Source organism: Oryza sativa, chromosome 4 (assembly GCF_034140825.1).
Source record: "Oryza sativa Japonica Group chromosome 4, ASM3414082v1".
Lineage (NCBI taxonomy): Eukaryota > Viridiplantae > Streptophyta > Magnoliopsida > Poales > Poaceae > Oryza > Oryza sativa.
Genome location: NC_089038.1, coordinates 30,276,481 through 30,332,182, shown reverse-complemented (window position 1 = coordinate 30,332,182; position 55,702 = coordinate 30,276,481). Strand labels below are relative to the sequence as shown.

General features: G+C 44.9%; 9 protein-coding genes across 11 annotated transcripts; 4 read left to right on the top strand and 5 right to left on the bottom strand.

The window, feature by feature from the left end:
* The first annotated feature begins 7,872 nt into the window (after positions 1-7,872).
* On the top strand, positions 7,873-12,042 carry LOC4336816 (AT-hook motif nuclear-localized protein 10). 2 transcript variants are annotated; one of them, XM_026025052.2, is made up of 6 exons: positions 7,873-7,974; positions 8,187-8,766; positions 9,524-9,576; positions 10,191-10,322; positions 11,104-11,265; positions 11,365-12,042. In XM_026025052.2, the coding sequence occupies exons 2-6, from the start codon at positions 8,277-8,279 to the stop codon at positions 11,665-11,667; spliced, it is 1,140 nt and encodes a 379-aa protein (XP_025880837.1). In that variant the 5' UTR covers positions 7,873-7,974; positions 8,187-8,276; the 3' UTR covers positions 11,668-12,042. The 2 variants fall into 2 exon arrangements, with proteins under 2 accessions (XP_025880837.1, XP_015635735.1); XM_015780249.3 differs by having other exon boundaries at positions 7,949-8,766.
* Positions 12,043-13,423: 1,381 nt separating this feature from the next.
* LOC4336815 (late embryogenesis abundant protein 18) lies at positions 13,424-14,137 on the bottom strand. Its single transcript, XM_015780248.3, has one exon. The coding sequence runs from the start codon at positions 14,017-14,019 to the stop codon at positions 13,651-13,653; it is 369 nt and encodes a 122-aa protein (XP_015635734.1). The 5' UTR covers positions 14,020-14,137; the 3' UTR covers positions 13,424-13,650.
* Positions 14,138-15,366: 1,229 nt separating this feature from the next.
* On the bottom strand, positions 15,367-16,849 carry LOC4336814 (E3 ubiquitin-protein ligase PUB23). The gene has a single exon (XM_015780247.3). The coding sequence runs from the start codon at positions 16,822-16,824 to the stop codon at positions 15,559-15,561; it is 1,266 nt and encodes a 421-aa protein (XP_015635733.1). The 5' UTR covers positions 16,825-16,849; the 3' UTR covers positions 15,367-15,558.
* A 3,258-nt stretch (positions 16,850-20,107) lies between these two features.
* On the bottom strand, positions 20,108-23,033 carry LOC4336813 (uncharacterized). Its single transcript, XM_015780245.3, has 8 exons — positions 22,851-23,033; positions 22,130-22,246; positions 21,663-21,856; positions 21,477-21,582; positions 21,229-21,376; positions 20,947-21,083; positions 20,682-20,848; positions 20,108-20,603 (listed from the first exon to the last, which is right to left on the bottom strand). The coding sequence occupies exons 1-8, from the start codon at positions 22,942-22,944 to the stop codon at positions 20,310-20,312; spliced, it is 1,257 nt and encodes a 418-aa protein (XP_015635731.1). The 5' UTR covers positions 22,945-23,033; the 3' UTR covers positions 20,108-20,309.
* Positions 23,034-24,411: 1,378 nt separating this feature from the next.
* On the bottom strand, positions 24,412-27,872 carry LOC4336812 (uncharacterized). Of its 2 annotated transcripts, none has more exons than XM_066309919.1 (2): positions 27,723-27,872; positions 24,412-24,875 (listed from the first exon to the last, which is right to left on the bottom strand). In XM_066309919.1, exon 2 carries the CDS (start codon positions 24,859-24,861, stop codon positions 24,610-24,612), a length of 252 nt encoding a protein of 83 aa, XP_066166016.1. In that variant the 5' UTR covers positions 24,862-24,875; positions 27,723-27,872; the 3' UTR covers positions 24,412-24,609. The 2 variants fall into 2 exon arrangements, with proteins under 2 accessions (XP_066166016.1, XP_015635730.1); XM_015780244.3 differs by lacking the exon at positions 27,723-27,872 and adding an exon at positions 26,135-26,318.
* A 755-nt stretch (positions 27,873-28,627) lies between these two features.
* Positions 28,628-35,153, top strand: LOC107280659 (uncharacterized). The gene is made up of 4 exons (XM_026025165.2): positions 28,628-30,580; positions 30,647-30,889; positions 32,111-32,714; positions 32,920-35,153. The coding sequence occupies exons 1-4, from the start codon at positions 29,081-29,083 to the stop codon at positions 35,151-35,153; spliced, it is 4,581 nt and encodes a 1,526-aa protein (XP_025880950.2). The 5' UTR covers positions 28,628-29,080.
* Positions 35,154-36,476: 1,323 nt separating this feature from the next.
* LOC4336811 (uncharacterized) lies at positions 36,477-38,267 on the bottom strand. The gene is made up of 4 exons (XM_015778792.3): positions 38,081-38,267; positions 37,059-37,155; positions 36,914-36,968; positions 36,477-36,816 (listed from the first exon to the last, which is right to left on the bottom strand). Exons 1-4 carry the CDS (start codon positions 38,216-38,218, stop codon positions 36,708-36,710), a joined length of 399 nt encoding a protein of 132 aa, XP_015634278.1. The 5' UTR covers positions 38,219-38,267; the 3' UTR covers positions 36,477-36,707.
* A 6,050-nt stretch (positions 38,268-44,317) lies between these two features.
* LOC107277493 (uncharacterized) lies at positions 44,318-49,968 on the top strand. Its single transcript, XM_026025186.2, has 5 exons — positions 44,318-45,190; positions 45,330-45,396; positions 48,653-49,251; positions 49,342-49,545; positions 49,638-49,968. Exons 1-5 carry the CDS (start codon positions 44,368-44,370, stop codon positions 49,661-49,663), a joined length of 1,719 nt encoding a protein of 572 aa, XP_025880971.2. The 5' UTR covers positions 44,318-44,367; the 3' UTR covers positions 49,664-49,968.
* Positions 49,969-52,065: 2,097 nt separating this feature from the next.
* On the top strand, positions 52,066-55,341 carry LOC107277286 (uncharacterized). Its single transcript, XM_066309635.1, is given in 6 exon segments — positions 52,066-52,244; positions 52,325-53,176; positions 53,274-53,340; positions 53,810-54,558; positions 54,631-54,703; positions 54,837-55,341. Coding segments are annotated over 6 exon segments (1,851 nt in total). The 5' UTR covers positions 52,066-52,186; the 3' UTR covers positions 54,889-55,341.
* Positions 55,342-55,702: the final 361 nt, after the last annotated feature.

Below are 55,702 nucleotides of genomic sequence, written 5' to 3'. Positions count from 1 at the left end.
TAATGTGGGATCTATATATATATATATATTAATTTTGCTGACTCGAATGCCACGTCAGCGAAACTAGGCATCTGTACTGTCATGGGACCTAAATTGGACGGTTTTGTATAGTTTAGGGGTGAAGACTTCTGGTTTTTTTTTTGTTAAGGGACGTTAAAAAATCTTGCTGTTAAGTTGAGGGACCTCTGATGAACTTATTCCGAGATGTAAACGTAGAGCCCAATCAACCGGCCGAACTTTCCCACACGGCCCAGTCAGTCGGTAGATAGCCCCATAACAGATGGGCCTCAGAATCTCCCATGCTTCGGCCTGCACGCACATTGCCCGATCGGAGCCCAAGGTCTTCTGTCGGAAAGTCTCCTGAGAAGCATGGCTCAACACCGAGATGATACGCGCGGCAGGGTCACATGGCGACGCGCCCCGTCCCCGTCCGTCCGTCCGTCCCCACGAAGCAACCGTGCTACTGCTAACCTGACCTGCTGACCAACGCAGCGTGAGCCCGTGAACCAACTCACGGTTTCGCTCCCGCGCGCACCGTGCACCCTCGTACCCCCGTACTACACGCGAGCGCGCGCGGTTGGGTGGTCGTCTCGTCGTCTGTCGCTGTTGCTGGACGGACGCGGACAGGGAGCGGCGGGGTGGGTTGGTTGGTTGGATGACTGGATCGCGGATCCCGGTTGATTTGCCAGCGTAATTGCCCGATTTGCCGAGCCGCGGGCCGCGGGCATGCAAGTTTTGGACAGATAAGTTTGGGGAGGAGGGGCCACATCCCTCCCGCGAACCCGTGGTGTTTATCGTCCTTTGAGCATGCCCCACCAGGTACTCCCAGTACTACTCTCGTGCACGATGTGATGGGCCCCGGGGGCGCTTTTAACGTCCTGTATAAACGCACGGTGGCTCGGCGGTGTCCGGCAGATCCTGATGGGTTACACCTTTTTTTTTTTGAAACTAAATGGGTTACACCTTTTGCACGTACAACTTTATAGCTGACATCTGGAAAGACATATGACACGGACCATACGAACAACATGGTGACAAGGAGCATGTCAATGTCGTCCGATTTGTGTCTAACGGCTCGGATCAAAGAACCTACCGTACAAAATCTCTCGGCTACAAATAAGTAAATCCCTCTTAGTCTGTAAAATCTTGGGTCAGCTCAGTGCAAAATTTGATCTGTTCCCAAGAAAAATCTTGGGTCAAGTCCTTTTTGACATTTTTTTTCTCAGAGACATGTTGTCTCTTTCACGTAGAAGTTATAATATTTGGCAAATTTTTCTACTTGACATTGTTAAGCAATTTTTTTCCCAAAACAAGGTTGATTATATCAATTATGATAACTAACTTATAACCATGTTCTCACAATAATAAGAGAATAAGTGACTGGTTATTTTAATATGGTTGCATGGGGTTTGTGCTAACGGGTAACAACCATCAAACATGACAAGAATAGCCGCATTGTTGGAATAAGTCTCCTGTCGTTTGGCATAAAGTAAGAACCAAAAGATAACTTGAAACTAAAAACTTTTATATCTATGTTCTAAGTCATAAGTCAATGCTGCAAAGTAAATTATGATAAAATATCTCTAAAAGCAACTTTTTTTTAAAAAAATCAAATTATAAAATTCAAATCTTAACAACGGCTTATAAATGGGAGGCTTAGTATGTCACTCAAATATTGGTAAAAAAGGTACTCCCTCCGTTCCAAAATATAAGAAATTTTAGAGGTGGACACGATTATTAAAAAAGTAGGTTGAAGTGAGTGGCGGAGGGTTGTGATTGGATGAGTAATGGAGGTAGGTGGAAAAAGTGAATGGTGAAGGGTTGTGATTGGTTGGGAAGAGAATGTTGGTGGAAAAGTTGTTATATTTTGGGACAAATTCTGAGAGCTAAAAGTTGTTATATTTTGGGGCGGAGGTAATCCTCCATTTTAATCCTAAGGAAGGTACGTGATCAAATTTTACCATCAAAGAAAACTGTCGTTATTTTAAGTCCTAATACTTCTGTGGACGTAAATCGTAGTGGAACATTAGTAGTTGTCACGTCCTTTTTCTTACTTGAATTGGAAGATATCATTCTTGCCGAAGAAAAATGAGAACTGTTTTCCCCACGTAACAGCTATAGATTAGCAAGATTGTTTTATCAGCTACCTAATCTAAACGAAAATAGTTAACTCCATACCCTGAAAACTAGGGTTTCTATCCTCCTGGCGGCGGCGACAAGGAGTCTCTCGGCGATTTACGTTATCGACTCGGTTTCTTCCCAGATCTCGAGTAGAATTCAACGTGCTTGCTTATAGCACTACAGGATAAGGAAGGGGAACACAACAGCCATGGCGAGCGAAGGTTCAACGTCGGAGAAACAGGCTGCGACGGGCAGCAAGGTGCCTGCGGCGGATCGGGGGAAGGAAAAGGAGGAAATCGAAGTTATGCTGGAGGGGCTTGACCTAAGGGCAGATGAGGAGGAGGATGTGGAATTGGAGGAAGATCTAGAGGAGCTTGAAGCAGATGCAAGATGGCTAGCCCTAGCCACAGTTCATACGAAGTGATCGTTTAGTCATGGGGCTTTCTTTGGGAGTATGCGCTCAGCATGGAACTACGCGAAAGAAGTAGATTTCAGAGCAATAAAAGACAATCTGTTCTCGATCCAATTCAATTGTTTGGGGGATTGGGAACGAGTTATGAATGAAGGTCCATGGACCTTTCGAGGATGTCCGGTGCTCCTCGCAGAATATGATGGCTGGTCTAAGATTGAATCTGTTAATCTCTATACCTACCCAGCATGGATCCAAATCCATGATCTGAAGGAGAAGATCAGGACGGGTAGCATTGCAACTCAGCTTGCGCGTAGAGCTAGGAGCATTGTTAAATTAGATGCAGCCTCGGTTCGGGGAAGCAGTGAGGGGGCCCGAGTGCGCGTGATGCTGGATGTTCGTAAGCCGCTCACGAGGGTGGTAAGTACCACTCTAAATAAAAAGAAGTGGATGTTCCGCGTTATGTATGAGAAAATGCCGATTTTTTGCGGTGTTTGTGGTTTTGTTGGGCATGTCACAAAGGAGCATGGTGATGGTGTTCACCCACCCGAAGCTATACAATACCCGGATAATCTGATAGCCCAAGATTTCAGAAGAGGCAGTTGGGGTTTTGGAGGAGGTCGAGGAAGAGGAAGTGGAAGAGGTCGGGAGAGGAATGATTGTAATAATAGGGTTGGTTCTGAGTCAGGCAATCCTGAGGAGATGGAGGATGAGGATATGATTGACACGGCGAGCAGTCCATCCAAAGCGATCGCAAAGTATACTGGTGGCTCTTCTTCTGCTAAAAGGAGGCTTGCAATTGGCGAGCTGCTGGGGCATGAAACAAAGACGGATCAACTGCTGCTGATGGATAAGCCACATGGACGTGCAGAAGGAGACATTATTGGTGAAGAAGTGAGAAATGATGTAGATGAAACACGCAGCCTAGAAGAAGGTAAATCGTCCTCAAGAGACAGCAAACGACAGAAGAAGAAAGGGGAAGACACTCACTTTGATGACTTGGCAACATCGGCGGGCTCCCTCGAGGAGCACCGCCGGGCCTAATGTGTATCCTAGCCTGGAACTGCTAGGGGTTGGGGCACGCCCGGACAGTTCAAGATCTAGTCTGCATGGTACAGACTCATAGCTCAAAAATAGTGTTCCTTTCGGAAACTAGGCAAGACCAGTTTTATGTGAGTAATCTAAAATGGAGGTTGGGTTTAAGGAGATGTTTTGTGGTGAATGGCGTTGGAAAGGGGGGAGGTTTAGCCCTGTTTTGGGACGAGAGTTTGAAGGTGGAACTCAAATCATATAATATGAGACACATTGATGTCATCATCACTGAACCGGAAGGAGCAAGATGGACAGCAACCTTTGTTTATGGAGAACCAAAGGCACAAAACCGACATGAGATGTGGAACCTGCTCAGGCGGATTAGATTGAATGCTTCAGATCCGTGGTTAATGATAGGAGATTTCAATGAGGCTATGTGGCAAATAGAGCATCGATCCCGAGTGAAGCATTCAGAGAGACAGATGAGGGACTTTAGAGAGGTTTTGGTTGAATGTGATCTACAAGACATAGGTTTTCAGGGTGTTCCCTGGACCTATGATAATAACCAGGCAAGCCCAAACAACGTCAAGGTGCGCTTAGATCGGGCAGTAGCTTCGCCGGTATGGAGAGCTATGTTTGACCAAGCAAACATCATGCATCTAACGACTGCTTGCTCTGACCACGTGCCACTCTTGTTGGAGAAGGGTGGAAATATGCAGCAGAGAAGACGAAGCAAGATTAATTGTTTTGAAGCAGTATGGGAAAGAGTGAAATCCTTTAATTCGATAGAACATGAATCATGGGATGATGGGGGTCTGGCGAAAAATTTGGGAGATGTCAGAACAAAGTTAGCATATACTATGGAGAATCTCAAAAGGTGGAGCAGAGATAAAATTGGAAATATAAAGAAGAGCATTGAAAGATGCAGAAGAGAGCTAGAAGAAATGAGAATGAGAGGAAGGGAAGACTCAGAACCGGATGTTCACAGGCTGAAAATTTTTTTGCAGGAACTGCTCCATCGCGAAGAGATTTGGTGGAAGCAGAGATCCCGGATCACCTGGCTGAAAGAAGGCGATCGGAATACTCGCTACTTTCATTTGAAAGCGTCTTGGAGAGCACGGAAAAACCTGATTAAGAAGCTGAGAAGATCAGATGGTATGATGTGCAGTAAAGAAGAGGAGTTAGGAGAGATCGCACGCAGCTTCTTCCGAGATCTGTACACGAAGGATGAAAGCCTTAATCCAGGTGAGCTGTTGAATATGTTTGAACCAAAAATAACAGATGAAATGAATGGCATGTTGACAAAGCCTTTTACGGATGAAGAGATTAGTGACGCCTTATTCCAGATTGGTCCTCTCAAAGCACCGGGTCCCGATGGTTTTCCGGCACGCTTCTTTCAACGCAATTGGGGTGTCCTAAAGAGGGACGTGATTGAAGGTGTCCGAGAGTTTTTTGAAACTGGAGAATGGAAGGAAGGAATGAATGATACTGTTATTGTCATGATTCCAAAAACGAATGCACCGGTGGAGATGAAGGATTTCAGACCAGTCAGCCTTTGTAATGTGATTTACAAAGTGGTGGCTAAATGCTTAGTCAATCGGCTTAGGCCTTTGTTGCAAGAGATTATATCGGAGACCCAGAGTGCCTTTGTGCCCGGGCGTATGATTACAGACAATGCATTAGTAGCCTTTGAGTGCTTTCATTCCATACATAAGTGTACACGAGAAAGCCAAGACTTCTGTGCGTTAAAGCTGGATCTTTCAAAAGCTTACGACAGAGTCGACTGGGGATTCTTGGATGGAGCATTGCAAAAGTTGGGGTTTGGAAATATCTGGAGAAAGTGGATAATGTCATGTGTGACGTCTGTAAGGTATAGTGTTCGACTGAATGGGAATATGCTTGAACCGTTTTACCCAACAAGAGGTTTGCGGGAAGGAGACCCACTCAATCCATACCTATTTCTTTTTATTGCTGACGGCCTATCAAATATTCTGCAAAGAAGGAGGGATGAAAGACAGATTCAGCCTCTAAAGGTCTGTCGCTCTGCTCCTGGTGTGTCGCACCTGTTATTTGCGGATGACAGTTTGTTATTTTTTAAGGCTGAAGTGATCCAAGCGACGAGAATTAAAGAGGCACTGGATTTATATGAGCGGTGTACAGGGCAACTCATTAATCCAAAAGAATGTTCGTTATTGTTTAGTGCTCTCTGCCCGCAGGAGAGACAAGATGGAATCAAAGCTGTATTGCAAGTTGAAAGAACATGCTTTGATGATAAGTGTCTGGGACTCCCAACCCCAGATGGAAGAATGAAGGCTGAGCAATTCCAACCAATTAAAGAGAGGTTTGAGAAGAGGCTTACAGATTGGAGTGAGAGATTCCTTTCTTTAGCTGGGAAGGAAGCTTTGATTAAAAGTGTTGCTCAAGCCTTGCCGACTTATACAATGGGAGTGTTCAAGATGCCAGAGCGGTTTTGCGAAGAATATGAACAACTCGTCCGGAATTTCTGGTGGGGGCATGAAAAAGGGGAGAAGAAGGTTCATTGGATTGCCTGGGAGAAACTTACAAGCCCAAAACTTTTGGGTGGACTGGGCTTTCGGGATATCCGATGTTTTAATCAGGCTCTCCTTGCTCGGCAAGCGTGGAGATTAATCGAATCGCCTGATAGCTTATGCGCACGAGTTCTGAAGGCAAAGTACTATCCAAATGGGACAATAACTGATACAGCGTTCCCGTCAGTTTCATCGCCGACATGGAAAGGAATTGTGCATGGGCTAGAGTTGCTAAAGAAGGGGCTGATATGGAGGATAGGAGATGGAAGTAAGACAAAGATATGGAGGAACCACTGGGTTGCACATGGGGAAAATCTAAAGATTTTGGAGAAGAAAACCTGGAATAGGCTTATATATGTCCGGGAGTTAATCGTCACCGACACTAAAACATGGAATGAGCCCTTAATCAGACACATTATAAGAGAGGAGGATGCGGACGAAATTCTGAAAATTCGAATACCACAACGGGAGGAAGAGGATTTCCCAGCGTGGCATTATGAGAAAACTGGCATATTTTCAGTAAGAAGTGTTTATAGATTGGCTTGGAACCTTGCTAGGAAAACATCAGAGCAAGCTTCTTCAAGCTCGGGGGGAGCAGATGGAAGAAAAATCTGGGATAATGTGTGGAAAGCGAATGTTCAGCCAAAAGTGAGGGTTTTTGCCTGGAAATTAGCTCAGGACAGATTGGCCACTTGGGAGAATAAAAAAAAGAGGAAGATTGAGATGTTTGGAACCTGCCCAATTTGCGGACAGAAGGAGGAGACGGGGTTCCATGCAACAGTGGAGTGTACGCTGGCCAAAGCGTTGCGAGCTTCATTGAGAGAACATTGGACACTGCCAGATGAAAGCTTGTTTTCAATGACAGGACCAGATTGGCTTCTAGTTCTGCTAGACAGACTAAGCAGTGAAAAGAAGGCCCAGGTTTTATACTTGTTGTGGAGAGCCTAGTATATTAGGAATGAGGTGGTTCATGGTAAAGGTAATGTCCCTATTACAGATTCGGTGCGTTTTTTGATTAATTATGATAACCTACAGTTGCCCGCCCGAAAACACATGGAAGACATCAAGGGGAAAGGACCTATGTTTCAGGATCCATGTCAGAAAGAGCAGACATGTCAGTTGAATGCAGAGAAAGAAAAGTGGAGTTGCCCGCCTGATGGAAGTGCAAAGCTCAATGTGGACGCAGCTTATAGAACTGAAACAGGCGAAGCAAGCGCTGGGATTATCATCAGAGATTGCAGGGGCTAGTACTCCTGGCTGCATATAAAACTTTGCATCAGTGTACCTCAGCGGCTGAAGCAGAAGTGCTAGCATGTTTAGAAGGGCTCAAAGAAGCAATGAAGTGGATTCATATGCCGATTATTCTGGAGCTAGACAATGCTGATGTTGTTAAGGCTCTAACACAGCAGGTAGCTTCAAGATCCTCCTGGGCGACGACGGTTGCAGAAATCAAAGGTGTGATACAATGTATCCAACGGGTGCAAGTGCACAAGATTAAGAGAGAAGCTAATAGGGTTGCTCATGTGTTAGCACAAATGGCAATGAGTACTAGGTCGTGTGGGGAGTAGAGGCTGTGCGCCGCCCCCGCATAATCCTAGACTTGTTAAATCAAGAATGTAACCCTCTATTTAGTCATTAATAAAGTTCTCTCTTGACTTAAAAAAAATAATCTAAACGAAAATAGATAGATTTGTAGAAAAAACAACAATTTTCATCACGAAAAAGGTTCAAATACAGTACAGTAGTAAGTTTCCTATTCTCGTCCTGACGCCGCGGCGAGCCAGGAGGCAGCGAGTTATTTTACTCGATATCTCGCGTTTTCTCGTCACTCAGATCTGATCTGATCTGACCCCTCACAGTGAGGTAACCCCTCTCGCCTCGCCACCTCCCCCCCTGTTTTCTCCATTTCTCCTCCCAATTTTTTTCTCCGCATCCGCAGAAATTCTGTCCCCTCCTCCTCCTCCTCCATTTCCGATGTATTTTATTCGATTTCGAGATTTGTTTTCCGGTGCATAGAGCTCACGTACAACCGCCGCGCCGAACGGTGCATGTGAACTGTTCGGCGAAACGCGCAGGTGAGGAGAGGTCGCGAGGAGCGGCTGCTGCGGCGGCGGCGGCGGCTTCGATTCAGGTGGGGGTGGGTGCCCTAGGGTTTCGCTGCCGGGATGGATGGCCGGGAGCAGCAGCAGCAGCCGCGCGTGAGCTCGCCGCCGCCGGCCGGCGGCGGCGTGATGATGCCTCAGCACCCCTACGGCGCCGCGCCGGCGATGCCGCCGGGGTCGGCGAATGTTATGCACGGGGTGCCGCTCTCGTTCAACCCCATGGCGTCGCCGACCGCCTCGTCGCCTATGAAGCCCGCGGATATGTCGGGGACCATGTACCGCACCGATCCCGTCGTGCAGGGCATGCAGCAGCAGCCCGGTTCCGGCGGTGGCGGCACGGCGGTCGGCGGAGGGGAGCTCGTGAAGAAGAAGAGGGGGAGGCCGAGGAAGTATGGTCCTGACGGGAACATCGGGTTGGGACTGAAGCCCGCGGCTGCAGCAGGGACGGAGGCCGGCGGACCTTCAGGTGGTGCAGGATCGAACTCGAACCCTGACGGGAAGCGCAGAGGGCGACCCCCAGGATCCGGGAAAAAAAAACAGCTAGATGCTTTGGGTAAGCCTGCATCATTTCTCTGCTTTGGGTTTATATCTGAACTCTGAAATGATATGGCTTAATATGACTGAAAAGTGCAATGTTGCTTGGCCTGTAGCTTTGGAAAAATATGGTCCAAGCTTGTGGCGGGTATGGAGTGTGATTGTTGGAAATGGAATTAATTCATGTGTTTGCTTGTGTGCATTAAAAAGGGCATGTGTGGAATAATTTTTTTAAGGATCCCTCATCATTCTGAAGGAATAAAAATATGGCAGAATAGTGCAGGCAGAGATTTGAATAATAAAGAAAAGTACAAGCACTCTTTATCCTTTCCTGGTGTTGCACTGGGCACAGTCTAAACAGGAAAAGTAGGAATTATTCAAATATGAGCTTAGTCTTTGAATATTGAACATTCATTGGTGATTGGTTTCTTTTATATATGTTACTTTCTATTAAGAGCCAATCTATGTGCATATACTGACAAATGGACAATATTTTGCTGATGTCCTTTTTGCATGTTTTGAATTACAATAACTTCTACACTTGCCCCTGCAGAACAGGGCAGTGTCAACTCGGTTTACATATTAGTAGTAGTTTGTTCTGTTCCATAGTCCTTACCCATGTGGCACGGTCAGAATGATAATGATAATGCCATTTGTCAGATTTCGTAGTTTTTTTTTGGGTCTCTTTTAACCTCAACTGAACTTGACCACTTTGTGTGGATCAATAATTATATGCCAGATCTGATATATATGTTCTTTTATGTGCTGATTTTCAGGATCTTCCGGGACATCTTTTACTCCCCACATAATAACAGTGAAGCCTAATGAGGTACCTGAAAATGCTCCCCTCTCTGCTATCTAGTACGAGCTGAAATTCATTATTTGTCTGCTTATGTTGTCTTGTTGTGACAAAGTTACTTTTGGAGAACTTAAGTTTTTGATTTCTTGCTTGTGGTTTGTAAATTGTAATAAGTCTTTGTGCCTTACATATTACATCTGTCTGCTGGTGGGATCTCAAGTAATACAACCAAATACATAAGTGAGAGCTAAGAAGAGAGATGTGTAGCATAAGCTTCCTATAATAAATACCAAACTAACATATAATGTATTCTTCAGCATCTTTAAACTTGTTCCCTTTTTGAGTTTATTTGAGTTGTCAATGCCATTTACAGAATACTCCGTATAAACCTTTCATTTGTTTCTGAATTAGTAATTTTACAATTCAGGAGATTGCATATATTTATGTCATTATTTGTTGACTTGATTCTGTCTTGGCCAATGAGTGTCCTTCCTGGCTTTGATCATCATACACTTGCCACTTGGTTGTTTTTTTAGCGCCAATCTACTACGGATTGGACACCTTTTAGCCTATTCTCCTCTTCTATGTTTCTACCTGAAGTCCAAGCTGATGAGCATGCATGCATCACCTCTTCTTTTTGGCAGGATGTTGCTTCAAAAATAATGGCATTTTCACAACAAGGCCCTCGCACTACATGCATAATTTCAGCAAATGGCGCTCTTTGCACAGCAACACTACGTCAACCAGCAACTTCTGGTGGTATAGTAACATATGAGGTATATTCAAGCTAAACTATCTGTGTGCAGTGTGCTTACTGCTCAGAGCAATGCTTGAGCTCCACTGGTGTTCTTTCTGTGAAATAGTAATGAATATGCTTAATTAAAGTTTTCTCGATGTCTTTGTTTCATTACAGTGCAGTACAAAATAGGTGGCTAGATTTTTCTTAGTAGTATATGTGCTACTGTACAGTGGTGGATCCAATGCCTCTTGACACCGATGAGTTGCCCAGGCTTGCCATCGAGCCACAGTAGAGCAGTGCTCTGCAGTCTGCACTTCCTGTGTTCGGCAACACCAGTTGCTACGTTTGCCTGAACTACAAGAAACTCCAGTGTCTGTCTTGCACTAACAAACCAGATATATACATCACAATTGCCAGCAACCCCTTTTTGAACTTTGTATGCTTTGGTAGGATGCACTCAGTTGTCCAGCTTTCTGGCTATGATAACTTATTTTCTGATGTATTCCAATGATAAGAGGAGAAATGACTAGTATAGTAGTATGTTTAGAATGTTATCACAAATTGGGGGTGGGGGATAGAATGAAAATTTTATTCTTCTTTGTTCTCAACAGTCACACCAGGTGCAAGTAACATAATATCTAAATCTGATGATAAAGGCTTCTGGTCATTTTCATTTACAGCATGTGGTTGTTAGTGGCCATTTCTATGTGGACAGACAAATTCGAACAATATTCAGTTGCTTTGTTTATAATATAATTGTATTTTTTTATTGTAGAAATCAATATATGAATATGAATTCTTACTGTGATGTTTCACAGGGCCACTTTGATATTCTCTCTCTGTCGGGCTCATTTCTGCTCGCAGAGGATGGCGACACTCGTAGCAGAACAGGTGGTTTGAGTGTGGCACTTGCTGGAAGCGATGGACGTATAGTTGGAGGTTGTGTTGCTGGAATGCTGATGGCAGCAACGCCCGTGCAGGTTCCCCATTCATCTATTTGCTGCTATCACTTTGTTTTCAGCTGGTTTGTGCCCTAAACTAGCATTTTCTTTGGCCTTCTGTTACATTCTGTTTTCCAGGTTGTAGTGGGGAGTTTCATTGCTGAAGGTAAAAAAGGCAAGGAAGAACATCTGAAACGTGAGCCAACATCTGCCCCGACGCCGAACCACGCAGCTGGCTTTGGCGCAGCCACGGCTGCCAGTCCTCCGTCTGATGGATCATCAAGCGACCACTCCGATGACCCAGGGAGTCCCATGGGACCTAATGGCAGCACATTCAATAATTCAGGTCATCCCATGCATTCTTCGTATGCTCCTGTTAGCTGGTCGCTATCTGGGAATCAAGGCCGTTACGATCCCGACCTGAAGATGATGACCGACTAGATAATCCTGTGTTTTTAAGCTCTGTTAGCTGTTGACCCAGTAGAGTGTAGGGATCAGGGATTCAGTGTTTCCTGCACCGACACCACCGGCAGCGTTGGCCAATAATCCGGTGCGCTAGTAGTAATCAGTATCACAATGCCTGAACAAAAGAGATCAGGAACAAATAAGTAGCCCCAGCGCATGGCTTGGCCTGTCAGGTAGCTAATTTTTATTTTTCTCAATCGGTAGCTTATTTAGCATGCTTTGTCAGTTGTCAGCCTAGTTGTACGGTTTTCTTATGAATGTTTGTACACCTTTTTCTTTTCTCGCTAGTATTCGGCGTGTACGAATCTTAATTAAGATTGGAATGACATGTTATTGGATATTGTCGTTTTTCTTCGCTGTGTTTCACCCTGCAAAACCATTCCACTACTGATGCGTTTTGGTGTAGGGATCACATAGACATGAATTCTGATCGCATTCATACATGGTACCAGTAATGGTGTGTATAAGTCTATGGCAAAGTGCCAAAATCTATCGAGAATCCGCAAGGAAATAACTTGTAAGGACAGTAAGAAAATAATTCTTGTGGGATAGGAACACTAGAGAAGAATTAATAATTGTGTTTAAAGACAAGGTATTTGCCGTCAGCTCGGCCTACAGCTTCCAAAATGGTGGCAGCAGGTGCGTCTCTGTTTTCGGTCAAAGGCACAGAGCCGCCTTCGATTCTCTGTGTATGTTGATCTGCTGGAAGCTTTGGAAAGAAAGAAACGTAAGGATTTCGATTCTATGTTCATGTTGATCTGCTGGAAGCTGTAAGGATTTCGATTCTCTGTTCATGTTGATCTGCTGGAAGCTTTGGAAAGGAAGAAACGTAAAGATTTTTATAACAGAAAGGGTGGTAGAACACTTGGTGGCAGACATCAGGAGGTCCTCTGATCTGAAGAGTGGCCGGAATTTTTTCTTTCGAGGAGTAGCAGCATGTTTTTGGCCTCCTTAAATAGTTTTCCTGTTCTTTTTCGAGGTTTCCCCTCGACTCTGTAATATCATGTATATTGTATTACCCTCTTTTTTTATGTATATTGTATTACCCTCTTTTTATCTTAAAGAAATTTGGTTTACGTTCTTTTTCGAGGTTTCCCCTCGACTCGACAGTGTAATATCATGTATATTATATTACCCTCTTTTTATCTTAAAGAAATTTGGTTGACGTCCTTCCGCCGACCCGGCAAAAAAGTTTTCTTTTTAGGCTATGGAAATGATATATTTGCCGAACAAGTTTTCTTTTTAGGCTATGGAAATGATATATCAGTATTTCGTTCTAAAAAGGTGAAACAATAGGGATACTAAGTTCTAAAAATATTTTACATGAGGCAGAGGCATGTTGGATCAATTTGATTTAAGAGAGGCACGTGGATAACATATTCTCTTACCTTTATTGGATTGGCAAAACTAAGGATGTCAATATCTTGTACTCCCTCGGTTTCATATTTGACTCTTAAAACTCCTTTATGTTTTTTTGTTTGATCAAATTTATAAAAAAAATAGCAACATATATGATACCAAAATAATTTAATTAAATATATCATTAAATATATTTTAATAGAATATTCATTTTGTGTTAAAAATATCATTATATTTATCTCTGAATTCTATCAAACTTCAAAAAAATGGGGAAAAAATCAAAACGACTAGGGAGCACAGCATACACTGACACGGCTACATGATTACATTCATCGATATAAGTAGATCCGTAGATGCGTACTTCAAAAACACATGAAAACGAAAGCCCTTTCATTGAACAGAACTACATCAAGCATGTTAATTTTACATCTGACACTTTTTATTCCAGCACACGCATGTGCACACAGCATACACGCGTGCGTACGAACACAAGCTAACACGATCAGCGGCCGGGCTGGGACCAGATCACTCGCTACACTGAAAAAAAACACACTAGCGATCCAGATCGATCAAGCCCGCCCATGTCCATCTACCCCAAATCTAGATGTACGATTTGTCGGACGCCGCGTACGTGCCGGTGCCGGTGCCGGTGCCGGCGGCCGGGTATGCAGGGTCGACGGCGGGGCCGCCGACCGGAGCGTGGTGGTGGCGGTTGCCGCCGGCCGTAAGCGGCACGCGCGTGCCGTGGCGGCCCGTGGTGGCGTTGGCGCGGTGCTCCGCCCTCTCCTGGTGCTCGTCGGCCTTGGCCTGTGCCTTGCCGGCCTTCTCCTCCTGCTTGGCCATCTCCTTCTCGCCGTGCGTGGCCGCCGTCGCCTGGCCGGCCTTGCCGTGCGCCTTGGCCGTCCCCTCCTTCACCTTCTCCTTGGCACCGCTCACCATGTCCTGCACCTTCACCTTCGCCGTCTGCATCTTTTCTTTTCTTTTGCTCCTACAGTACAGTAGCTACGTGCGTTGCGTATCAGTGTGAGCCTGTGGATTGAGATTCGTTGCTTGCGTTTTGTGCTTCGACTTGCGACGTGTTTTGGACGATTGGGTTGATTGGAGTAGAGTATATATAGGCCATCGACGATGATGGGATGGATCATGGATGAGATCGAGCGGCGGCGTTGGGTGTTCGTGCTAGGTGGCGCGCATGCGGGGGATGCGGGAGGAGGGGATCTGCACGTCACGGCATGAGGTGGCGCGGAGCTTTTGGGCCTCGGTGGGCGCGTGGCTGCGTGGCGCACCGTCGAGCCGCCATGTGCCTAGATGCCGGCCGTACGTCGTCCGTGCTCGTGACCTGACGGGCATCGCATTCCCATGGCCAGGTACGCAACGCATCTACTCCCTCCGTCTAAAAAAAACCTTAACCTAAGCAAATATGTAACATGTCTCCCCGCAAAAAAAAAAATGTAACATGTCGTAGTACAATGAATCTGGATAACTCTTTATTCAGATTCGTTGTACTAGAAAATATCACATTTCCTTTTAAATTTATTTTTTTTTCTGAAACGGAAGGTGTGGAGGGAGTATGTGTTCAGCTTTTATTTTTTCCCTTCCTCTTAATGACACGTTGGAGTCTCCCGGCCTATTATCGCTAGACTCAAATGGCCGGCCCTGCAGCCCATATAAGGATTTTGTAGTGAAAGGAGTACATGCACATGGGCCTGATCTAGAATGTTGACCGGATCGATTAACGATGCGTCCGGCCTGTACTTTGATCATCTCAAGGACAGTACCATCACATTTTCAAGTTCAACTCTCTTTTGTTCTCGAGAGAAGTTCAGTTGTCTCCAATGAAAGTCAACGCTTTGCTCCTCTCTGAAGGTTTCGATACAGAATTTTTTGTTTGAAAAGGAGGATTTTCTGTATTGATTCCAAGTCAATGGTACTAGTTTTGCTCAACTAAACAAAAGTACAAAACACACGTACATGTCGAATTCAAACATGTTGCTAGTGGATGAAAAACGCCCCAGCTTTTACACAGTTCCCGTTCTTTTTTCCAAAACAAAAAGTTAGACGAAGATTAAGATTTTTGTAGCACGCTTTTCAAACTGTTTAAATAAACAGTACGTTTCGTGTAAAAACTTTCTATATGAAAGTTGCTCTAAAATATCATATTAATATACTTTTTTAAGTTTGTAATAATTAAAACTCAATCAATCATACGTTAATACCACATTGTTTTGCGTAAAAAGCTTAATCTTAATCTTAATCTTCATCTTTAGAAAAAAAACACCACCTAGATTTTTTTTCCTATCTCCTAATGCACTTGAATTGTTTAATTTCAAATTTCTATGAAAATCACGCAGAATTCATGCGATTTTAGACAGCCCACACACAAACACAGATGCATATACCATGCTGAATGTCCTGCTTTAATCTCCTGTATTCCTACAAAACAATACACATCCAATTTCTCTTAATTTACAATTTACAAATCACTTTACTGATCACTCTGAAAGATGATCAGTTGAGAGATTTGAGGTAGTCCTTGAGGTCCGTGGGGAAGCAAGGGTACTGCCTCCAGAACGCGCCGTGCGCTCGCAGCATCTTCACCGCCTTGTCCTTGGTCGACGGCGAGCTCTCCACTTGCATCAGCGCCAGCAGCTTCGCCACGGCGCCGCCCACCACCATGTCCTCCAGCACCCTCTCGGCGGGGGCCGGGGCGCACGCCACCAGCCACAGCACGTTGACGGCGAGCCTCGTGGCGAGCCCGGACACCCGGAGCACGGCGCGCGCCACGGCGGCCACCGCCAGCCCGTGCTCGGCGAAGGCCAGCCGCCCCTCGGGGCACTTGCACATGCGCTTCAGGAGGAGGAGCGACCGCTCGGCGACGTGGCGGTCGGCGTCGAGGAGGAGCTCGGCGAGGACGCGCACGGCGCCCAGCTCCACGGCCTTGGCGCGCCGCGCGCCGCGGGAGTACCGCGCCGTGACGTCGAGGAGCACGTCGAGCGCGCGGGAGCTCAGCTTCGCGGAGGCGCCGTCGGAGAGGAGCTCGAGGAGGGCCTTGACCATGTCGTCGACGTCGACCTCCGCGGTCCAGTCGCGGACGCTGGCCCTGGAGATCTTGGAGATCATGGACATTGCGTGCAGCCTCGCCTCGGCGCTGCCGCGCTGGACCAGCACGGACACGGGCCTTATGCACTCCGGCTTGAGCAGGAGCTCCACCGACGCGTCGTCCGAGAGCGGCAGCGTGGCGAGGACGGCGGCGGCCTCCTCGCACGTCCGGAACGCCGAGAAGTCCCCCCCGGCGGAGCTCTCCTCCAGCGCCTGCGTCATGACCCGGCCGAGCACCTGGATGCCGCCGCACGCCACGAAATCCTCCCGCGCCGCCTCGTCGCCGGCCATGCAGGACTTGAGGTTCTTGAGCGCGGTCGCCTTGAACGGCGTCTCCTCAATGCCAGCGAGCACCGACGGCAACCTCTCCCTCTCCATCGCGTTTGACGACGACGACGACGACGTCGTCGCCGGCGAGCCGGCCGTGCTCGGCGACGACGACGAGGAGGCGCGGTCCAGCCACGACGAGATGACGCGCTTGAGGGTGTGGTTGGGAGTGAAGTCGAAGGAAGCAAGCCGCTGCATGGTGGCCGGGCACGTCGTCTTGCCGTACTTGAAGAACCACCGCTCGATGCTCCGGCGGTCGTAGGTGACGCCGGTGGCCACCGTGACGGGGTCCTCCATTAGCTCCATCGAGATGGGGCACAGGAACAGGGGAGGAGGCTCCATTGCCATTGCGATCAAACAAAGCAGCAGCTCGATTTCTTGGCTTGAGTGAGAAGGTTGAGGGAGACCAAGCTGGGATGTTGGTTTTATACCTGTAATGTCATCATATGCAATTAAAAAGTCAAGCTAACCCAAAGTACAGCCGCAAAATGGCTCAAATTCAAATAACTAATGAAATACTCCCTTGTCGAAATATAGGTATATTTTGTTTCGTTAGGATAAAGCTTTGACTAACAATTGTTATACTAATATACTAGCTCTATATTACATTGTAATAGATGACGCCGTTAACTTTTGGGTACACGTTTGACCATTCGTCTAGTTTTTTAAAAAAATTATGTAATTATTATTTATTTTATTGTGAGTTTTCTTATCACTAAAAATATCTCATATATTTACATACAATTTTTGAATAAGACAAACGGTCAAGCATGTATCTACAAACAACAACGCCATCTACACCACCACACCACATTTCATTATATATAAGAAAAAGTTTTTGATATGAATCTAACAATATCAACCAAAAACATATGTTCTAATAGACTAATTGTTGGTGCTAGAAAATCTTTGAGAAAAATGAAGAATCTCAGACAATTTAGTGCTAGAAAATTGTAATACCTGATGCTCGAAAATCTCAGAGCAAAATGAAAAAAAGGTAAATCATGATGCACGAGAAAAATGAAGATGCCATCCGTCTCCTTTTCATCTCAATAGCAGGTTAAATATATGAAAAAAAAATGTTTTCTTAATAACGATACGAAGATATGAGAAACTATCAAACCAAGTCAACAATTCTTCCAAATTAAAATCCCGTAGGGGAAATGCTTAAAAAGTACAGCTTGCAGCATTAGTACATTATCTGTTATGATTTCTAACGATCTGTATTGATGTAAAATACTCTAGTCAAGAGTCAGACGGGCAGAATAGTAAGCGATCGATCGATGGCTACACATTAAAGTGCCACTGTGCAATGCATGCAAAATAAATAATACTAAGTCTATGGATTGGCCGTGATCTGTATTACTCAAGACTTCGTCTCTTACCTAGAGCTTATGTTCTATGGATCAATTTATTCGAGATTTTGACGAAGAACTAGAGACTTTTTTTATTCCTTTTGTTTTGCTGCGTGCAGGGAGCAATTCGATGGGCGTCGACTGGAGCAATCTGATGGGCGATGATGAGGTGACAGTTTCACAAGTATTAACCTAAGACTTGGTGTGATGCTACTTGTCAGAAACGTAATGAAGAGAACACACTTGCTTGCTTATTCCTTTCTGTTTTCTTCTTCTTCTTCTTCTTCTTCTTTTTTTGTGGAGACAGAAGAAGTTTAATTTTTCAAAACGGCAAATGCATCTTTGGAGTTGTTAAATGGAGATTGGGGAGGAGCTGGCAGAGGATGACGGTGGATCTTGAATTGTTAATCTGTCCGGTTCTATTTCTTCTTCTGTTTGTTCACTTGCATGTTCTTTTTCCTCTGTCTGTATTAATTAGTTGCGAGCGGTTGAGCGTTTCATTTGACCGTGATTGGGTCATCCATCCATCCAGCCGCATTCTCATATTTTCTTTGGATGAAATTATATTATAGAGATAAGAAATTTGCCTGTAATGTCATTTAGTTAGAAGTTTCACACCTCTCAACATCATATTACTGACGGCGGATGATTAATTAATGGTAAAAAAAACAAGGTGGATTGCCTCTTGTAATCTTGTATCTATACACCATCTTCTGTACCCAATTATATTTTACCTATACAAGGGCTTTTAGCTTGTTAATGCTGACTTCCCTCCCATGTATAATGTATTTTTCAGAAATGAAAGATCATGTGTGCCAGATTACTTGGGAGTCAAAATTATGGTTTCTCTTAATGTGGTTTAGGTGATAGTTTGGCATCATTACGACATCTTTCTTTGTCATGCACCGTCTGCCAACTCCTGAAACTAAAATGGAACAGAAAACGAGTACAAGTGCAGTTCCAACTAAATCACTGTCTGACAAACGAGTACTGTCTTCAGTTCATCATATCTGAGCTATGAAGATCTATTTCATCACAGAGAATCTGTTTCTGCTCCAATTAATTAGCAAGTAGTTTTAACAAAAATAATTAATAAGTATCTTGTGGTTGTCATGCCTTAATCTGCCAGCAAAACATTTTCTATATGATTAAAATGGCTATATCAACCGTACTGTAGTGGGAACATGGATGATGGATCACTTTGTTGCTTTATTTTTTATATATAGTATTTTGCTAACGCAAGCCAAAAAAAAAAAAAAATGGTTGGCCTTAAGCTGTCCATTAGTGCACCGCCAGTTAGCGGAAGATGCAATTTTCAAAACAAAAATAAAAAACTTGCACGAAATTATGTTTACGAATACTTGCATATATATATATAAGCACCCACTAGTTAATACCCACTTGCTAGTTGCTACACTGACGTTCCACACGTCCTAAGATCCTATCGTTTGCTCTTGCCATCGCCATACGACTTTAAGAGTTTTTATTTTTAAGTCTTGTACTTTGACAAAATTAGGCATATCGTCGAACAAACGCTCCCTGTTCGATTTGACTGTGGCGAAATATTCTTTTGAACAGACGTTGCAATCGGCGCAGCTGCTGATGATCATCCATAAATTGATAAATTCGTTGACTAATCGATCTGAAAACAAAGGAGCGTCCTGACAAGAACTGTCACCGGCTGGTGGGGTTACAATATTTTTCAGAATTTGGAACTGCTCAGAGTTGAATTACTAGTGGTAATACCGACACGTTACTCTTACTAGGTTCTTATCCTTTCTTTGTCCAACAGTAATTAACTTTAAATTCTGTTCCTGTGAACAGAAGCAATAATAATTCCACTGCGGTGACAAAACTACATTGACAATTGGCACAGAGATCTTACCTGTTCGAACTTCGAGTTTCTTCTCGGGAAGACTTCAGATTTCTTAATTTCGGTTAAGCACACAGCGTTTGACATTAATCAGTTGCTTGTTTTTGCATCCATTTCAGCAGGCTAACGTTTTCCAAACGTATGACTGCAGATTGTAGAAAAAATGATGGTCGGATGATTCATAACGTTCACCGAATTAACAATCGTGCTTCCACTTGGAGCAGCTACCTGTACCTGCATGATTCCTTTCAAACATTGTTGTTTATTCCTACATTGCATCTTGCTAGTGGGAATTGATCCTGACAGTTTAGCTTTGACCATCACATCAACTGTTGTTTCAGCAAATTTTGTACCTGATATCTCTTTCCAGGGAAAGACAATCAGATTGTAAACTTCAGCTCTGTTTCAGACGGCCCAAATATATATTTTTTCCTGTCATTGCCACAAATGGTAACATTACAAAGTCGTTTTCACTATTCATCCGTATATAATACTCTATCGCATGCGTGTACATCGAAGTCAGAAGTAACAAAAGAAAAGGAAAAAACATGAAAATGATGGTCTATTCCAAGTGTTCCACGGCATTGCCGACACCGAATTGGGGATCACTCAATCCTCTGATGGTACACATTAAGGACATAGCTGTTCAGAAGGTCACCAAATGTCTTGGTTGAGAACTTCTGCACAACATGGCCCCTTGCTTGTTTACCCATCTTAACTGCTAGATCGTGATCGTTCACGAGCTTCAGCATGGCTTTTGAAAATTCAGGGGCAGAGGGCTCACAGAGAAACCCTGTCTCGTCATTTATGACTGTTTCCACTGGACCACCACTGTTGCATGCAATTACAGGTTTATATGCGGCCATGGCTTCCAGAGGAACAATACCGAAATGTTCATCCTGCAAAATGTCAGACGCAGGTTTATTATGGGAAAATTCTCATGTTGTTGAGAATCAAAAGACATGCCAGATATTTACCTTTGGAGTGTATAACACACAAAGGCAGTTGGAGAGAAGTTCGTTCCTTTCAGAAGTTGAACAAGATGTCACAAATTTGACATGTTCAGAAACCCCTTCACTCGCTGCCAATCTTTTGAGCTCCTCAAGGTATTCAACATTTTCTCTGAGACGCTTATCATATCCACCTTAAGCATAATCTTTTGTAAGTAAACAGTAGTTGCCAGTTGGTAATTCATAATGCAGTGACGATGCAACATTCAACCTGTAGTGGAAAGGAAATTACCTGCTACTGTTAAGGTTACTTCCTGTCGAGCATCACCAGGTAGCATAGAAGCAACAGAGCGAAGCAGAGAAAATGCTGAAATGGCAAGACCAAGATTCTTTTTTCTCTCAAACCGGTTAATTGAGAGGAAATTCAACCTGCGCAGAAAGATGATGGTTAAATTTGGCTAGACCTGAAGGTGCAGAAGGTGAGAAAAATGCTTACACTTCACACTATACTATTTTTTTTTAAATAAAATGAAACCTAAGCGAGTTACAGAGAGATATACAAGCATGCAGTTACTTATAAGCATGAGGTTCCTGAAACTGTTCAACAGAGACAGCTGGATATAGAACAGCAGGCTCGACTCCTCTAGCATGAAGGCTGCAAAAGGTCCTGGCAAATGTTGTTGCAGTGAACTTGCTGTTTACTAGAATCAAATCTGCCATACCTAATACATACAAAAAAGGGATAAGCACTACAGATAGAACAAACACTAGGGAATGGTAAAAAACATAGCAGGCAACAGTTCTAGATGAACAAGACCATACCAGTAGTTGTTTCTTCAATCATGTCAATTGGCTTGCGATACAACCTCCGAAGCATGGTAGTATGTTGAGCAAGCAACATATCAGGAAAGTGACAATAAAATACTATCTGAATACACGGGAAAAAGAAGTTATCAACATATATCTACAGTGGAAACATACTGATCACATAAAGCAAGGGATCAATACCTTGGATTTTGCCTTCAGTTTAAGCAGTGGAATCACAACCGAAACCTGGTCTACTAATATGATGTCAAATGAGGGCCACCAAAGTAGCACACACATTGCAACAAAAATGCAGCGAAGATATGCACAGATAGCGTGGAAGCGGTAAAAAATATGGCGAGGCAAGAAATCTCCATATACTTTAACTTCAAATGGACCTGCAGGACAATAGAAAATCAAGTAAAGTTTCCATTGGCATAAGAATCCCTACACACTATTGAGCGATTTGAGTAGGGTATCCGAGGAAACGTTTTGTGAAATTTTGTACGTAATCAATCGACAATTCACATAGGAATATATGCATATCCTCTACAAGTCCACATCAAATCAGTCATAGTACATAGTAAGTCTTTAACACAAATAGGTACTGCAACTACCATAGTAAGAGAGTTATAAGCAACATTCACCTCAGATAGAGTTTAGATCCTTACCAGAAACAGTCTCTTCAAAGCATCGGTTTTTGTCATGATGTGATGTGAAAACATGAACATCATGACCATGGACCGCAAGCTGACAAGCCGCATCGACTATCAATCTCTCAGCACCACCTACACAAAAACATATGTTTTCTTTGAACAATTGAGATCTAGTACAATGCTAGAAATGCTGCCACACTTAGTCCATTGGTCAATGTCCTATAACCTGCTGCAATACTGCTACAACATTTTTTTTCTCGAAAATGTTCTTAAAAATCTCACCTGCATATAATAAACAAGCCGCAAGTCCTACATTCAAATGAAACCGTGCAACGGCTTCCCCAAAAAATAAGCCAATTCTAGGGCATCACTACTCACTACTTAACTAGAAGTATCAACACAGTATGGAAGTGAAGAAGAAGAAAAATCTTTCCCTAACACTCAGACTACCCCGTAATTGCAGCAAGCAACTAAGCATACGTCGAACCTTGAGCAAAATTGAGGAACCCAACAAATATCCCAGCTACAAGCTCAGGCAGCAACGGTTCCTCAAATCTACTGATGCTTCCACCGCGTGGACTCGGAATTGCTACATATCGACCAATTTACAAAGTAGCACGCAACCAATCGTTTCGGGGACTCAACCGGATCTACCAAAATTCTGCCCACGAGAGATGAGGGTTCACCCAAGCATCGACAGGAGCAACAGGAGGGGGGAGAGAGAGTAGAGGCGTACCTATCCCGAGATCGGGGTGGATCACGGCGACCTTAAGCTGCTTCGTCCTCGTCCCCGACGGCTCGCCGGCGACTCCTCCCGCCGCCGCTGCCATCTCCCTCGCGTAACCAGATGGGCTTCGGCCGCCGCCGCCGCCGCCGCCGCTGCGGGCCGTGGATCTCTGCTCGCTAACTCGCTCTCGCTAGTCGTGTCGTCACGATTCCAGCTGAGTTGATGTGCGGGTGGATTGGGCCTCATACAGCCCAGTATCTGATAACGCGTGCGAATCGCTTACGGCCCAGTAGCCCATATCAATTTGATGGCATCGAGCCGTCGAGTACTCGAGTTCGAGTGCTCGCAGAATGCAGATTTCCATAGCATATTATTTCGGGGATGGCTAATTAGCGCGTACGTGCCCTTTACCTAAGTCGCGCGCGCGTAGAGAAGCGGTGGGCCCACTTGTTTTCGGCATCACGTACGAAGAAAAGCCAAACTCCCGTTCGTGTTTCTCTCTTTTTTTTTCCGGAAAAAAAATCGTCACGGGAGTGCTTAATTCTCTTAAACACTTTTAACTTAGATTTGAATCTTTTCAACTTTGATTCGAAAACTTTCAACTCTATATTTGAAAGTTTAAATTTATATTTGAAAATTTTCAAGTCAAGCTTGAAAACATTCAATTCAGATTTAAAAAATTTTCAGCTCAGATTTGAAAACTTTCAAGTCCAGTTGAAAACTTTTACCTTAGATTTAAAATTTTTCAAATCAAAATTTGAAAACTTTCAACTGAAGATTTGAAAATTTTCAACTGAAGATTTAAAATTTTTCAACTCAAATTTTAAAACTTTTATCTTAAAATTCGAAACTTTCAACTTAAATTTGAAAATGTTCATGTTAATAATAGAGCTAATTACTGGAAAAAAGAAAAAAAAAAGTATGAGATCATAGCGCTACGTACTCATGTTAATCACGTTAGATATGGCGTTAATCACACACTAATTGTATGAGTTGGCACCTGCACGTGCTTTACTAATGAGCCTGCGAACGTCCGAAACGCGCGCTGAGTTGACCCGTTGGCGCGTACGCACACAACAGCAAATCCGTATTATTTCTTGCACCAGGATCCTGATAAAAGATGTAGGTATACAAGTGGATCACCCGCGAAGCTTTATAGATTAAATTAAATAAATAGGCAACCCACGGCCGGTTCCCGTCGTCAAGTTGGTTAGTAAGTAACCCGTGGATTAATTCATAGGTTGCCCACTAATTTTGTTTAAGTGGGTACACTAATTTTGTTTAAGTAATTTTGTTTAAGTGGGTTCACGGTCAACTCACTTCACAGATTCATCTTGACTTCAAAGTAAGACTTCAAAGTAAGAGGAACCGTCACATATCATGAAAAATTTGCCTCACAGCAGCTACTGTACATATCTGCTTCGATCTAAACTGCTCATCGACTCATAGAGTCATAATGCAGTCGTCCTACTGCTACACCAGGGCCTCAAAAGAAGAACAAGATAGTGATCCACTGCATTTGCAAAACAGTTTTCAGGTAACTGCTGTACTGATTTTACACGCGAGAAGATTTCAGGCCATGATGCATCTTTCACACATAAGAAGGGCAGTATCCCACTGGGCAGTTCATCACAAGACCATATACAGTCATGGCAGTTATTAAGGCCAAGGGTCCTGATCACAGTCTCAGCATTTAGCGACACACGCTGGGACACGATATCCACACTTGGAAGTGTAAGCAGTAACATGGTCACACGGTTAATTAAGCCTAAGCAGCAGCGGTGTCCTTGGGAGAGCACGGCGTAGGCTGGGCATCAGGCGACAGGTTGGAGATGGAGATGAGCTTTGATCTGTACTTCTCTGCCCCGTCATCGTCGTGGTGGTGGCCATTCACCATGGCGCCGCTCGGTGACTTGATGTTGACGGCTTCTCCTGCCGCTGGAACAGACCGGGAGATCGCAATCAGAGACTGACGGGCAGCTTCCTGAGTGAACTCTCTCGGTGATGCAGGTGAGGCCATCAAACAAACAAAGGCTGCAATTCAAGCATAACAGGAAGGTGTAAGTATACGATACAGCTTATTAGAAGGCTTGGCATATAAATGGAATGAATAACTAATTAAGTAGATGCTAGTCATTGAGCTAAATTAGGCAGCTTATAATTGTACTACTACCAACACTCCTAATATAAAGCAATAAAAATAGTAATGTTGAAAACACAACGTAATGGTCCACATGAAAGCTCCTAAAATATTCTGCAGTAACTGCATGTCAGTTTCATATGAAAAATGTTATACATAAAGGGCGATTCCATCCTCCAACCTCTGCTTAAGCCTGAAGTGTGCTGCCCTGATTGAGTTTCCGAAAAAGTAGAGTTATTCAATTTAAGTGGAGCATTTGGTATACATGGGACGAACGGGTTCAGTTTGTGTAGTCGCACAAATAATTGCTGAGCTATGCACCCGTTAGCACACACTGTTTTAGCATGAAAGATGCTATTTTTGTTGCAAATGATCCACCCATAAATCTGTTGTGGATAGGATATCAGGCAGACAGGCACCAAACAATCACACTGTATTCTTGCTAAAAAAAATGACTTGCCTTTTGAATGAAGAGCATTTTGATCATGTGACTACTGAATTTAGACTGGAAGCATAGACTGGGTACATAATCTGGAGTGAGATTTTCATGCTGCTTGAAACGATTTAGTACGTTTTTCAGTACTAAGGTTAAACATCAAAAGAGTGGTAGATCGCAAAAATTAGGTAGGCCATCACTCAAACAGTCCCTCATATATAGACTAAATACAACCGGTCGTTTTGGTAGGACCAGCTAAAATAGACTACTTACTAGAAAAGAATTACTACTCCATATAAGGAAAGACAACCTCAAATTGCAGATTACTATTTCAAAGCGTCGCTACTATAGTTACGTAACCTTATCCTCAGCGTGAGGTGCACCTACCAAACCGAAAGGCACCAAAGAACTCACAAGCATTTCACTAGTATTACGAGCTTTTCGGAGTTCCAGTATCAGCCATGTGGACTAAATCGTTGACGCTCCGAATACCGCGAAACAGGGGCGGATCCAACTTGGGACATGAACTGAACCCCCAAAACTTTTGGGGAAACAAACAAACTGTTTACTTGTAGTAAGTTCAAGGCTCTGAAATTAAGAGAAGAGCTTCTTCCAGATCTAGAAGAGAAGCTAGGATTGACGAACGCAAGCAAAATCCCAGACAACAGTACTCCCGGTGGGAGAGAGATGAATCAGAAAGAGGGTGTGGATGCTCACCAGGATCCCCTCCCCTCCCCTGTTCAGCCGCGACGCGAGATGGCGCACGGAGCTGAGGAGACGACGAGACGGGTGTTTTTCCTTTTACGCCAAAGAGAAGGGGAGAGATACTCGAGAAATGAGTACTCCACCTTATATCTCTTTTTTTAGGATGATTGGTGGCCCACATATCAGCATTACTCAGAAAATAAAAATGCAACAAATTCAACTGGGAATTGTGTCGATGTCAAAATTTGGAGTGATTCTCTAATTGGTTCGCTTAAGGAAAGGAGTCGATTGATGGATTGAAGTTAATCGAGAGATCAAATTTATGTAGGAATCGTAAATATTACGACATGACAAATTAATTTTATCTATTAATTAGACAAGATTTAGAAACTTTCCTTTTTATCTTTGGTAAGTTTCATCTAGTGTCCGATGACTTGTATATTTCCTTTTACTTTTACTTTTAGGAAACTTGTGTCGTGTTTCGATCACGACTTATATCAATCTATAAGGGTATAAATATATACACTTAGGATCTATAGAAAATATTTCTATATATCAATACAATTATTTTTGGCACACCATCATCTTTTGTTCCAGCGAGTTCTTAGTTTTGAGTTGGGATGTATCGGTTTTGATCTCCGGCGAGGATGTTCCGTCAACTTCGCTTGTATTGGCGTGGTTAAGTCCGATATTCTATTCAGGTTGACGCAAAACGTTGCCTATTTGATATATTAGTTCTATCTTTAACTGTATTGCTGTTTAGAGTCGTATCGGCTTAGATATGACTTTTTTAATTAGATTCGATATTCTGACTAAGTTGATATTTCTCTAATCGTATTGTTGTTTTAGATAAACATATTGTATTTTTTATAATATTGTATAATAATGAGATAATTTATTGAACCTTATTTATAAAATCTTACGTCCGTCATTACCGCGAAAACTAGAGGCATGACAAGAAAATGTTTTCAATACTGTAATAGCCTCCTGAAAAGAAGTACTCCACTACACTACTAAAGAACAGTTAACTAAATCTCGAGGGAGATCAAATCAAACTAGTCAGGATGTGTTCATCGCCATAAACAAGACTCTTTGCTGGTGTTCTTTTTTTCTGAAAATAAATATGAAGATGAAGATTAAGTTTTTTTAAAGTAAAACGAGATGGTATTAACGTATGATTGATTAAGTTTTAATTATTACGAACTTAAAAAATAAATTAATATGATATTTTACAATAATTTTCATGTAGAAAGTTTTTACACAAAACGCATCATTTAACAGTTTGAAAAGCATGCCACAAAAATTTTTATCTTCAACCAACTCTTGTTGAAGAAATGAACGGACCTTTATCCCAACAAATCATGAAATCTCCCCACACGGAACGGTAGACAAGAATTACTTCCATGGTTAAATACTCACGTACTCGCGACTGAACCAAAATCAAGTAATCAACCAAGCGACGAGCGGTCAAGCAACACAAACCAACCACGATATACTGTCAGTACACAATCCAACCGGAGGGACGCCTGACCAGCTAGCAATAATCCGGTGCAGAAACTAACGCGCTTATAAATACACGAGATGCAGAGCGAGCGCTTACCAGATAATCTGGCAGGACAGCGGGAGGCTGCAGGGACGAGCGATGAGGCTGCAGCCTGCAGGGCCGAAGATGAGAGAAAGCTATGGGCGATGGAGAGTTGGAGACGATTGGGGGAAGGAGGCCAACCGAGGATGACAAGGACGACAGGGTGTGGGTTCGGTTTCTTTACGGAGTATATGACCGTGCACGTTGATCACGACGCGCGGGGGTTGAGCTGGTCGGTGAGCCATCGTGGACTACCGCCGCATCCACCGCTCGTTTGCTCGGTGGATGGTGGGGTATCAGGCTCGGTCCATAGACCAGGTTCTGGGCATTATGCCTCGCCCGTGATGAAACGGACAAGAGCTCGAGTTGTAAAACACTTCGAGAGGTGCACGTGAGGTGTCGTATCTGCACGAATCGCGAGGCCATGTGTCTCTGGAGAAGTCGGCGAGGTGAGGCGCGCTCGGAGCTGCGGGCCCCACCCGCAGATACGTCTGTAGCCTGGAGCAAGGTGGGGCCGGGCCGTGCTGGACCGAATAGGAAGGGGAGCGGACACGGGCTATCATCCAGCCCAGTTTGTTCGTCACTATTCTGTTCCGGCCCAAACTGCTGGTGTTACTGTTACGCTCCAAACCTAAGAACCATCTTCTAACTGCATTGTGTCACATGTAATTCTGTTGCAAAACCTCATGGCAGCCATTTTGTTAGTTGTCGAACTACTTTCATTTCATTAATGAAATAGAAGAGGATCTCCTCTCTTTCTAAAAAAAAACTCATGGCAGCTTATTTATTCTTCGCGTTATCCAACTCTGAAATAGTTTGGCTTTGAGAGTTTCAGTTATTGGTTGGAATAGCTAGCTTTTCTTTGCAAGCTGCACAGCTATTTTATCGCTCGAATACGAATTGTATGAATGTGATAGTTCTGGAAATAGTAGTGATGCATTTGTGCTCATTAGATATATGCGTTACACTTGAAGAAGAACAAAGTGAAAAAACACACATCACATCTATATGCAGCAAGTATCAACGGAACCAAACGTTCCCCTCATTTATTAAGCATGGATTACACTTGAAAAGCGAACTGAAAAACACGATCAGAGAAGCAGCGTCGCCAACTGCCGCTGCCGCCCGGCCGGCGAGGAAGAAGCTAGTCAGAACCAGCGCCGTACGGAAAATCCGGGCTCGGGCTCGCCGTCCGCGAGCTGCTCGGCGGCGACTCCGCAGCTGCCACGGGCGGTGAGCCTCCACTCCGAATAACCTTCGGGTTGGGTCCCGTCGACCCACCCACACGGCCGGCTGCACCGTCATACGCAGGCACTGCCGGGGAGCCACTGGACACGGCCGTCGGAGAACATGGTGGTGGTGGACGACCAGTCATGTTACCGGAAAACGTCGGCGACGGCGGTGGTGGTGGTGGACGACCGGTCATGTTACCGGAAACCGTCGGCGACGGTGGTTCATCTGGGCTCTTGTGCCTGCCACCGGAAGCTCTCGGCGTGTCCTCCTCCGGCGGCGCCTGCGTTCCACCGCCGGAAACTCTTGGCGTGGAAGGTGGTGGCACACGTACACTGGCGTATGCGTCCGGCGGTGTGTGCTTGCCACCGGAAACTCTCGGTGGTGTGTCCTGTGGTGGCGGCGGCGAACGGACACTCGTGTTTGCGTCCGGGGGCGTGTGCGTGCCACCGGAGATCTTTGGTGTGCGTGGCGGCGGCGATCTTACACTTGTGTATGCGTCCGGCGGCGGCGTGTTCGTGCCACTGGAAGAAGCTGTCGGATGTTCCGGTGGAGGGAGTCGCACGCTTGTTTCAACCACTGGCGCCGGCGGCGGTGGTGTTCGACGGGGAAAGGTCTTTGGTGAACCAAGGGAAAATCTGGGAGCAGGCGGTGGAGGAGAGCGCACGCTCGTTTCAGACATCGGTGTCTGCGGTGGAGGTGTTCGACGGGGAAAGGTCTTCGGTGGAACGGACGGTGGAGGAGAGAGCTCGCTCGTTTCAGCCACTGGCGCCGGCGGCGGAGGTGTTCGACGGGGAACGGTCTTCGGTGGACCAAGGGAGAATCTAGGAACGGGCGGTGGAGGAGAGAGCTCGCTCGTTTCAGCCACTGCTGCCGGCGGCGGAGGTGTTCGACGGGGAAAGGTCTTCGGTGGACCAAGGGAGAATCTGGGAACGGGCGGTGGAGGAGGGTGCTCGCTCGTTTCAGCCATTGGTGCCGGCGGCGGAGGTGTTATACGGGGAAAAGTCTTTGGTGGACCAAGGGAGAATCTCGGAGCAGACGGTGGAGGAGAGCGCACGCTCGTTTCAGCCACTGGCGCCAGCGGCGGAGGTGTTCGACGGGGAAAGGTCTTCGGTGGACCAAGGGAGAATCTAGGAACGGGCGGTGGAGGAGAGAGCTCGCTCGTTTCAGCCACTGATGCTGGCGGTGGTGGTGTTGGACCAGGAAAGGTCTTTGGTGGACTAAGGGAGAATCTAGGAGCGGGCGGTGGAGAAGAGCGGATGCTCGTTTCAGCCGTTGGTGTTGGCGGCGGCGGTGTTGGACTGGGAAAGGTCTTCGGTGGACCAAGGGAGAATCTAGGAGCGGGCGGAGGAGGAGATTGCACACTCGTTTCAGCCATTGGCGACGGTGGTGGTGGTGTTGGACTGGGAAAAGTCTTCGGTGGACCAAGCGAGAATCTCGGAGCGGGCGGTGGAGGAGATCGCACACTCATTTCAGCCGTTGGCGCCGACGGCGGTGGTGTTGGACTGGGAAATGTCTTTGGTGGACCAAGGGAGAATCTGGGATCGGACGGTGGAGGAGAGCGCACGCTCGTTTCAGCTGTTGGTGCCTGCGGCGGTGGTGTTGGACTGGGAACCGATGGCGCGCACGCGCCACCGCTGCTGGTGGGAGGCCTCGGGCTGGCTTGAGCACCAGCGGGGACTGACGACGACCGTGGTGGCGCCCTGGAGGTCGCCGCGACGCCGGCGCAATGCCGCAGCAGGCCATGCGGGAGGAGCGAGGCGACGAAGGTGCGGGTGAAGGGCCCGCAGTGCTCGTCGGCCTCGCACGCCGCGAGGCGGCACGCGCGCGGAATGGGGCACCCCGTGAAGAAGGCGGCGAGCAGGTCGTGCTTGCAGCGGCCCAGCGTCAGCAGAGACTCCCAGCAGATGCCCGAGTCGGTGTGCGGGCCGCCCGGGAAGATGCTGTCGAACGTGAGCGACCGCCGCGCCGGGGTCGACTGATCGGCGCCGCCGCCGTGCGCGACGCACGCGGCCACGAGCGCCGCGAGCAGCAAGGCCGTCCTCATGGTTGGCCTCGCAAAACCGCAGCTCTCTTTGGCTGCACCTGTTGTGTTTTGTGCTTCACTTTGGAGCACCAAGGCCGTAGTAGCGGGAAACTGTATTTATAGAGTGTTGCCAAGCTGTTAATTGTCCCGATCGTTTTGCTTGCACGTTGGGAGGTTGCACGTTTAGATTGATTAATGCTAGCGTGTTAATTGTGCATGTGTAACCCACCCCGAAGATTTGTTGAATGTTCATCGATGGTTTCTCATCTATGTTCTGAGTTCTGACGTTTTCTCTAGCCAATGCTGTGAATTGCCATTACTCGTAGTTGTTGACCAGTAATGTTTAATTCATGAGTAAATAGAATGCGAGTATGTGACCATGTCTGAACGGTTATCCAGATGGAAAAGTAGAAATACAAGTAAGGAATTTTGGACTTGAAATGCAAATCAGATGAGCTGAAAGTCTAAACCTGTATGTTTGTGGAGTAATATATTTCATATTAATCTATGTTGTCGGTTTTTTTCATATTTTTTTTTGACTATTTAGATGACATGCAAATAACGAGAGGATGTCCTCGAGAGGGATGAAAATCCACATCTCCTATACCAGATTCAACCTGTTTGGCAGCTGAGTTTTCCAATTTGTCTTCCTCGTTTTCCGTGCAAAAGCTTTTAAAACTGTTAAACGATGTGTTTTTAATAAAAAGCCTTTTTTATGATAGTTGTTTTTAAAAAATCATATTAATCTATTTTTTTTAAAAAATATAACTAATATTTAATAAATTTCGTGATAATAAGTTACTCCGGTTTTTTTTTGTATGCGGGAGATTAGTTCCCAACTGGAAGGAACAAAACGCAGCCCGGCCTGATGATGAATTTTTTAATAATCCCTAAACATAGAGTACCTATTAACTTTCATATTGTCAAGTTGCACCATTTTTTTTTAAAAAAAAAACTGAAGCGCCTGATCTCGATGCCTACCTACATATGAGGATATATGACGCGTGTTTTTTTTTTTCTCTTTGATCATTCGACAGAATCCCTCCTTGTCCGATAATGAATAGAACACACGCACTCGAATCGGATTCAACAGAGCCCCCGACTTTTGTTATAATAAGTTAGCGTATCTCTCGCGCACTAACTTCAGGCCTCATCGATCATTCATGGCAGTCGAGGCATGCAGCATATGTCGTCGAAGAGGGGCAAGAGAGCACGCCGGTCGTCCGCCGGCCAGCCGCTGCCGGACGAAATGATGACAGAAATCGTTCTGCGCCTGCCGGCCTATTCCATCGTCCGTTTCCGCGCTGTCTCCCGCTCATGGGCCGCTATGCTCTCTTCTCCTGGATTCCAGGACGGCTACGCGGCCATGGCAGATGCCCGTCGCATGAGCATGAGCAAGTTCGTCTTCTTTGCGGCGTCGCCGGCGTCGCCCAGAGGCGCCACGGCTGTCTACTCCTGCGACGTCGGCCCAGTCCGGCGCATCACGACGACGACGACCGACTTGCTCTTCAATATCGACCGCCTGCGCCCGGGCTTCCTCGTCGTCTCAAGCAGGCCGTGCCACGGCCTGACGCTCCTGGCTGACACTCGATCCTTCGCCTACTGGGTGTGCAATTCCAGCACCGGCGTGTTCAGGCCATTGCCGCGGCGGCGCTGCCACGATCTGTCCAGCGCCGGCCTAGCCTTCGACGATCGGACCAAGGAGCACAAGGTGGTGCATCTCTTCTGCCATGTGAGCCGTGGCGGCGAGAGTGAGTCCATGACCATGGTTGCGAGGTCTACACGCTCTGCACCCCAAGCCGCCCGTGGAGGCCAGCCTCCGGAGGCATACCGGGGCGTCTCGGTGGCGTGGTGATCTGCGCCCTCCTCTACGAGGGCGCGGCAACCAAGGTGCCCCCGGTATACGCCAATGGGTTCTTGCACTGGCAGCTCTACCCTGACAAATACTTGATCAAGACCTCTTCCCTGACACGACGGTATTTGAGAACCGAAACAGCAGCGTTCCAGTGCTATGCTTCTCTGTTGCCGACGAGGCCTTCAGCCTGGTCGCTGGGCCGGCGGTCGACGGCATAGCGGATTACTGCGCTTTGGACAGCCACTCCCCGGCTGTTCCACTCCACCTGGTGGAGCTCCATGGCTCTTTGTGCATGGTCCGCGATCTCCGCCATCTTCCGCATGGTGAAAGCTGCCTGGAGATATGGGCGCTGAGAGATTACAGCGCCAGCGTATGGTCACTCGACTTCCGTGTCGCCATGACGCCGCAGGTGGCACGCGACATGCACGATCCCCGGTTCATCACCGTCCTTGGATGTCTCGGCGGCGCGCGCGGAGACGACGTCGGGAGTGTGGAGCGGATCAAGAAAATCCTGATCGCTACCTCGCAGCACAAGGTGCACGCCTACGACCCAGCTACGGGGAGCATCGAAACGGTGGTCACCGTCCCAGAGGATTTCGCCGGCGGCCGGGAGGAGGCGGTGGCCGGTATTCGGATTGGTCTGTACGAGGACAGCCTTGCCCGTGTAGGCGGCGAGAGTTGTCGACAGAGGGAAGCCACGGCGGCGATGACTGAGATCCTACTACGGTTGCCGCCCAAATCAATCGCCATGTGCATGCTCGTTTGCAGACAGTGGCGCACACTGATCGAGAGCGAGCGCTTTCTTACGTCACACATGCTTGCTAACATGGAACGGAAGAAGGTCATGGTAGTCACGAATGGCCGTCGACGGGAGAATTTCTTTAATTTCATGCCGGTGGAGACCTGGATTGGGCCTGCCGCCAAAGCTCGTTCGGACGTTCTTGTCAACCGCAGGATCCTCTGCTCTAAGCCATGCCATGGACTTAACCTGATAAGCACCAGCAGCGACGACTACCTGTGCAACCCTTGCACTGGTTCTATCCGGTGTCTTGGAATCCGTGGAAAGTTTCGTGAGATTGATCCAACTGTCAGTATTGATGACGATCGCCGCCATGTCACGAGAGTTGGCAGGAACATCGGGCTAGGATTCGACCGGTTGTCACAAGAGCATGTAGTGGTTGAGATGAGCCGCTTCAAAGGCGACCTGCAGCTGTGCATGATCAAGACGAGCTGCGTGGATTACTGGAGCTGCGCTGGCAAGCCGCCGAGGCCGGTGACCGACATGCCACCGGCACATGTTGACGGGACGCTCTACTGGATCAGCGAGCCACAGCCGACGGCCCGAGACCGTGTCATTGTGGCATTTGACATCTCCTCCCGGGAGTTCTCCGTCTTGCCATGCCAGCCATGCTGCAGCGAGAGGGACGGCGGTGATTATCCGTTGCTCGTCGAGCTGGAAGGATCGCTGTCGCTCGTCGTCGCAAACGCGGAGGAGAACAATCTGCAGATATGGACGATGCAGGAGGCTGACGGCACATGGCACAAAAGTTACAGCATCTTACTGGACGAGAGGTACCCGGACTTCTCACTAAAAACGGGCGTGGTGGTAGTGCCACTGGACGCCGTCGCCGATAGCAATGGCGGCGGCAGGATCTTGCTCGACACAGGGCGAGCATTGGGCTACTACGATCTCGAGACGAGAAGCATCGACACCTTGTACTCGCTCGACCAGCTAAAGCTTCCCCAGTGCCAGATGGCATTCCCCATGCTGTACGGGGATAGCTTGGTGCCCATCCAGGACGACGAACCGCCCGACTACGTCGCGCCGACTCTTCGCGACGACGACGGCGGGCGGCGCTGCTACTACCAGCCGCAACACGTGGAGATCAGCGGCGGCGAGCAGCCTGCGGCTGCCTCCTGCGTATTCCGGCCATGCGAGGCGGCCGGCGGCGGCTGCAGGGGCATGGGCTGCGTGTACGCGGGTAGCTGCTGCAGGAGGGTGCTGTGCCGGGAGTGCAGCCTCCCGTGCGTCGAGCACACCGACGGCTTCCACACCGCGATACTGCCCTTCCTGCCGCGGCGCTCCGCGACGGCGACCGAGATGGCCGAGGATTTGCTGCTGGGTTTGCCTCTCGAGCACCCGTGCGTGCCGGGGCCCGAGTACTGCTACTACTACTCGGAGGGGGACGAGGTGGAGGAAGGCGTGGGGCGGCACGTGTTCGTGTCGCTCAGGGATCTCGCGCGCACCAGGCAGCCGCGCCGTCTCATCGAGTGTGGGTACAGGATGGATATGATTTACATTTTGGTCCTTTTAAAAAACTTATTTCGCAAATAGACCCCTGGAAAAACTTATCCCAAAAATGGTCCTTTTTGGGGCGCCAGAGTGGCTGGCGCCGTCGTCCAACTGCAGCCTCTCTGGCGCCGTCCCCCTGCCGACGTGGCGGGGCAATGCTGAGGTGGCTAGGGGGAGCGCGCCAGAGTGGCTGGCGCCCCCCCCCCCCAAAAAATTTTTTTTTAATTTTTTTTTATTTTTTTGATATTTTTTTCACGCTTAGGGACATAGAAGAACCAACCATAGAAAAAATGAACTCAAATGGACGTAATATGTGACATGTAGAATTTTTCCTCTCCTCTCCTCTCTCTCCGAACTAGTGCAGAGGAGAGAGATGTGCAACTTTTTTTATTTTTATTTTTATTTTTTTGATATTTTTTTCACGCTTAGGAACTCACAAGAACCAAAAATATAAAAAATAAACTCAAACGGACGAAACATGTGGCCTGTGGAATTTTCCAAAGCTCTACCGAAAAACTTCTCTCATCGAAAACACAATCTTGCAAGCGGAATTTGGAGGTTTTAATATCGCCGAACACAATCTTGCAAGCGGAATTTGGAATTTTGAATTAGATTAAGTAATTTCATAAAGTGGTAGAGTGCATTATGTTTAACATGCTGATCAAAGGGTAGATCAAAGTGGTAGATTAGTGAAGGTGCAAAGTAGACTAAGTGGTAGTTCAAGTTTAATTTTTTTTTTGGTTGGTTGTATCGTGATCCTGAGAGTGAAAAAACATCCGAGAAATAAAACAAAAATGACACTGTTGCAACTCCATACAGAGAAGCAGGAATGGAGGCGAGGGTTTGGGAGGGGGGGGGGGCGGCGCCAGCCATGCTGGCGCCCTCCTCCCTGGGGCGGCGCCAGCCATACTGGCGCCCTCCTCCTGCCACGTTGGTTCGCGTGTGCCACGGTGGCAGGAGGACGGCGCCAGAGAGGCCGGCGCCGTCCCGTTGGATGACGGCGCCAGCCACTCTGGCGCCTCAAAAAGGACCATTTCTGGGATAAGTTTTTTTAGGGGTCTATTTGCAAAATAAGTTTTTCAAAAGGACCAAAATGTGAAAAATCTAGACAGGATGGACGGGAAGGTTATTAGGGAGACGTGGGTGCGCAGATACCGCGCTGTGTCTTTTAATAGAGAAATTTTACGGTACTTTAAAGAAAGTATCTAAATTTTACACTGAAAATTTTGATATATGAAAATATCAAATTTTACATTATAAAATATGGTACTATGCACAGAGAACTAGAGAAGTCAAGTACTTTCTTAAGGATGGTAAAATTTATCTATTTAGATATGATGCACCATATGCACAGAGAACTAGAGCTTTGCAGAAATAGCTCGGGACAATGCCCGACAGTTTATATCAAAGAGTTGATGACCGTCATTGCGAGCAGTCCGGATTCCATAACACGAGCATTGCGATAAACTAAAATGGAGTTTTTCACGAACTAAACTAGTAGTGTTCAACTCTTTGAACTGTATATCATGAAGTAATTATGATTTCTCTACACAGATCTGTCGGACTGTCAACCATACAACACTGTCTAGGTGAAGTTCATTTCCTGTGGATGGTAGCGAAGTGAAAGCCCATGGGTTCTCGAAATTCACCGGTTCCATGGCAACGGTGGCAGTAATCTAACCCGCTACCACCACATATACGGCACCTGGAAAATGGAAGTCATGCCGGAGAAGCATGTTTCTCAGTACCAGCAGCATAAGTATGGCAGACAGCTTTTGAGTATGAGGCTATGAGCTCCTCACCATTGTGGCCATTCGCCCTTCGGGAGCATGACAAGATCGGCATGATTGGTTCTCCCTGTAAATCCCAGGTTCCATGGTCATGAGAGAACTGGTTTGTAGGATCATGATACTAGCAAGAGAAGAGAACATGGAGTACAAGAGATACCTCGACCAAAACAGTTGCGGCAATCTATTTTGCCTGTGCCTCTGCAGATGGTGCATGGAGGATCAGGCCTTTTTGGTCTCTCCCTCCTAATATTTGACTGCATCATACTTGCAGTGAAGATATCAGGATTGGTGTATAAACATGTCAAAAGTTAACAAATGACAATTCTTAATGTACAATATGGTCTGAGATGGTCTTGTTCCATCTGTCTGGCAAGTTGAAGGACTCCTAACTCAGTGACAAACAGAGAGGGTATCAGTTGGCACAGAAAGGAAAATAGCATGCCCTTTCTCAACCCCATTCCCCTTTTCCCCTGCCATGTTTCCCTCGCAATGAATCTATGATAAATCTCATGTACTATCACAATTTTTTTCAGATAATGGATAACCCGACCGCTACATCAAAAAACACATAAATCTGCAAGGCCAACCTTGGTATGTTTGGAGTTAAGAAATCACTACAGGCTAGAGCAAACACACAGTAAGCATTGCTGGCTGTAAAAACGTTGGAACAAGATCTAAGTCATGAAGTGAATGGCAAGTAAATTTTGCTTATAAAGTGTTCAGTGGATTGCATATTTGCATGGTGCTAAGCTTCAGGTATTCAATAAAAAAGAAGTGGAATCAATTGCTACAAAGTTCTGATACACATGACGACCTTAACATTCTGTAAGATGGTTTGAAATATATTCAGGTGGGGAACGCCCCCCTCCGGCGACTTGGTCAGAAAAAAACAATTCCGTAAATGTAATGCCGAAACAATTTCTACCAACCATGGCCTAATTTCCTCATTTTTGGTACTCAATTGCCGATTCCTCATGATTCTTCCCATCGCGCTAGCTTCTGCTGCAGGCAGCACAATCTTACCCGCTACCCTAACCCATCCCCACACCTCCTCTCCATGTCCCGCTGCCGAGGAAAAACCTACCGGTCGATTCAACTACGCTTCCTGTCTACGAAGTGTTCGACGAATCGCAGGCACGAGAACAAAAGGGGAGAGGTGCAGGGAAGGATTGAGCTCACCTCGCTGCGGACGATCCATGAAGGTCTCGATATGAGCACGCTAGGAGGGGCCTCGTGAAATCCGGGGAGCGAGCTCGAAGGAGCCTGCCCCGCCGGCGACGCCACGCCGTTGGGGCCGGCCGCCGGCGTCGAAGCCATCAGCGGCTACAGGTTGCGGTAGGGGCGGTCGGGCGGATACTGGAAAGGCACGGTCGCACAGAGAGACCGACCTGTTTTCATCAGTTCAGGCTGCGTTATCCGCCCACGATTGGGCCTCTTTGGGTTCTCCTTAACTGGGCTAGGCTGGGCTGGGCTCTATTCTAACGAAACAATGAATAAGTTCACTTTAGGTCCCTCAGTTTGCTATCGAGTTCAGAGTCCCTAGATCACAAAACTGGATAAAACGCATCCCCAACTTACAAAACCGTACAAACGAGGTCCCTCGGCAGTATAGCATCTGATTTTAACTGACGTGGCATCTACGTGGCTTATTTGACTAGGTCTTCGTCCCACGTGGCATTTGATGTGCCGTTTACGTGGCAATTCGATCCAAAAAAAATAAAGCCTATAGGGCCCACATGTCAGTTACACACCAATTATTTAAACATGGTGAGGGCCATGTAGGCCACATGTCAGCCTCATTACTCCATTTATCTCACTATCCTCTCTCTCCTCTGCATGGGGTCGGAGAGGAGCGGCCGGCGCAACCCTAGCCACAGCCGCCGCCGCCACCGCGACGGAGGAAGATGGGGCAACCACGGGGTCTTCCATGGCGAAACTGGGGAGGTCACAGCCTCACGGCATCAGATCGAGGGGAGCTAGGGTTTTGGGAGGCTAAGAGGAGGAGAAATGAGCTAGAGAGGAAAGAAGCCGCTCTAGGTTTTCTAGTTGGGGGAGGAGACGCGATGGCATGGGTGACGGGTGGGGTGGAGCGGCTAGCCGGCCGGTGGAGCAGGGCGGGCGACGGAACGAGGCGGCAGCAGAGCAGGGGGGGTGGAGCGGCCGCGGACTGTGGGCGGAGCAGGCCGGCGGAGCGGGCGGCGGAACAGGGTGGCGGCGGAGCAGAGGGACGGGCGGAGTGGCCGTGGACCGCGAGCAGAGCAGAGGGGTGGATGGGCGGAGCAGAGGGATAGGTGGAGCAGCGGCGGAGCAGAGGGACGGGCGGAGCGGCTGCGGACCGCGGGCAGAGCAGAGGGATGGGCGGGCGGAGCGGCGGGACGGAGCAGAGGAGATAATGGCCGTGCCTCCTCCTCCTCCGGCGGTGACGACGGCGGAGGTGGCGAGCTCCACCTCATCAAGAAGCCGTTCCTTTCCCCCCTCCGCCAATGAGGATGAAGTGAGGCTGAGACGGAGCCTGCTCTACCGCTATCCCCGGAGGAGGCGCTCGCTCGCACCGTTACTGAAGTTCTTCCACCTTTCTCCCTTCTCCCCACTGGTCGCGTCGCTGCTGTGCACCTCTCCATCCGCCCGTCGCTGTCGAGCCCCTACCTGTGGTGCCCTACCAACATCGGCCTCCCTGCCTCTGGCCTCCCCACCCGTCTCGCTGACCTCCCTGCCTTATCCCTCTGCGGCTCTGCACGCTCTCGCCGGTGGAGAAGTGGAGAAAGGAGATAGAGGTAGAGAGGATTAGGTGGAGGAGGTGGGACCCACTGACATGCATGTGAGGCCCACTATTTTTATTGACTGACATATAGGTCCCACATATTTTGTTTTAATTTTTAATGTTGCTTCGTTTATTTTTTTCAAATCAAACTGCCATGTCAGCGCCATGGCACCGCCACGCAGGACGAGGACTAAGTTAAACCAGCCACGTAGGCATCACATCAGCCAAAACTGCCATCCAAACTGCCGAGGGACATCGTTTGCACCGGTTTTGTAAGTTGGAGGACGTATTGTATCTGGTTTTTGAGTTGAGGGACGAAAATCGAATTTGGTGCCAAGTTAAGAGAACTCTAATGAACTTATTCCATGAATTGATGATTTTTTAAACTATTTATAAAAAAGTTATATAAAATATTCAAAATTTTATATTTCTACACCACTATATATGGCTGTGTTCTTAAGTTCAAGTTCCCAACCTTATTCTCTCGTTTACCGCGCGCATACTTCCCAAACTGCTAAACGGTGTATGTTTTGCAAAAATTTTCTATAGAAAAGTTGCTTTAAAAAATCATATTAATCTATTTTTGAAGTTTTTTAGGCTAATAATTAATTAATCACGTACTAATCCATTGCTCCGTTTTCCGTGTCCAACCCTTACCTAAGAACAGAACCTTAATGTTTTTTTATGACGTGGCACACGGCCATGTGGAGGGATGCCAGTCATTTTGCAGGCAACCCCTGCCACCCTCCTAAAAGACTATAAAAGGGCCGTCAATGTCATTTTACAACCGGCCCCTTAGAGGCTACAACTCTCTCCAGAGGCTACAACTCTCTCCAGATGCTTAGAAATGTCCTAGGCTGCCATTTTATAGGTGAGCCCCTTTGCAGGCGATAAGGTGACTGCTTGTAAAATGGTGTCTTCCTCCATGTGACATTGTAGATTTGTGAAGGGCAACATAGGTGTAGATTTATAAAACTTTAAAAAGAATATGTTTTAAATATTTTAATAAATAAAATTAAAAATAAAAATTCGAAAACAACAATACACTCTTTAGTGGAATTGAAGGGAATTTTAAAGGAATTGCAAGGAACTTTGGAATGTAGGATTTTGAAAACATAAAGCATGAAAAGCACAAGATTGGAATATATCTTGCCTTGCAAATTCCTAAAGAATTAGATGCACTCAAATGCTCCAAAATAATCATTCGGGTGGTACATAGGAATAGGAATGATAAAATAATAGTGGACACAATAATAGAACACCACGGGATAAGACCTTAATTGTATTTCCACATAAAATTTTAAGCATCAACCCTTTGTTCTAAAGGACTTGATAGGAATTTTGCCATAAGTATTCAAATCCTCTAAAATTCATTCACTTTACTTTTTTTTCCAAAAGAGCCTAAAGGTTTTGATTCCTAAGAAAAATTTCACCATGTAACCGTTTAGATCAAAGGAAATTAAAACAAATGAAAGTTTCCCTCAAGTTAAAAAAAAAGAAATAAAAAGTTTCCTGTTGTAAAGAATCCTGCATCCTGATCTGCAACATGTCTATATTTCTTCTTTTTTTTTTCAGTTCTCCGGGTAAATTGCTCATGCTATGCTTAGCACAAATCCTATTTCTTTCCCAAACACAAAACATTCCTTTTTTTGTCCATTCTTCTAGAGGCGCTCCGATCAAATCATCCGGATTATTTTGGGGTTGTTTGGTTCGGTCTCAAACTTTGCCAAAAATTGACACACCTCATGTTAGACACATTTGACCAAGTTAACTCATCGTTTGGTTTATGGTCACACTTATGGTAATATTCTCTTTCATTTCTCATGGTCCCACGTGTCATCAACTAAAAAATGTGTGCCACACTCTTTTTTTCTAGCTAAAGTGTGGCTTACATTTTGTTGGCCATAACTAAGATAAAGTGTGGCACACAAGTATGGTAAATGATTGTTGTATAGCATGCAAACAGCCCCTTTATTTTGCAATATAGTTTGTTTATTTTTTTTGGTTTGTTAATATTAGCTCTTTTTCTAGAGACATGTGGGGACCGATGTATATATTGACATTTGACACGTTTCTCTAGAGGTGCATGATGTGTTGTTTGTTCGGTTTTTTTTTTGGAAGCCATTGGTTTCATCGGAGAAACATGGGTGGAAGGCGTGCGGGTGGTGCGAGGAGGGCATAGAAGGAGGATGATTTCGGTTTTACAATAGTAGGAATATAGATAGTTCGATTTTTCTGGGGCGGTTAATATTGGTATTTTTAAGACGTGTTGGGATGCATACCGTCATTTTAATGAAACGCAGTATATATTGATCTATTTTTCTCAGGATGCAAGATGTGCTGTATGTTTTGCTTTTTTGGAAGTCGCTGGCTTTTTGGGAGAAACTTGGGGGTGATAGGCGTGCCGAGTGGTGGGAGGAGGAATTGCAAGACAACAACTTCTTTTTATGTTACTAAAGATATTTTCCAGTTGTACTCCTTTTTTTCTACTAAGATTTTAGTCTTATATTTTGTTTTAGTGTACCGCGATATATATTTACACTTTTTACTGTGCATGATGTGTCGCGTGTTTTTTTTTAAAGCCGCCGCTTTTTCCTAAGAAACTTGGGTGTTAGGTGTGGGGCGGTAGGAGGAGGAATCGCAAGATGATAGGTCCGCTTTTATAGTAGCAGACTTGTTTTCTAGTCATACTCCTATATTTTTTCTCTTTTCTACTAATTTTTTATTCCTATATGTTGTTTTTCAGCATTCCCAGGGTCCTACTGTACATAAAACCCCTGCAGCACAAGGAAGCCTAGGAGAGAGAGCAGAGAGTAGAGGATGACATTCCCCTCACAACATGAGGGAATGCCAACATGAGGGAATGCCATCTCGAACCCCTGAAGTTGTAGCTGGTCGAGCTAGTAGAGGATGTCATCATGTCAATGTCCTCCCTATGTCGGGCAAGATCATGCTGCCATTGACAGCAGCGTCCAGTGGCAGTGTGGCACTACCATGCGATGCGCCGGTCTTTACTGAGAAGTTAGGCTGCCTCTCGTATAGAAAAATGTCGTAAGTTTTCAAGCACATCGCCATTACTGCAAGTCCAGTAAAATGTAAAAAAAAAGTCTTTAGTACAATTCAAGGGAATTTCAAAGGAATTGCAGGGAACTTTGGAATGTAGGATTTTGAAAACATAGAAGCCTGAAAAGAATATAATTAGAATATCTTGCCAAGCAAATTCCTAAAGAATTAGACACACTCAAATGTTCCAAAATAATAGTTTGGATGGTACATAGGAATAGGAAAGATAAAATAATAGTGGACACAAGAATAGAACACCACGAGAGGAAACCTTAATTGGATTTCCACATAAACTTTTAAGCATCAACCCTTTGTTATGAATGACTTGATAGGAATTTTACTGTAAGTATTCAAATCCTGTAAAAATTCATTCACTTTTCTTTTTTTTCCCCAGAAGTGCCTAGTGGTTATGATTACTAAGAAAAGCTTCACTATGTAACCGTTTTGATCAAAGGAAATTAAAACAAATGAAAGTTTCCCTCAAGTCAAAAACGATATTGAAAGTTTCCCTTTCCAACCATGGCAAACGATCGTTCCCTACTTTAAGGATTCATGCATCCTGAACAGCAAGATGTCTATATTTCGTGTTCTTTTCAGTTCTCCTGGTAAATTGCTCATGCTATGCTCATATCAAATTCTATTATTTGCCAAACACAAATCATCCATTTTTTGGCCAGTTTTTCTAGAGGAGTACTGATCAAATCGTCTATATTACTTTGCCAAAAGATTGCCACACCTCATATTAGGCAAGTTTGACCAAGTTAACTCATTGTTTGGTTCATGGCCACACTTGTGGTATTCCCTTTCATTTCTCATGGTCTCACACGTCATTAACTCAAAAATGTGTGGCACACTCTTTATTTGCTAGCTAAAGTGTGGCTTACATTTTATTGGCCATAACTTAGCTAAAGTGTGGCACAAAAGTATGACAAATGATTGTTGTATAGCATGCAAACAACCCCTTTATTTCGCAATATAGATTGCTTAATTTTTTGGGTCTGTTAATGTTGGCTCTTCTTCTAGAGACGCATGGGGACCAATGTATATATTGACACATTTTTCTAGAGGTGCATGATGTGTTGTGTGTTCGATTTTTTCTAGAAGCCATTGGTTTCTCTGGAGAAATGTGGGTGGAAGGCATGCGGGTGGTGGAGGATGGCATAGAAGGAGGATGATTTTACTTTTACAGTAGTAGATATATAGATATCTCGATTTTTCTAATATTGATATTTTGTAAGATGTGTTGGGATGCATACAATCATTTTAATGAACCATAGTATATGTTGACCTGTTTTTTCCAAGACGCAAGATGTGTTTTTTTTTTGAGAAACTTGGGGTGATAGGGGTGTGCCGCAGTGGGGAGAAGGAATTGCTAGATCTTAAAGATATTTTCCAGCTGTACTCCAATATTTTTCTGCTAATATTTTTATTCCTATATTTTGTTTCAATGGACCATGGTATATATTTACACGTTTTTTTTTAAAAAAGGTGCATGATGTGTTGCGTGTTTGGGATTTTTTTGGAAGCCGTCATTTTTTCCGGAGAAACTTGGGTGGTTTCGCGATCTTTGTTTCCTTGTGCCGCGCGCGCGGCGTGCCCAGGTGGTCCGCGTTCTTTGAACCTGATCAAGGAGGAGTTCGTGATGGGCGACCACGCGCGGCTCATGTCCTTCTTGTGGTTCGCCATGGAGCTTGCCATGTCATCGCCGCTTTTCGCGAAGCTCTCCGCGCTCTTCTCCTCCGATGCCGCGTGCCTCGAGGGCCTGGAGCGCGTCCGTGGGCGTGGCCACGAGCGGCTCCGTGTCGTGGCGTATAGGCTCGGCGGCTTGCGGTACAGCTGGGCGCCACGGTTCCGCCTCGCCGTGCTGCTCCTCCTACGGGACAAGTTTCCCGAGCTGGTTGGCGCCATCGAGGTGGTTGATCCCACCGTGGCCCCAGTGGAGCGCCGGGCCATGGAGGAGCTGGGCTGCATTGTCACCACATCTCCTGCGCTATGCCTGGTGGTAGAAGAACCAACTCTGATCTTTATGCCATACGCGGACCGTGTCTTCTTTGAGAATTTGCTCATCTTGAACTGGAGCCCGGACAAGCTCGGGAAGATCGTCGTGCTCGGGCACAGTTTCAGCACCATGGTGAAGATGCTTGAGCTCAGCATTTCAAAGCAAGAGAAGTGTGGTGTCAATGAGCAGAGGGAGAAGGTGAAGAGGGTACTGGCAATTCCGAGCTATGTTCAGGAATTAGAGCTTTGTGCAGAGATATCTGGCTTATTCGATAACCCTCTCTTGGGAGATGAGTATCCTTATGAATTGAACCAGTACGACTACAATAATTCACCAGAGCAGTGTACATGCATGCACTGCGTTGCGCGTATGGAAAGCGGTGCTTTGATTTGTGCTCTTCCCAGCACCTTTTCAATTCATTTCTTTCACCTCGATGCTGAAATCGATATGGAATATTTGATACCAGGTTCTTTTGCAGCTCATTTCCTTTTTTTTCAAAGCTTAAGAGTGTGTGTGTGTGTGTGGGTGGGTGGGTCTGCGCGCGCGCGCCAATATGGATTGTGGCATTATGGTCTTCTGACTTGTTGCCTCTTTCTTCGATGCAGGTAATTGCGCTACAAGGGTCGGGAGCAATGTCAATGTCCAAATGGGCTATGATGCTCAGTTAGAAGGGTAAGGCTACATACTGCCAAACGAATCATTTGGATTAGTTTTCCATGCTTATTTGTTTGCCTAGTTCTATGAATTTTAAGCTAAATGAAAGTATAATTTGGTTTCAAAAATAAAAGAAAGGATGATGCAAACAAGATATGTTTGCTAAAAGAAAGGGTTTCTTGTGTAAAAGGGGTTCTCTGTTTGAGTGAGATTTGCTTTGTACTATTGCTGCAGTGCAGGTTATTGTTTTGCTTCGGCGATTAACTCAAATTTGTCCTGAACAGAGAAATAAAAACAACATATTTTTGTAAAACATGTTTGTTGTTTTACTGCAGTCATTAACTTTAACAATTGGTTTGTTGCGATATGTCACATGTGAAGCACATGCCTTAATTTTTGTGGTATATTTTTGTTGTTCACTATTGATGACTTCAAAACTAACTAGCTGGGTGGCCCGCGCAATTGCGCGGCTAGCACCCAAACAAAATCATATATTTTTTATGATATTACTTAAAATTTATAAAATAGATATCTCATTGTCTTAAGACTTTGAAAGACTAAACCTTATCATCCTCGTGTTTCTAATTATATAGTTTTTTAAAGTCACACCAGTTGCTACCCCTTATGTCATCTTCTTCTTTATTTGCTTGCTCGATCTACCACTATTTCTATTCATTCTTCTTGGAACCTTTAAAAATTGGATTTTATAGTTTTTAGAGTTTATTGTCACGTTGTGTTTCATTTTTATAATTTCTAGATGTCCCGTCAAACGTTGCCATTATACTCCTCTACGGCCCGTCCACTGTCTCTTTTCTTTATTGTCATTGAGATTTTAAAAATCGAACATAATTATCTTTTGGGTTCATTTTTACTTTCTAGAAGTCCCGCCAAACCGTCAGCGGCTTTGTCATTGTACTCCTCGGCGGCTCACCCACTGGCTCCCTTCTTTATTGTCATTGAGATTTTAAAATCGAACATGATTATCATTGTTTTTTTTACTTTCTAGAAGTTCCGAACCTTTAAAAATTAGACTTGTAGTTTCATTTTTTATAATTTTTAGAAGTCCCATCAAACGATGCCACTATGCCCCTCTATAGCCCGTCCGCCGCCGACTCTTTATTGTCATTGTGATTCTAAAAATCGAACATAACTATTGTTGGAATTCATTTTTTTATTTTCTAGAAGTCCCGTCAACCGTTGGCGGCTCTGCAACTATACTGTTATACACCCCGCCTACTGCTTTTATTGTCATTGAGATTTTAAAAATCGAATATGATTATCAATGAGGTTTGTTTTTTTTTACTTTATAGAAGTCCCGGCAACCGCCTTACTCATTTGCTTCACAGCCTGCCTGACGTCCCTCCCTTTAATCGTCATTTAGGATTCTATTTGGTGTTTTATTAACAATTTTTGTATGGCGTATTAATACCGTTTTGTGTTCTTTTAATGCTTTTATTTTTTATTTTCAATTTCAGTTGTTTTAAAATTGTATTCCTACTTTAACTCTCTTTTTATTTTTCTATTTTAGATATTATTTTATTTTTTATTCTAAATTTTAATTAATCTCGTATTGGGTTCTTATATGGATTTTTCTTTCAATATTGTTTATTTTTAATTCCAAATTTCAGCTAATTTTAAATTGTATTCCTACTTGAACTCTTCTTTTATTTTCTTTTGCTAATTTCGGATTTATTTATTTTTTTCTGATGTTTAATTAATCTCGTATTGGGTTCTTATATGGACTCTTCTTTTAATATTCCTTATTTTTAATTCCGAATTTCAGCTATTCTTAAATTGTATTCCTACTTGGACTCTCATTTCCTTTTCTAATTTTGGATTTTATTTTATTTTTATTTCGAATTTTGATTAATCTCGTATTGGGTCCTTATATGGAAATTTCTTTCAATATTGCTTATTTTTAATTCCGAATTTCAGCTATTTTTAAATTGTATTTCTACCTGGACTCTCTTTTTCTTTTCTAATTTTGAATTTTATTTTATTTTTATTTTTATTTTTGATTAATATCGTATTGGGTTCTTATATGGAAACTTCTTTCAATATTGCTTATTTTTAATTCCGAATTTCAGCATTTTTTAAATTGTACTCCTACTTGGACTCTTCTTTTCTTTTTTTTCTTTTTCTCCGATTAATGTGGGAATTTCTAGCCCCCACAGCGAACGTGGTGCCTTCTTTTCGAGCTGTCTTAATAATATAATAGATTCCTTTCCAAATGAATCAATTCACCATGTGGCATTTAAATCCTAGTGATGCATACATTGAGGACAGACACTTATATGAAGCTGAAAGCATAGTTAAAGAAATGCGTGAAACTATTTCTGATGTTAGGAATTCTACGCTATCACAAAGTTTGTTGATCACATGAAGAAAGATCAGAGCATTTGTTCTCACATCTCAAGCATGTTGGGAGCTCATGAATGCATTCAATTGGTTGTTTATGGCATTGGGAGCTTTGAATTTGATGTGAAGTCCCAATATCAGATTGCTTTTGCTCTACTACTAAAGGAAGACAATATATTCCCAATTAGTGATATCGAAATCTATGATCCATCACTACCTCCTGCTGATGTGAAAGCATGCTTCGACTTGGATCTACGGGTGCTCTTGGTTAATGAACAATGCCAAAGAAGTGTTGACAAGCCGATAATTTTCTTTGTTCCAGGACTGGCATTTGTTGGAAACCTCATTGAGTCAAATTTCTCTCCTGAGCAATTAAACAATATTATTCTAATTTCCTATGGGGTCAAGAATATCGGGGATAGAATTTCTGCCGAACTTGAAAATTGGAACAATGGATTTACCAGTTTGAAGGGTTCCCCAGAATTGGAAAGAGAGAGGTTTATTTGGGCAAGCATAAATTATATTAATGAAGTCATTGTGATGGAAAATTTTAATGCCCACTTCTGGGGAGTCTCTGATATGAGATTTGAGTTCCTTGATGTTGCTGCTGATGTGGACATGAACTCAAATTTGCCAAGTATGTGTTTTTGCTTCCGAACATCTTCGATTTATACCAATTTACCTCATTTTTTTTTGTTTTCATTACTTTTGTTTGATGGTGGAGCTGACTTTGCAAGGCCGACTCTTAAGGAAAAGTTTTTACTTAACTTCAAATTGGAGCTGGAATATAATTCTTTCTTTGCTTTTGAGTACGCCTTCTTGAGACTTATGGGCAATATCTTGTTACTTAGTAGCATTCATTGTCTAGTGTTGTTACATGCTGAATCATGTACTGTTATTGTCTCTGTATTTTCAGCCATGTGTCTTATTTTCGTATGTGCTTGGAAGAAAGAATGTCGCGTCCATTTCAAGACGATCAAGACGATTGCAAGGATGGTAAACCTCAAGACTGGGCACATGAATTCCTGCACCGAATCCCAGCAATGCATCGGAAGACTTGGTCTCCTCCTCCCAAAGGTTGGATCAAGTTCAATTTCCACGGCATTGGTGGTTCCAAAGATCGTTCTGCTGGCATGGGTGGTGTATTTCACAATGAGGATGGTGTGCTCTCCTTCTTTATTGGTTCATTAGGTAACGTGGATCAAACCGTGGCTAGTATTGGAGCAATTGAACTTGGGCTAAAGGTCATGCTTGAGTACCATGAACCAGTTAAAAAGCTGATCGTTGAGGGGGACGATCTCACGGTGATACGTTGGTTCAACAGAGTCTCTCACCCGCCTGCAAGAGCGCATGATTCATTCCTACGTAGTTACTTGCACTTGACTTCGATGCCATTGCCATGTGAGGGGGCTGCCGTGCCTGCTGAGATATCCAAAGACCCTGACCATGAGAATGGTAGTTCTTCACATGATGCATCACCTACTAAGCCACCGAATGACGGTAACATCGAGAATGGTAAAGATAGAGAATCATAGTTCTTTACAATATTCTTTATCTGCTATTAAGCTATCTGAAGTCTGTAACAGTAGGAATGGTTCTTTGCAGATGCTTCACCTGCTAAGCAATTTGAAAGGGAGTACATAGCTTGGCGGGTCGATGAAGAGGCTAATCAGGTCGCAATTGGATTGGCACGTCTAGGCAGTATGCTACCTGACCATCAGAATCGGGTAAAGGTACACAGCTCAACCCAGTGTGACTGTGAAATCCAAAGAGAAATGAGGAATGGCAGGCTACCAGACATCACAGTTGGTGAGAACCTCTCCATTTTGCCGATCCATTATGTAGCCACAAGTCCACAAGTGCTATTTTTGTGCATTATTAACGATCACCATATGCTACAGGTTTGCCTGTTGAGGAGCCAAGCTAATAAGGAGTGGAGGGCCTTGTCGTGTGGAACCAGCACTCTGATGCTAAAACAGTTTTGCCTGTGTCTGGCATTCCAAATATTCTCAAATCTGAATGTATGTTTGAATGGTCCGATGAAAAATTTAAATTATGTGTTCTTTGGGGAAATTTTTATGTGCCTTTTGATAGTTCATTTGCAGATTCAATTGTAGTTTTTGGTATATCTTTTTTTTTTAAAAAAAATCTTTCTACCAGGCCAGCTGAAGAATTGGCTGACCAAATTGTATTAAGAGTTGAAGAATTTACAGTATGGGAACATTACAATATCGAAATGAAAATGTGAAGACCCAGCGTTCAGGCGAAAAACCTGAACTCCGGAGGAGAAAATCAGCCCGTACGGTTATCTCAAAACAACTCGGCCTCCTTCCAAACAACAATCTCAAAATAGCTTCGAAAAGTTGCACTACCGTTCGTGATCATTGATCGAAAATCGAGCATTGTGTTCCTTTCACACCAACCAGCCTTTATACAAAGATAATTTGTTCTACGTATGCCTCTAGCTCGTCCGAAAACACAGTCTTGTGCTCAGTCACCAACCTGCTAGCTTTTAGGCTCCAGTTCGCTCTCGCCTGGCAGCAGAAAGCACACAATTGTCCATCCTTCGAGCATCCTCCACACTCGATTGGACGGACACGCTACAAACAGGTGATGGCACTCTTCCTGCATTGCTCGGCATTCCTGAAATTAGTGCGAAAAATGTAAACATATATAGCGGTCGGAAACACATCGTTTATAAAAAATGATTATCGGTCGATCTGGAATTTCCATATTTTATTAGTTTAACTATTTAGTGGCAAATGCAGTATGGTGCTAGAAGAAATTAAAAATAGCTAAATATAATATGTGGTTAAAAGTGAAAATGATTAGAAACTATACTATTTTTACATAAACGATACTCGGTGAGTCAAGAATTTCGCTAGCGTTTTTATCCCCAAGTAGGCGAAATGCTGCAGCTGAAGTTGTACCATGTGCCAACAGTCAGCATCATATTATATCCAAGTTAATGAGGGGGTGTTTGGGAACTAGGGTCCCTCTTACAAAAGTATAAGTCCCTATGATAGGGACTTATGTTTTTGTGAGAGGGACTAAAGTTTAGCCCCACTTTAGTCCCTCCAACCAAACACCACCTGAATATCTCCAAAAATAAAACTCCCATAAGAAAATCATTACTCTCGCTCCAACCAAAAATATTTAAATATTTGGTGCTTGGAACAAAGTTCGATCCAACTTTTAAAATTTTGATTATCAATTTTTTTTATAGATATTTAGTTTAAAAACAAAATAAATAATATACTTGGATTTGCCTAAAAAAATACTACCATAATACCATAAACTTAATATTAAAATGTACTTTTTACGGTAAAGAGATAGCTTTATTGATAACTGAACGAAGGGATTAGATTCCTGATTCAACCAATTCAAAATCCGTGCAAGCACACATAATCTCCCCTCCTAGCAAGATCTTGAATTCGTCGTCGTTTGATTAAGAGTATGTACTACCCTCTTAGCTTCTTTTCCTATTTTGTGCACTTGCACTCTTTGAAAGCATTGCATCGCACCTTTCGTTTCATGGACCGTCGTTGCCCCAGCCGATCTCGAGGGATTCTTGTTCTCGAGGGATTCTTGTTCGATTAGGACGCAACAACTTCAGCATTGTCAGTTTTCAAGATTAGCGGCGTATCATATGAATCCATCCCATTGCCACCCGAAGTCAAAATTTACAAACACATTCTAATATAAAATTGATTTTTGGAACTATAAAAGCATGAGCAAATCTTTATCTAAACATCAAATATTTAAAAGGGAGCACTACATTTAAGTATTTAACGGCACCCTATCTGTAACTTGGTGATGGACTAATAAGCACAACCATAATAATAAGGGTATCAATCAGATCATAATTTTCTTTTTCGTTTTATCTTCAACTACCGCTCATCTCATTTAATGATAAACACCAAAGTTATTTCCCCCCAACTTTATTCTCTGCTACACAAATAAAAATGAGATGAGCGTGGATCAAAGGCAGTACTCGCTTGCCATAATCGCGTGATTCGAGACATGCTTTCAGCGTTCAGCCTCCAAGCAAATCAAATCTGTGTGATTCATACACAAATCCTTTTTCCCTTTTCCTTTTTGCCGCAAGGAAGCAACAAAATATCTCTGACACACTCTGAAACTGTGACAGACTTGACAGTCAATGGAACTGAAAACGCAACCCCCGTGCCAAGACCATTTTCTTCCCACAGTCCACTGCGCGAGACGGGAGAGACGGCCGCGACACAAAGGAAGCCCAGGAGAGACGCAGACGCCCGCCCACAAAGCCCACTTTGCCCATGGCAACTTCCGCTTCACTGCCTCCTCCTCCTCCTCCTCGCAGTAGTAGTAACCGCCTCATCGCCTCCTCCTCCTCTTCGCTGCATACTGCATACTACTGATCAGCTCTTCCGTTCTCGCGGCTCCAGATCTCTGCAGGGTGACGGGGGAGATGGCGGAGACGGAAGAACCTGGCCAAGATCGACGAGTACTCCCTCCTGCTCCACATGGTGAGGGTTTTACCTTCTCCTCTCCAACTTTTTTGATTTGCTGCGGCTTCTTTCTCTTCACGCGGCGGTCCCGTGGCCAGGCCTGATCATGGAGGAGTTCGTGATGGGCGACCACGCGCGGCTCTTGTCCTTCCTGCGGCTCGCCACGGAGCTCGCCGTGACGTCGCCGCTCTTCGCGAAGCTCTCCGCGTGCCTCTCCTCCGACGCCGCGTGCCTCGACGGCCTGGCGCGCGTCCGCGGCCGCGGCCGCGGACGCGAGCGGCTCCGCGTCGTGGCGTACAGGCTCGGCGGCATGCGGTACAGCTGGGCGCCGCGGTTCCGCCTCGCCTTGCTGCTCCTCCTGCGGGACAAGTTCCCCGAGCTGGTCGGCGCCGTCGAGGTGGTGGATCCCACCGTGGCCCCGGTGGAGCGCCGGGCCATGGAGGAGCTGGGCTGCGTTGTCACCGCGTCGCCTGCGCTCTGCCTTGTGGTCGAACAGCCAACTCTGATCTTCATGCCCTACGCGGATCGCGTCTTCTTTGAGAATTTGCTCACCTTGAACTGGACCCCAGATCAGCTCGGCAAGATCGTCGTTCTCGGGCACAGTTTCAGTGCCATGGTGAAGATGCTTGAGCTCAGCATTTCGAAGCAAGAGAAGTGTGGTGTCACTGAGCAGAGGGAGAAGGTGAGGAGGGTACTGGCAATTCAGAGCTATGTTCAGGAATTAGAGCTTTGTGCTGAGATATCTGGTTTGTTCGATAACCCTCTCTTGGGAGATGAGTATCCTGATGAATTGAACCGGTCTGTCTACAATCATTCATCAGAGAAGTGTATATGCATGCACTGCATTGCGCATATTGAGAGGGCTGCCATGATTTATGCTCTTCCCAGCATCTTTTCAGTTCATTTCTTTCAGTTTGATCCTGAAGTTGATATTGAACACTTGATACCAGGTTCTTTTGCAGCCCATTTCCCTTTTTGTAAAAGCTTAACGTGGTGCCTACATGGACTATGTTGTCTGATGACTTGTTGCTGCTTTGTTTGATGCAGATAATTGTGCTACAAAGGTCTGGAGTTATGTCAATGTCCAAATGAATTGTGATGCTCAGTTAGAAGGGTAAGACTGCATACTGACAAAACAATTAATTTGGACCAGTTTCCCATGATTATTTGCTTGCTGAATTCTGTGAATTTTAAGTAAACAAAATGATGCTTTGGTTTAAAGAAATATTTAATGAAGGATAACTCAAGCAAAGATGATTACACCATTTTAGGCAGCTTTCTTGCGTGTACCCTAAAAAAAGGGTTTCTTATGTAAAATGGGCTATTTTACCGTTTAAGTGAGATTTGCATTAATTATAGTATTGCTACAATGCATGTTCTTCTTTTACTTCAGTGATTATAGTATTGGCAGATTGCTGCAGCCTGCAGCACCTGTTTGTTGTTTTATCAATCATCGACTATGTTTCTAGGCCATCTGTTTTATGATTTTTCACGTGCGCTAATAATTTTGTGGGATGTATTTTGTCGTTCGCTATTGTTGACTTCACAAATTAATTCCTTTTCTAAATGAATTAATCGACCAGGTGGCATTTAAATCCTAGTGATGCATACATTGAGGACAAGCACTTACAGGAAGCTAAAAGCATAGTTAAAGAAATGCATGAAACTATTTCTGATGTTAGGAGTTCTGCACTGTACACAAAGTTTATTGATCATGTGAAGAAAGATGAGAGCGTTTCTTCTCACATTTCAAGCATGTTGGGAGCTCATGAATGCATCCAATTGGTTATTTATGGCCTTGGGAGCTTTGAATTTGATGTGAAGTCTCAATATCAGCTTGCCTTCGCTCTTCTTCTAAAGGCAGATAATATATTCCCAATTGGTGACATTGAAATATATGATCCAGCACTCTCTCCTGCTGATGTCAAAGCATGCTTCGACTTGGGTCTATGAGTGCTTTTGGTGAATGAGCAATGCCAAAGAAGTGTTAACAAGCCTACACTTTTCTTTGTTCCAGGATTGAAATTCGTTGGAAATCTCATTGAGTCAAATTTCACTGCTAAGCAATTAAATAAGATCATTCTAGTTTCCTATGGGTTCAAGAATAGTGGGAAAAGTATTTCTGCTGCACTTGAAAACAGGAGCTGTGGATTTACTGGTATCAAGGGTTCCTTAGCTTTGGAAAGAGACAGGTTTCTTTGGGCAAGTATTAATTATATTGATGAAGTAATTGTTTTGGAAAACTTTGATGAGGAATTCTGGGGAGTCTCTGAACTGAGGGTTGAGTTTCTTGATGTTGCCGCTGATGTGGACATGAACTCAAATGTGCCAAGTATGTGTGTTTTTCTTCTGAACTCATTTTTTTTTTCGGTACTCTTGTTTGATGGTGGAGCTAACTTTGCAGGGTTGTCTCTTAAGGAAAAGTTTTTCCTTAACTTTGAATTGGAACTGGAATATAATTCCTTCTTTGCTTTTGAGTAAGACCTCTTGAGACTTAAGGGCAATATCTTGCTACTTAACATTCTTCATTTGATTAGTGTTTGTACATGCTGAATCAAAATTTAGGTCAATAAGACTAATTATGTAATGTTCTTGTGTTTGTGTTTTCAGTCGTGTCTTATTTCCATATGCACCTGAAAGAAAGAATGTTGCGTCCATTTAAACAAGATCAAGGCGACTGCAAGGATGATGAACCTCAATTCTGGGGACAGGAGTTCCAGCACCGAATCCCAGCAATCCATCGGAATACTTGGTCCCCTCCACCCAAGGGTTGGATCAAGCTCAACTTCCATGGCACTGGCTGCTCCAAAAATCGTTCTGCTGGCATGGGTGGTGTATTCCACAATGATGAAGGTGCACTCTCCTACTTCATCGGTTCCTTAGGTAACGTGGATCAGACTGTGGCTAGTATTCAAGCACTTGAACATGGGCTAGAAATCATGCTTGAGCATCATGAACCAGTTAAAAAGCTGATCGTTGAGGGGGACGATCTCACGGTGATACGTTGGTGCAACAAAATCTCTTGCCCACCTGCAAGAGCTCATGATTCATTCTTACATAGCTACTGGTACATGGATTTGATGCCGTGTGAGGGGGCTGGTGTGCTTGCTGGGTCATCCAAAGAGACTAACAATGAGAGTGATAGTTCTTCACAAGACGCATCACCTGTTAAGCCACTCAATGACTGTAGCAGTGAGAATGATAAAGATGAGTATGACGGTTCTTTGCAGGATGCATCACCTAGTGAACCACCGAATGACAGTAACTGCGAGAGTGGTAAATATGAGAACAGTGACTCTCTACAAGATGCTTCACCCGCTGAGCTATCTGAAGTCTGTTACAATGGAAATGGTTCTTTACAGGATGCTTCGCCTGCTGAGCTATCTGAAGTCAGTAACAATGGAAATGGTTCTTTACAAGATGCTTCGTCTTCTGAGCTATCTGAAGTCTGTAACAATGGAAATGGTCAGGATGAG

Coding starts and splice junctions, on each gene's coding strand:
- LOC107280659 (XM_026025165.2), top strand. CDS start 29,081: ATGTTACCGGAAAACGTCGGCGACGGCGGTGGTGGTGGTGGACGACCG. Junction 30,581..30,646: donor CGCACGCGCCACCGCTGCTG/GTGGGAGGCCTC, acceptor GGCGCCCTGGAG/GTCGCCGCGACGCCGGCGCA. Junction 32,715..32,919: donor TGTGAGCCGTGGCGGCGAGA/GTGAGTCCATGA, acceptor TACTTGATCAAG/ACCTCTTCCCTGACACGACG.
- LOC4336815 (XM_015780248.3), bottom strand. CDS start 14,019: ATGCAGACGGCGAAGGTGAAGGTGCAGGACATGGTGAGCGGTGCCAAG.
- LOC4336811 (XM_015778792.3), bottom strand. CDS start 38,218: ATGGCTTCGACGCCGGCGGCCGGCCCCAACGGCGTGGCGTCGCCGGCG. Junction 36,969..37,058: donor CCGCAACTGTTTTGGTCGAG/GTATCTCTTGTA, acceptor TGGGATTTACAG/GGAGAACCAATCATGCCGAT. Junction 36,817..36,913: donor AAGGGCGAATGGCCACAATG/GTGAGGAGCTCA, acceptor TCCATTTTCCAG/GTGCCGTATATGTGGTGGTA.
- LOC4336813 (XM_015780245.3), bottom strand. CDS start 22,944: ATGGCAGCGGCGGCGGGAGGAGTCGCCGGCGAGCCGTCGGGGACGAGG. Junction 22,247..22,850: donor CCACCCCGATCTCGGGATAG/GTACGCCTCTAC, acceptor GTTTTTGTGTAG/GTGGTGCTGAGAGATTGATA. Junction 21,857..22,129: donor CTTTGAAGAGACTGTTTCTG/GTAAGGATCTAA, acceptor ATTGTCCTGCAG/GTCCATTTGAAGTTAAAGTA.
- LOC107277493 (XM_026025186.2), top strand. CDS start 44,368: ATGGGCGACCACGCGCGGCTCATGTCCTTCTTGTGGTTCGCCATGGAG. Junction 45,191..45,329: donor TATGGAATATTTGATACCAG/GTTCTTTTGCAG, acceptor TCTTCGATGCAG/GTAATTGCGCTACAAGGGTC. Junction 45,397..48,652: donor TATGATGCTCAGTTAGAAGG/GTAAGGCTACAT, acceptor CTGTATTTTCAG/CCATGTGTCTTATTTTCGTA.
- LOC4336816 (XM_026025052.2), top strand. CDS start 8,277: ATGGATGGCCGGGAGCAGCAGCAGCAGCCGCGCGTGAGCTCGCCGCCG. Junction 9,577..10,190: donor TAACAGTGAAGCCTAATGAG/GTACCTGAAAAT, acceptor TCTTTTTGGCAG/GATGTTGCTTCAAAAATAAT. Junction 11,266..11,364: donor TGGCAGCAACGCCCGTGCAG/GTTCCCCATTCA, acceptor TCTGTTTTCCAG/GTTGTAGTGGGGAGTTTCAT.
- LOC4336814 (XM_015780247.3), bottom strand. CDS start 16,824: ATGGCAATGGAGCCTCCTCCCCTGTTCCTGTGCCCCATCTCGATGGAG.
- LOC4336812 (XM_015780244.3), bottom strand. CDS start 26,303: ATGTGGGCCACCAATCATCCTAAAAAAAGAGATATAAGGTGGAGTACT. Junction 24,876..26,134: donor GGGGAGGGGAGGGGATCCTG/GTGAGCATCCAC, acceptor CTTGAATTGCAG/CCTTTGTTTGTTTGATGGCC.